Source organism: Chiloscyllium punctatum, chromosome 38 (assembly GCF_047496795.1).
Source record: "Chiloscyllium punctatum isolate Juve2018m chromosome 38, sChiPun1.3, whole genome shotgun sequence".
NCBI classification, from domain to species: domain Eukaryota; kingdom Metazoa; phylum Chordata; class Chondrichthyes; order Orectolobiformes; family Hemiscylliidae; genus Chiloscyllium; species Chiloscyllium punctatum.
In genome coordinates this window covers 16,968,020-17,040,108 of record NC_092776.1, presented here as the reverse complement: position 1 = coordinate 17,040,108, position 72,089 = coordinate 16,968,020, and the positions used below count along the sequence as shown (strand labels likewise).

Sequence of the window (72,089 nt, the reverse complement as noted above, 5' to 3'; positions counted from 1 at the left end):
TGCATTCGATAAGGGACTACACATTAGTGCACTTAATAAGATCAGAGCCCATGGTGTTGGAAGTAGTATTCTATCATGAATAGAGAATTCTCTATGAATAGAGAATTGGCTAACTAATGGAGATCAGTGTAAGGATAAGGGAAGCATTTTCAGGATGGCAGCCTGTGCCATTGAAAGAACATGCCACACAAACGTAATGAGCACAGGGATCAGCACAGGGACCACAACTGCTTACAATATATATTAGTGACTTTGATGAAGTAACTGAATATACATCCAAGTTTGTGGATGACACAAAATTGGCATGTGGTGAGGTTGACACAAAGAGTCTGCTGAGGGATACAGACAGTTAAGTGATTGGACAAAAAAATTGGGAGATGGAATATAATGTGGAAAATATAAATTCACTTTGGCAGGATGAATAGAGGAACTGAATATTATTTCAATGGAGAATGATTGCAGAAAGCCATGGAGCAGAGGGATTTAGGAGTCCTTGTCCAGGAATCACAAATGTTGTCATCCAAGTTCAATGGATAATAGAGAAGACAAAGTGAATATTGGCCTTCATTTCAAAGGGAATGGAAAAATAAAAGTAGGGAGGTTTTGCAGAAACTATACATGGCACTAGTCAGACTACAGTTGGAATACTGTGAATATTTTAAGCCCCTTATCTAAGGAAAGATACACTGCATTGGAGGTAGTTCAAAGACAGTTCGCTAGGCTGATTACTCCATATCATGAGGAGAGGTTGGAATTCAGAAGAGTGAGACATGACCTATTGAAACATTCAAGATTATTAATGTACTTGATAGGGTAGACGTGGAAAGATAGTTTCATCGTGTGGGAGAGTCTCAAAGGACGAAATCTTAGAATGATGGGTTGCATATTTAAGACAGAGATGGGGGGATATTTTCTTTCACAGGGTAGTGAATTTGTAAAATTCTTAACAGGGCTGTTAAAGTTGGGTCAAGTACTTTCAGGCTGAGATAGATCAATTTTTAATCAGTAAAGGAGTCAAACTTTCTAGGGAAAAGACAGGAAAGTGGAGTTGAGAATTATCAGATTAGTCACGGCTTCATTGAATGGCAGAGCAGACTCGATGGGCTGAATGGCCCTACAATGTATTATGGGCTTATAAAGCTGTCCTATGTAATAGGGATACCACTCTCAAATCACCATTCATCGTACATTGCAAAAACTCGCAAAAGAACTTATACCTACCATTTCTGACCCTGAGCAGTATCCAATCACTCTCAGATTGCTGTGGAAATAATGCTGCTTCTATGCAGTAAATCCACAAATTATTTTCTTCACTAACAGGATGCTATTATCAAGTCAAAATGTTACGCCTACCACGTAAATGAATCATGTGATATATGAATTCCAGTACCATTGTAGGCTGTATGCAGGACAGGAGTCTAAATATTCAGGACCTTGTTTCATGTAGGTGAAAGGAATCTGTATATGTTGCAACTATTTAAAAAAAAACACAATGAAAACAGCCAAATTCTGCTGCATGCCAATGACAATACCTTGACCAATCATAATCTCCCCTGCTTGGTCTAAGAATTAACATTGACAGTTTATTGTTCTGGTATCCATGCCAATTCTAGCTGTGATAATGTTTACAAGACCTATGGGGAATTACTAATTAATCTCCCCGTGGAGTTCATTGAATATAAGGTCTTGTGGCACAGTGATAGTATCCCTAGATCAGGAGGCCTGGGTTCAAGTCCTACCTGCTTGAGGTGTTTGATATCATCTCTGAACATGTTGATTAGAAAAAGCAGACACACTACATGAGTGTTTTTACTGGTGGTGGTGATTAGTAGTTTTTCAAAAATTGCTAAACAAGAAGTCACAGTGAATTTCATGGTGGGAATGTCACTTAGTTGTGTGAAAACACTTCGGGGTAGAAAAACAGAAAATAGAGCAGACCAACTCAGTTGTGTGAGATAGCACTTCTTGGTACAATAAAAGAAGAAAAAGCTTATAGCAGATCCACAGAGCTCTTGTGGCACTGTGGTAGTGTCCCCACCTCTCAACCAGGAAGCTCAGAACCAAGTCCCACCTCCACTGGGGATGTCATCTCAAAATATCTGGTTACTACTTTTGTCTGACAAAAGAATGCAGAGTTAGGGTTCTTGTGGTGCAAAGCTAGTGTCACTAAAAAAAAAGATCAGGCAGACCCACTCAGTTGTGCATAATAGCACTTTAAGAAATCTTTCAAAAATTAGATTCCCTACAGTATGGAAACAGGTCCTTCGGCCCAACAAATCCACACTGACCCTCCGAAGAGTAACCCTCACAGACCCATTTCCCTACCCTATATTTACCCCTGACTTGGCAATACAGCATGGCCAATTCAGCTGACCTGCACATCTTTGAACTGTCGGAGGAAACCGGAGCACCCGGAGGAAACCCACGCAGACACGAGGAGAATGTGCAAACTCCACACACAGTCTACCCGAGGCTGGAATCAAACCTGGGTCCCTGGCGCTGTGAGGCAGCAGTGCTGCTGGTATATAAAAAATAAGATAAAGCAGATGTATGGGGCTCCATTGGTACAGTGATAGTGCACCTACGTCTGGACTAAAAGACCTAGGTTCAAGACCCATTTGCTCCTTAGGTGTGTAATAACAACTCTTAAAAGGTTGATTTTTAAAAAATAAAGCAGATCCAGATGAGGTCTGTGGACTATGTGTATATTGGTTGTGGGCAATTGCACCTGCATTTTAATTATTTGAAAAATCTTTTATGTGCTTTTGGTTGCAGCCTTACTTCTTGATTGAAGGGCATTCAATACGGAGAGGTGTGGGAAAATGGGAGGACTTCCTCATGGGTCTGCTCCCAGGTCCAGCCTTTAGCAGATACAGGAAGTGGGCTGTTGACAGGGTTATACCTGCTCCTCTTCTGTAGTTATATCCATGCTTGGGTGTCGTTGGGGAGGGAGTATATGGTGTCCATCAGTGGGATTGATGGCTTTCAAGAGAGATGGGCAGTGCAGGGGATACAGTGCTTTATTCCCCACTCCAAGTCCATACAGATTTAGTCCCTTTCCACTCTCCCTTCCCCTCCCTCACTTAGATGAATTGTCTTGTCCATAATGGGCTTTGCATTTAAATTTCTAATTGGTTACACAGATGATTTACTAGTGGCGATTAATAGTTAAAAACAAAAAAAGGTCCAGTAATCTGGTAATGGATAAGCCATTTGATTGTGTGTGGTAAATTCTGATTATTAAAAAATGAAAGCAGACCTAGAGATGCATCTGCAAAACTGTTTGCATGGGTTGGGACTAGCCTTTGTATGCTACAAATAGTGGCTGTTTTGTGTTCAACAATAAATTATGTGCATTCCTAGTCAGGCTTCCTTTGACATTACACTCCAAAAGTCCATTTTTCCCAGGGTTTCTTGGTTTGGTGCTTGTAATTCCAGCTGTGGCCACTGCTCCCAGCTGCTGTTGAGTGGAGAAGGAAGACATTAGGAGGGTGGATCTAGAGCCAATATAGAGCCTGAAGCTAACATTAGTGCTGTTGGCTGGTCTGAATGGGAGTTGTGTGCTGTCTGGAGGCCCCTTAGACTGTTGTTGCTGAGGTTGCTGCTTGAAGGCCCCTGGGCTGTTGCTGCCTGGAGGCCCTTTGGACTGTTACTGGTACTTATTATGCCCTAAGGACTGTGTAGCTGCCAAGGGGCAATTCAGTTTTATTTTTATCAATTTCTGAGAGGCAGACTGTGGCTCAAAGTGAAATGATGATGTCAATACTAATGCCATGTGTGGCAGGGATCAGTCACTCCACTGCCAGTGTAGGCACTACTGCGTCAGCCCCAAATGAAACATAATTCTTCAGGCTCTTGATATAGATTGTTACATCTGCCATCCAGCCACCCCTTGGCATGCTTACTTACTGTTGGCCAGCAGGGATTCCAAGTGGGAGTGGACTTTGTATACAGTCCTCCTAGTTTCCATTGGAGATGTGGAGTGGATTATTTCCCAAGCAGCAGTCCCACTTAACCACAGATTGCGGTGGTTCACGGATTCCCAACCCAACTGTTTACTTTGTGGGGCAGTGAAATTCATGAATCATAAAAGTTTTAAGGAAAGAGGTAGGCACAACAGGGGCTACAGTACTTTATCTTCCCTTCTAATTCCGTTTTGATTTAGTTCCTTCCCAAATCTCCACCTCTTTCTCAACTCTGACAGTCTGCATTGCTGTTAACAGGTTTTGCACGTAAGTTAGTCAGTTGGAGACACAGATGATTTACTGGTGACAGGGTAAAGAACTATGCAGTTGTGTGTAAGAGTTTATCTAGATATAAAAGGAGATAAAGAGATGAGTCTGCAGAACTGTCTGTCCCAGGCTTGCACTAGCCTTTGTATGCCATGAGTAGTGGCACTATTTTGTGCCAAACAATTAATGATATTCATTTCCAGTCAGACTTCCTGAGTTATTACAATAGCCCAACCAATCATTCCAAATAAAATGGTGTCTCTTTTTTCCAGTCTGTTTCTTGTGCCATAGTTCAGATATCAAAAAGAGAAAAGTTCCAATTTTGAGTCTCCTTTCGGCATTATTTCAGCATTTGTCATAAAAAGATTGTGAAATTCAATACCATACATTGTCTCTAATCTATCCCCAGTCAAACGGAATGGTGGAGGCATCAGTGAAAAATGCTGAAGTAATCATAAAGAAATTCAGCACAGACTTCTACAAATTAATCTTTGAGAACAGAAACACAGAAAGCACAGAAAGTACTGAAAGCACAGAAAGTAGTCAAGTCTAAAGACTAATGTCATGTTGTGCCCAAATTGCTCTGCCCCAATAGCAAAACATTACTGAAGCTAGAATTACTAATTTGTGAGAGTGACAAAGCAAAGTGAAATGATGGAAAACCAAATATTGCTTTGATAACACTGCCAAGTCATTGCTAGTACTAAGCATTGGAGAGCGTGTCAGATGGCAAATATTCAACACACTGAATAAAAGTCATCCCACATGACAACACGGTACCTGGGTCAACCAGTTACTATCTCAATTGTATAGAGTAGATGTGACTGAACTGAAATATCATTGCAACTGCGACATCTACATACAACTAGAGATGTCACTTAACTACAGATGACAGATCAGAAGGAAGTGATGTCATCAGGTACACAGAATACAGAATAACCTCCAGTCCCAGAATTCCACTGTCTCTCAGCACTAGAGAGAGAGAGAGAGAGAGAGATCAGCAATGGGGTGGCAACAGCCTACTGGTATTATCATTGGGCAATAATCCAAAAACTCAACTAATGTTCTGGGGACCTAGGTTCGAATCCTGCCAAGGCAGATGGTGGAATTTGAATTCAATTGAAAGTCTAGAATTAAGAATCTACTGATGACCTTGAAACTATTGCTATTTGTCAGGAAAAAAAATTCAGCTGGCTCACTAATTTCTTACAGGCAAGGAAATCTGTTAGCCTCACCTTACTTAGCCTGGCTTATTATGACTGACTCCAGACCCACAGCACTGTGGTCATTCTCAACTGCCTGCCAAAGTGACCTAGCAAGTCACTCAGTTGTATCAATCATTACAAAGACTCTCAACAATGGAAAGTAACTGAATGAACCACCTGGAATCAACCTAGGCCCTGGAAAAGGCGATGGCAGATACAGAGCCGAGAGTGTGGTGCTGGAAAAGCACAGCAGGTCAGGCAGCATCCGAGGAGCAGGAGAATTGACATTTCGAGCAAAAGCCCTTCATCAGGGCATTTGGGCTTTTGCCTGAAACACCTATTCTCCTGCTCCTCGGATGCTGCCTGACCTGCTGTGCTTTTCCAGCACCACACTTGACTCGGATCTCCAGCATCTGCAGTCCTCACTTTCTCCTAATCGCAGATCCCTGTTGATCTTGCAAAGTTCCCCTTAATAACATGTGAGGACTAGTGCTAAAATTGGGAGAGCTGTCTTACAGATTAGTCATTGTCTATAAGCCATAATTCCGTGAGTATTGACTATGTCACAGACACTACAGTCAGCATCCCCGAATATGTCCCGTCGCACGGGCAGGACAGATCCAGCAGTGGTTCCTCCATATAGTATTAAGCATGAAAGAGTACTGATTCACCAGCTGAGGGAAGTTGCTACGTGCTAATTTGCAGATTTCCTTGCCCATCTTTAACCTGAAGGCAGAAGACTTCATGGAGTCCAGTGTCACTATTAACGACTCCGAGGTCAACTCCTTCCCTACTGTATTCCATTGTGTAGCCACCACTGATGGGTCTGTCCTGCCAGTGCGACAGGGCATATTCAGGGAGGCTGATAGTAGTGTCTGTGACATAGTCAATACTCACAGAATTATGCCTTATAGACAATGACTAATCTGTAAGACAGCTCTCCCAATTTTTGGGTTGGGGATTTCAATGTCCACCACCAACAGTGGCATGGCAACAGTACTACTGATCAAGCTGATCAGGTCCTAAAGGACATAGCTACTTGATTGGCTCTGTAACAAGTAGTGAGTGAATCACAGGACAAACATACTTGACCTAATTTTTACCAATCTGCCAACTGCAGGTGCATCTGACCATGACAACATTGGTAAAAGTGACCACTGTACAGTCTGCCTTCACTGAGAATATCCTCCATCATGTTTGCTAGATGGGATAGACTTCAAACAGATCTAGCAACTCAAAACTGGGCATCCATGAGTTGTGATGGACCACCAACAACAGAAGAATTGGACTCCAGCACAACCTAATGGCCTGGCATAGCCCACTCAAACGTTACTATCAAGCTAGCAGATCAACCCAGATTGAATGGAGAGAGGCAGGCATGCAAGGATCATTAACAGGCATATCTAAAAATGAGGTGTCTATCTGGTGCAGCTACCAAATAGGACTCCTTGCATGCCAGACAGCATGTTATAGACAGAGATAAGCAATCCCACAATAGATCAGATCTAAGCTCTGCAGTCATGCTATATCATCACTTGAATGGTGATGGACAGATAAACAATTCACTGAAGGAGACAACTCCACAAATATGCCCATCCTCAATGATGGAAGAGCCCAACAAATCAGTGCAAAAGATAAGGCTGAAACATTTGCAGCAATCATCAGCAGGAGTACTAACAGAATGATCCATCTTGGCCTCCTCTAGTGGTCCTCAGCATAAAACATATCAGACTTCAGCCAAATTGATTCACACCATGTAATATCAAGAATAGGTTTTACGCACTGGATCGTGTAAAGGCTGTGGGCCCTGGCAACATTCCAGCAATTGTACTGAAGATCTGTGGTAAGTGGTGAGGCCATCAACAAGAAAAACATACTTTACCTCAAAGAAGATAGAATAGTACAGCACAATACAGGCCCTTTAGCTCTTAATGTTATGCCGAGCTTTTATCCTACCCTAAGATCAAACTAACCTACATACCTTCAGTTTACTATCATCCATGTGGCTATCCAAGAGTTGCTTAAATGTTCCTAATGTATCTGACTCTACTACCAACGCTGGCAGTGCATTCCACGCACCCACCACTCTCTGTGTAAAGAACCTACCTCTGACATCTCCCCTAAACCTTCCTCCAATCACCTAAAAATTATGCCCACTTGTGACAGCCATTTCCGCTTTGGGAAAAAGTCTCTGACTATTCACTGTATCTCCACCTCTATCAAGTAACCTCTCATCCTTCCTTGCTCCAATGAGAAAAGCCCTTGCTCCCTCAACCTTACTTCATAAGACAAGCCCTCCAGTCCAGGTAGCATCCTGGTAAATTTCCTCTGTACCCTTTCTAAAGTTTCCACATCCTTCCCATAATTAGGCAACCAGAACTGAACACAATATTCCAAGTGTGGTCTAACCAGGGCGCTATAGAGCTGCAGCACAACCTCATGACTCTTAAACTCAATCCCCCTGCTAATGAGAGCCAACACACCATACACCTTCTTAACAAGCCTATCAACTTGGGTGACAACTTTGTGGGATCTATGGACATGGACCACAAGATCCCTCTGTTCCTCCACACTGCCAAGAATCCTGACTTTAACCCTGTATTCTGCATTCAAATTCAACCTTCCAAAATGAATCACTTCACACTTTTCTAGGTTGAACTCCATCTGCCATTTCTCAGCCCAACTCGGCATCCTGTCAATGGCCCGTTGCAACCTACAACAGTCCTCCACACTATCCACAACTCCATCAACCTTTGTGTCAATGGCAAACCTACTAACCCACCTTTCCACCTCCTCGTCCAAGCAGAGGACCCAGAACAGAGCTCCAGGCTGAATACTTTCCATCAACTATCACCCTCTGTCTTCTATGGGCCAGCAATTTATATCCAGATGGACACATTTCCCTGTATCCCATGCCTCCTTACTTTCTGAATGAGCCTACCATGGAAATCTTATCAAACGCATTGTTAAAATCCATGTACACCATATCCACTGCTCTACCTTCATCAATGTGTTTTGTTACATCCTCAAACAATTCAAAAGGCTTGTGAGGCATGACCTCCCCCTCACAAAGCCATGCTATCTCTAATCAAACTATGGTTTTCTAAGTAATCATAAATCATATCTCTCAGAATCCTCTCCAATAATGTGCCCACCACTGATTAGTCTGTAATTTCCAGGACTATCCCCTTTGGGGTGGCACGGTGGCTCAGTGGTTAGCACTGCTGCCTCAGAGCACCAGGGTCCCAGGTTTGGTTCCAGCCTCGGGTGTCTGTCTGTGTGGAGTTTGCACATCCTTCCCGGCTACCTTGTAATCCTTTAGAGCCCTGTCTGATCCTTGCCTCCTCGACCTTAAGTAAGCTTCCTTCTTCCTCTTGACTAGATGTTCCATATCCCTTGTCACCGAAGGTTCCTTCACCTTACCAACCCTTCCTTGCCTCAGTAGGACAAACTTATCCAGCACTGGATGTAGGTTTGCTCACAACCTTGGTATCCTAGTGGCTAGTTTTCTGCTACAAAAGCAATCATCCCAACATCCACAAATGAAGCTGCATCAGAACATTATTTCAATGAGCCAACACTCACTACAGCACAGAGGAACTACGCAGAGCAGAGGAAAATCACCTATACCTGGTATTCAAAAAGAATGGGTACCCAATGAACACAATCTGCCGTTTTCTTCGAACAAACCCAAATAAGCAGACAAAACACGTCCAGAAACCCTAGCCACTCTCCCCTACATCAAAAACATCTTGGAAACGACTGCCAGACCACTCAGACCTCTTGGCATCATGATAGCCCACAAACCCACCAACACACTAAAACAGCAGCTAATGAACTTGATAGACCCTATACAGACACCAAGCAAAACTAATGTCCTTTACAAAATACCGTGCAAGAACTGTAACAATCACTACATTGGACAAACAGGCAGAAAACTAACCACCAGGATACACGAATACCAACTAGCCATAAAAAGACATGACCCTCTCTCACTAGTATCCTCACATAAAGGTAAGGAAGGACACCACTTCGACTGAGACAACACATCCAACTTAGGGCAAGCCAAACAGAGGCATGCATGAGATTTCCTAGAAGCATGGCATTCCAACCAGAACTCTATCAACAAACACATCGAGTTAGACTCCATCTACCAACCCTGAGAAAAAAACAGGAAATGACATCACCATAGGAAATGACAACCCAAACCCAAAGAAATATAAACAGAAAGCAGGAATCATGTACAGTGCTTCACCTGAGGCCCACTGAAGACAAAACCTAGTAGGGTGACGAAATGTCTAGAAACGAACCTTCCAGCTCAGCAAGCAAACCTATATCCAGAACCTCAACCTTACCTACAAATCTTCTCAAACTTATTTATCCAGCACTCAGCAAATGTTCCCTAAACAACCTCCACCTTTCTGTTGTGCATTTCCCTGAGGAAATCTTTACCAATCTGTTCCAGAACTTCCTGCTCGTTTACACAAACTCTTCCAGTACAGTTCAACACTAGCATCTATCCAATGACATGGAAGATTGCTCAAGTATAACCTGTGTGCAAAAAGCAGGACAAATCCAACCAGGTTAATTACTACCCTATCAGCCATCTCTCGATCATCAGTAAAGTGTTAAAAGGTGTCATCAACAGTGCTCTCAAAGTGCTTTAATTAATAACCTGCTCAGTAATGCACAGATTGAGTTCTACCAGGGCCACCCAGCTCCTGACTTCATTACAGCCTTGGTTCATTCACAGACAAAAGAACTAAATTCCAGAGGTGGGGTTGGAATGATAGCTCTTGACATCAAGGCTGCATTCAACCTAGCATGGCATCAAGGAACCCTAACAAAACTGGAATCAATGGATATCAGGGGCAAACTCTCCAGGTGAAATCATTCTTCAGACATAGGAAGATAATAGGTGTTGTTGGAGGTCAGACATCTCAACCCCAGGACATCGCTATAGGAGTTCTTCAGGGTCTTGATCTCAGCCAAACCATCCCTAGCTGCTTCATCAATGACCTTCCCTCCATCGTAAGATGTTTGCCAATAACTGAAAAATGTTCAGCACCATTTGTGACTCCTCAGATACCGAAGCAGTCCATCTTCAAATGCAACAAGATCTGGACAATATCCAGACTTGGGCTTACAAGTGGCAAGTAACCTCATGCCACACAAATACCAGGCAATGACCATCTCCAATAAGAGACAATCTAACCATTTTCCCTTGACATTAAATGGTGCTACCATCGCTAACTATTACCCATTATCAACATCTTTGGGTTACCATTGATCAAACATTCAGCTGGACTCACCACATGAGCAGAGGCAGGTCAGAGGCTAGGAACTCTGTGGCAAATAATTCACCTCATGACTCCCCAAAGCCTGTCCACTCCCTACAAGGCACAAGTCAGGAGTGTGATGGAATACTCCTGAGTTGCCTGGATGGGTGCAGCTCCAACAACATTCAAGAAGCTTGACACCATCCAGGACAAAGCAACTCACTTGATTGGCACCACATTCACAAGCATCCACACTGTCCACCACTGACACTTAGTAGCAGCAATGTGTATGATTTATGTGATACACTGCAGAAATTAATGAAAGATTCTTAGACGGCAACTTCCAAACCCATGACCACTTCTATCCACAAGCACAAGGGCGATAAGTATCTGAGAACTTGTATGTTTCTCTCCAAACCACTCACCATTCTGACTTGGAAATATATTCTTGTTCCTTCACTGTCCTTAGTCCAAATTCTGGTACTCCCCGCCCCCAATGCTTTTATGGGTCAACCTACAGCGTGTGAGCTGCAGTGGTTCAAGAAAGCAGCTCATCACCACACCCTTGTCTTTTGCGCTGTGCTACCTCTGCCAGGGATACCAGGCTCCTGTTACTGCTGTTGAACTGTGCCGTTTAGCATAGACATACAGTCAGAAAACTTGGCATAGTTGCCAGCAAGCTTCAGTCAAGGAAAGTAGCCTTTCCTAGGGTGTTCCTGGCAATGTAGATCCAGAAATTGAGGAAAAATATTTTCACCCAGAAGGTAGAACTGACAGACTGAAATGAATTATTTTTCTATTCATTCAGTGTTACTAGCTGAGCCAGCACTCATTCCCATCCTTCGGTGCTCTCTAAAAGGTGGTTACCCTCATCACTCACTAGCCCAGCAAGCCTGTACCATCAAACCAACCCCTTCCCTCACCCAGTACCCTCACATCCTAAAATCTAATCTGAACCCTCTCTATCAAGTTCTCTCACCCATCGATACATTTAGGAAACTCTCCCCGCTCTGGCGTTTGCCCTCGCCTCTGCGAGACCATTAATTTTCGAAATTCCCACCTTTCCAACCGCCCCGTGTCTCTCCACCTCCCCAAGCGACCCATCCACAGGCCTCAACTGGTTTAACAAAATATCTACAAGGAAAAGCTACTTAATCTTGGAAGATTATCACCAATGAGGTCCTGGTTTTTAACTTTTTCCTAGCTCTCTATAATCACTGCAGGACCTCATCCCTATTTCTACCTATGTAATTTGTTCCAATATCCATAATGATTTCTGGCTGCTCACCCTCCCACTTGAGAACGTTTTGCAGCTGTTCTGAGACATCCTGAACCCTTGCACCTGGGAGGCAACACACTGTCCTGGATTCCCGTTTGCAGCCACAGCATCTCCTATCTGTACCCCTAACTATTGAGTCTTCTATCACTAAGGTCCTGTTTACCTTTATCCTTACCTTGTGTGCCACACAGCAAGTCATAGTGCCATCAACCTGGCTATTGCTGCTCTCCTCTCAACAGTATCCAAAATGGTATAATTGTTTTCAAGGGGATGCCCACAGGTGATTCCTGCACTCTCTGCCTACTCCCTTTGCCTTTCCTGGTGGCTACCCAGCTACTCTCTGCCTGCACCTTAGGTGTGACCACCTCACTAAAACTCTTATCTATGAAGCACGCAGCACCTCTGATGATCCTGAGTGCATCCAGCTCTAGCTTCCTAACATTGTCTCCCAGGAGCTGCAGCTGGTTGCAGTTCCCACAGGTGTAGTCATCAGGGACAACAGAAGTCTCCTTATGCCCCACATCCCTAGGAGGAACATATGACTGCCCTAACTGCCAGTTCATCAGCCTTCCCTCATTCGTTGCCCTGCTCTTGCCTGCTTGGTCTATTTAACTTGCTGTCTTTAGCATCTGCATTAACCTCAAATTTCTGTTTTGTCTGATTGTTTAGGGTTCCAACCCCTGCCAGTCTACTTTAAACCCTCCTGAGTAGCTCTAGCAAATTTCCCCACCAGGATATTAGTCCCTCTCCAGTTTAGGTGCAACCTGTCCTTGTTGTACAGGTCGCCTCTGCTCCAGAAGAGATCCCAATGATCCAAAATTGTGGATGAGGGTGTTCAGGAGGGGAATATATTGGCTTAGAAATCAAAAGAGTACAATGGCGTTCCAGGGCAATTGTTTTGACAATAATACTGAGACTGGGACAGGAATAGGTAGAGTTTATTAAAAACATATAAAGAACAAATACAGTCAATTATTGTCACGTGCACTCAAGTACAAAAAAAGGAGTACAGTGAAAAGTGTACAGTATCGCCAACACACTGTGCCATCTTGGGTACAAAAAATAGAGAAAGTAAAGAAAAAGGTTTTACTACATTGCAGATAGACATAGTATAAGTTAGGAAGAAAAGAAATAAAGCTAAAAAGACAGACATTACAGTCTTTCTATAAGGGCTTCCATGTGGTCTGACTGGGCTCCGCCAGTTCCCAATGAGCATCTTTGCTTCAGGTCTCTCCCATTATGGGCCCACTGGCAACTGTCTCTGCTGGCCCCTCTCCTTCGGAACACTGACTGCAATCAGCTTTGCTGACTGTCATCCCCGCTTTGCTCCAGGCCCACTGGCCACCCAGCTCTGGGCCTGCTGGCAGCCATCCCTGCTTTGCTTCATGCCAGCTGGCCGCCCGTGCTTTGCACCGGGCTGTTGGCTGCCCCATCTTCCCTCCAGGCCACTGGCAGATGAGGAAAAAGACAGAAGGCAAAAAAAAAAGACGCCTTAGAGATTAAAAAAAAGCAATGGACAGAGTGGACGAGCTTTGGTTGGAGCATTCTACTCCGCCACCATTTTGGAGGGGATAAAACGGTAAAGGGGCAAATTTAATGGCTGTTAACTTAAATGCCCTTGTATTCAAAACAAAATAAATTGATTAATGGCACAAATAGAGTTTAATGGTTTTAATCTTCCAGCCATTAAGGAGATGTGATTACAAGGAGATCAAAGTTGTCCCTCAATAAACAGGAGTACATGACTTTTTGAAATGACAGGCAGGAAGGGAAAAGTATTGGGATAGCTTGTTTAGTACGAGATGGAATAGGTATGACAATAAAAAAATGATCTATGATTAGATGACATAGAATCCATATGGATGAAGGTAAGAACTAACAAAGGGAAGAAGTCACTGCTGCAAATAGTCTATAGAATCCTCCAATTCTACAGAATAAATCAAGAGGGTATATAGAAAAGGCAATACATTAATGATGACTGACTTTAATCTTAATGTTGTTTGGGAAATCAAATTGCCGAAGCTATCCACAATGAAGAATTTTTAGAGTATTTTCAGGTCAATTTCCTAGAACAATATGTTGTAGATCTAAAATGGGTTCAGACTATTTTGGATCTAGTAATGCATAATGCAGCAACTTTAATAAATGATCTCAGAATAACTGATCCCCTAGAGGACAGTGATCATAATATGGTAGAAATAGCATTAGCACTCAATTTGAAGGTGAGAAACTTGGGTTGGAAATAACTGCTAAACTTAAGGATATTTACAAAGGGGTAGTGGCTGGAGTAGACTGGGAAAGGAATTTATCAGAAAGGATGTTTGAGGAACAATAGTTGACATTTAATGAAATAGCTCATGGCTCACAACAAAGATATATCTGAATTCGGAATAAGGAGTCTGGGAAGGGGGTAAACTGACCGTGGTTAACCAAATAAGTTAATGACAGTAGCAATTTGAAAGAAAAATAATGCAAAGTGGCAAAGATTAGTGGTAAACCAGAAGATTGGGAATATTTGAAACCAACAAAAGACAACCCTAAAAAAGGAGAAAATAATCTATAAGGGCAATCTCGCAGTAATATAAAAACAGACAATAAGGCCTTCTTTCTAAAATTGAAGAGTGGCCAAATTAAACATAGGCCCTTTCAAGAACAAAGCTGCGGAAATGACAGAGGACTTGAATAAGCACTTAGCATCAGTTCACAGCCAAGACACTAATAGCATTCCATCTTAGTAAATAATCAAGGGAGGAGGAAATAAACATAATAACTATCACTCAAGTCAAGGTTGTAAGGAAAATTGAAGGTTATGAATCTGGAATTCTTTACCAGACAGGGCTTTTGAGACTGAGTCAAAATCTATGTTCAAAGCTAAGATAGCTTTTTAATCAGAAAGGAATCAAGTGTTATGGGAAAATGGAGTAATGTGAAGTTGAGGTTTATCAGATCTGCCATGACCTCATTGAATGACAGCAGAGTGAATGGACTGAATGCCCTACTACTTCTATGTCTTACGACCTTATAATGGGGCTAAAGGCTATTGAAACCCTGGACATGATGGCTTGCATTCTTGGATTTTAGAGGAAGTAGCTAAAGATGTAGTGTATGGACTGTTAGTAATCATCAGAATCCCAGGACAATTGGAATACTGCCAAAGTAACTCTTTTATTAAAAAAGGCAGAGAGGCAATAAAATACTAACTTTAGTTAGCTCAACATCAATCATTGAGAAAATGTTAGAATCTGATATGAAGCATGTGATAGAACAGCATTTAGAAATACAAAAGAAAACCATTCAAGCAGAGTCAGCATGGCTTCACTGAGGTAGTCATGCCTGACAAAGTAGTGCAGTTCTTTGAGAAGTTAACTAGTAGGACAAACAAAAAGGGAACCACTTAATGTAAAATATTTGGATGTCCAGAAAGCATTTGATAATGTACATCAGGTGACTTAAAAAGGTAAGAGTTCATTGTTGGGGGTCCTCTATTAGCATGGAGCAAGTTGAAGACAAAGTTGACATAATGGGAACCTTTTCCAGATGGAAATCTCTAATTAGTGTGCCACAGGGATTGTTGCTGGGGCCACAATAAGTTGCAATAATTAATGACTTGGATAAAAGCAGTGAATGCACTATCGTCAGTTTTTAGACAGAACAAAAATAGATGGTAAGGCGAGCAGCAAGTATGACACAGAGAATCCACAGAAGTATATAGACAGGTTAACTGAGTGAGTTAAAAATTGGCAAATGAAGTATAATGTGGGAAAACTGAGAAAATGTACTTTGACAGGCAGAATAGGAGAACTAAAGGAGAATGACTGCAAAATAGGGAATTTTTGGGGGTCCTTGTATATGAGACACAAAAGGCTAGCATTCAAATTTATGAATAATGGGGGAATGGAATGTAACAATAAAGAAGTCTTGCTAAAACTATAACAGATACTAGTCAGATCACAGCTGGAACTCTTTGAACAGTTTTGGTTCCCTTATCTAAAGAAAAATATTGGGTTGATTCTGGATGTGGACGGATTTTCTCATGAGGAGATGTTGAGTCAGTTGGTCTTGTGTTCATTGGAGTTTAGAGGAATAAAAAGTGACCTTATTGAAACAAAGAAGTTTATAGAGTCATACAGAATGGAAACAGACCTCCAGTCAAATGAATGCATCCACCATTTCCTCTGGAAGTTAATCCACATAATCCACATTGTGTGTAAAAAAAAAGTTGGATCTCATGTCTTTTTAAAATCTATCTTCTTTCATCTTAAACATATGCTCTCTAGTCTTGAAATTCCCTACCCTAGGGAAAAGACACCTGCCATTCACCTTACCTATACCCCACATGAATTTATAAACCTCTATAAGGTCACCCCTCAACCTCGCCCCAGTGAAAAAAGTCCCACTCTCCCCTTATAACTCAAACTTTCCATTCCTGGCAACATCCTGGTATATCCTTTTTGAACTCACTCCAACGTAATGCCTTTGCTATAACAGGGCAACCAGAATGGGATGCAGTACACACCAACATCCTGTACAACTTCAACATGCTGTCCCAACTCCTTTACTGAAAGGTCACAGCAATGAAGGCAAATGTGCTAAAAACCTTCTTAACCACCCTGTCTACACAAAGAATTGTGTACCAAACCCCAAGGTCTATCTATGTGCTCCTTAATGTGCTATCCTTCAGCCCATTGACTCAATCAAGATCACTTTGTAGTTTTAGATAATTTTCTTCACTGCTCACTATAACATCAATTATGTTTCACTAACTAGTCCCATTTGCCTGCATTTGGGCCATGTTCCTCTAAACCTTTCCTATTCATATATCTGCTCAATTGCCTTTTAAATGTTGTAGCTGTACTGCATCTACCACTTCCTCTGACAGTTCATTCCACATACAAAGCACCTTCGATATGCAAAAGTTGCCCCTCAAGTCCCTTTTAAATCTTTCTCCTCTCCCCTTAAAAATATGCCCTCTAGTTTTGAAATTCACTACCCTAGGGAAAGACCTTTGCTATTCACCTTATCTCTGCCCCTCGTGATTGTATAAATATATATAAGGTCAATCCTCAACCTTTTACGCTTCAGTGAAAAAGGACCTACCCAATCCAGCCTCACCTTAAAACTCAGTTCTGGCAACATCCTTGTAAATCTTCTCTGAAACCTCTCCAATTTAATAATATCCTTCCTATAGCAGGGCAACCAGAACTGACTCCATCAACTCAATAAGGATCTTTAGATAGCAATGTCAAAGCCCTTGACCTCTGCCATCCAGAAGGACAAAGGCAGCAGATATACATGGGAATACAAACAAATGCAAGTTCCCCTCCAAGTCATTCACTATCCTGACTTGGAAATATTTCGTCATTTCTTTACTGTCACAGGGTCAAAACAGACCATAAGACATAGGAGCAGAAATTAGGCCATTCAGCCCAGTGAGTCTGCACTGCCATCCAATCATTGCTGATACATTTCTCAATCCCGTTCTCCCACTTTCTCCCCATAACCCTTGGTCCCTTTGAGACACAAGAATCTATCTATCTCAGTTTTAAATACCCTCAATGACCTGACCTCCACAGCCTTATGTGGCAATGAATACCACAGATCACCACTCTCTGGCTGAAGAAGTTTCTCCTTATCTCTATTCTAGAAGATCTTCCCTTTATTCTAAGGCTGTACCCTTGCTTCCTAGTCTTTCCTACCAATGGAAATACCTTCCCAACATCTACTCTGTCCAGGCCATTTCGGTAAGTTTCAATTATAGCCCACCCACCCCCTATCCTTCCAAACCCCATCAAGTATACAGCCAGAGTCCTCACACATTCCTCATATGTTAAGATTTTCATTCCTGGGACCATTCTCTTGAACCTCCCCTGAACACACTCCAGGGCCAGTACATCCTTCCTGAGATATGGGGTCCAAAACTGCACACAGTTCTCCAAATATGGTCTGATCAGAAACTTATAGAGCCTCAGAAGTATATCCCTGCTTTTATATTCAAATCCTCTCAAACTGAATGCCACCATTGCTTTTGCCTTCCTAACTACTGACTCAACCTGCAAGCTTACCTTAAGATAATCCTGGACTAGAACTCCCAAGTCTCTTTGCACATTAGATTTCTGAATTTTCTCTCCATTTAGGAAATAGACCACGCGTCCATACTTCCTAGCAAAGTACACGACCTCACAGTTTCCTGGAACTTGTTACTCAGCAGCGCTGTGGGTGTACCTACACCACATGGACTGCAGCGATTCATGAAGATAGCTCACCACCACCTTTTCCAGGGAGATTAGGGACAGGCCACAAACAAAGGCCTAGCCATTAACACCCACATCCAAAGCATGAACACAAAAAAAAAGTTACACCACGCTCACTTCAATGTGCACTTGGGTCATTAAAAAGGTCAAATAAATTATGGAAATGACTTATTTGCCTACATAGTCGAAATTAAATCTCAGTAGCATCTCCTTTTTGTGGTGAAGTATTTTTTCACCATTTATTGTTTGCAAGATTATTCCAGGAACTAGAGCCAAAATATTCCCATAGATCCACACTACTTTCGTAAGTCTGTGAAATAATTGGAGAATTAGGCTCTATCTGGACGAAATATGGTCAGTTCTGGGCACCATGTCTGAGGAAGGATAGAATGGAGTGCATTGTCGATTCACTCGAATAGGCTTAGAGGGCTGAATGGCCGGCTCTTACTGCTATTTCTATGTTTTGATTCTTGGGAAGCTTGGCAGGGAGGATATGGAGAGGTTGTCTTCCCTTGTGGGGCAGTCTAGGATCAGGAGGCATTATACCTTTGAGCCCATTCAAGACAAAAATGTCAAGGATTTTTTTTCTTTCTGAGGATAATGGAATGTGAAGAATTCTTTACTGCAGAGGGCTATCAAGGTTGGGATATTTGGTATATTCAAGGTTGAGATAGATTTCTAATCAGATATTCTAAGCTTATGAGAAAAGGCAGGAAGGTAGAGGGTTATCAAATCATGATCTCATTGAATGGCCAAGCAAACTCAATAGGCCAAATGGCCCTACTTCTACTCCCAAGTCTCGTGATCTTGTCATACTTGGATAAGCATTTGAAGGGAAAACACTAGCAAGTGGGAATACTTGAATAGCTGTCCTAAACAGCAGCAGCATAAGGGATGAGTGTCTTACTTTTGTGCATTGCAGGAATTTTCCAGACACCAGCTAGTAAGCACAATATAGAGGAGCAAATGTACAGGAAAATTATGTGTAAAAACACTACAGAGCAGGAGTTCCCAAATTATGGAGTGTGGGCCGACAGTGTGGGGATGTACATGATGTTTGATGATCGCTTCAGCGGAGATTGTGACAGAATATGCCTGGATTTGGACAGGCTGAGGCTCCATTTCATGCTCAGGCTGATTTTCAACTCTGGGACCTCATCAGAATTTATAAGCTGGTACAGGAATAAAATAGCAAGTTCTGGAGGCAGGGTAATTGAACTCATCTTTCCTAATCTAAACCTGTCATTCTAACTATTCTCATCTATCTTCCTTGTTTAATTTTCCCTTGGGTATACGGTTTGAAAGGGTTTAGAGGGATATGGGCCAAATGCTGGTAAATGGGTTAGATTAGGGTGTCTGGTTGGTGCAGACAAGTTGGACTGAAGGATTTGTTTCTGTGCTGTGCTACTCTATGACTCGACCAAGGCTACATTGTTAAAGAATAAGGGAACAATCACTTTAAAATTGAGATGTAAAGGAATCTCTTCTTCCAGGGGGCAATGAATGTATGTAAATCCCTATTCCAAGGAGTTGTGGAAGGTAGATCACTGAAAGTATTTAAAGAAGAGGCAGACGGGTTTTTGAAATATCAGGGAATTGAGGGCTATGATAACCTGGCCGGAAAGTGGAGTTCAGTCTCGGTGCAGATCAGACAGAACTGGTCTGGCAGGGCAGGTTTGACGAACCAAATGGCCCAATCATGCTCTTATTTCTTATATTCTAAACAGTGAAAGCAGCGTGTGACGAAGCTAAACAATCCCACATAAAATGGATGACATTAAAACTCTACTGTCCCACCACACCTGTCATGAAAATATTAAACAACAGACTGGAAGAGGACGTCCACAAATATTCCATGCTGAGTTAGCCTCCAGCACATCAATGCAAAAGATATGACTGAAATATTTGAAACCATCTTCAGTGATTCAATAACATTGCACATGAACACCCTTTCTATGTCTATTAGAGATGAACAATAAATGCTGGTTTGCCAACAAAGCTAAGAAAACATAAGTCACCAGTGTCCTGTAGCTCATCTGTTGCTAAAAAGCCCTGTCATTCCCAGACTTGACTATTCCTGTGATCTGGCCAGCTTTCAATCCTACATGCCCTCATCAATGAGCATATTATCCCTCTGCTTGCAGATCTACATTGGCTCTTCATTTACAACTCTTGATTTAAAACTTCTCATCTTCATGTTTAAATCTCTATGGCTTCCTTGCTCTTTGTAACTCTTCCATCCTATTACCCATTGAGATCTCTCTCTCTTGGTTTGTCCTAATCCTTCCTCCTTCAGCTCGTTGACAAATTACTTTTGTTTACCAACATGCATTTTCAGGATCTTAGGATGTTTTATTATGCCTGAAGGAGTTTTATGAAATTATTTAAGAAATTTTGAGAAATCACAACCTGCATGTTATAAGATGATAATGAAACAGATTCCAGTTGAAAGTTGGTAATGCAGTGGGCTGGAATATGGGTACGTGGAGCATTTCAGCAATTTAAAGGAATATTGGAGCTTGGGTGCCATCTACAGTTTTTAAACAGAAGTAAATTTCAAATATGAAAGAAACAAATATAAAATGTGTGCTGAAAATGTGCATGTCGGTTAGTATTTGTTAAAAAAAAGTTAACTTTTTCAGAATTTTGTCAGAACCATAGATTGTAAATTGAATAACCAAATGGGAAAATCTAGCAGAAATTTGAGAATGGTTCGGATTCTGTTTCTCATATCTGTAATTGAAATGAGAAAGAACCACACCAATAGTCAATCTATCTTTAACAAAAACAGAAAGTGCTGCAGTTCTGGCAGCATCTGTGGAGAGAAAAAAAAGACATAACATTTTGAGTCCAGTGATCCTTTATCAGAATTGAAAGCAGCAATGGAGTTTTTATGCTTTTTTTTGGGATGGCGGGTAGTGGTGGGGGGGAGCATTGCTGTGAAGCAAATACATGGAGATAGCACCCAGATAGAGAGAAAACTCTACTTCAAGGTACCATGACTCTTGCACAGGTACATCAATGACATAATTGGAGCTGCTTCCTTCTCTCGTCTGGAACTGGACAAATTTATCAATTGTGTTTCCAATTTCCATCCTTCTCTCAACTTCACCTGGTTCATCTCTGATTTCTCCCTTTACGTGACATCTCTGTTTCCATTTCGAATGGATAGTCAGGCCACCGACATCCATTACAAACACACCAACTCCCACAGTTACCTTGACCATAATTCCTCACACCCTGCTTCCTGAAAGGGCTCCATTCCATTCTCCCTGTTTCTCTGTCACACATGTTCTAACGATACCACTTTCTGCAGAGCAGAAGGCCTCAGACATGTCTACCTTTTCCCTCAACCTGGGATTCCTCACTATTGTGTTTGAAAGAGTTTTAAGTAATTTCCCACACTTTTGCCTTTACCCCTTCCTTATTCTCCCATAACAATGATAGGGTCACTTTGTCCTCATTTTCCATTCCACCAGCCTCCAAAGCCAAAAGATCATAAGTACCACTTCCATCACCTCCAGCAGGATGCCACCACCAAACACATGTTCTCCTCCTCTCTCTTGCCAGCATTCAGTAGGAACTGTCCCCTCCGACACATCCTGGCCCACGCCTCCTGTACTTCCAACAACCCCTCATATCACCACAGCACGTTTGCATGCAAATGCAGAAGGTACAACACCTGCCTGCTTACCTCCTCCCTCCTCACTATCCAAGGCATCTTCCAGATGAAGCAACAATTTACCTAGACTTTCACTCAATCTAGTCCACTGTATTGACTGCTCACATTGCGTTCTTTTCTACTTTGACTGGTTGACTGCTTTGCGGAACATCTCTGCTGTTTATAAAAATGACACCATACTTCAAGTGCCTGCTAATTGTACATCACAGTAGATTGCTGTATTGCTGTTTTTGCCAGTTTATCAAGTGTACCGATTGATAAGGTGCAGGTTAAAGCAGTTTTGTTCCGCATTGCAAGATGAGGAATGTTGTTTGATGTCCCTACTAAATATCAACTCTGACATCTCATCAATGCGGCAATTAGCTGCATGTTAAGTAAGGTTAGATAATAATACTTCACCTATCTGAGGATTACATCTCTATGAAACTTACCTTTGATACTGTGACTTTTCACCATGATGTATCTGAAAATACTATTTAGGGTTACTACTTATTCCCAAAAGCCAGCTGCTTTCTGTTCCAACCAAATATCACTGGACCGTACGTTATCCATTTTCCTCTGTTCAGATGCTGCCTAACCTGCTGAGTTTCTCCAGTGCTTTCTGTTTATGTTTCAGACCTTAAGCATCTGCAGTTTTGTCTCATACTAATCTGACTTTCCTGTTTTGTTCTTTTTGAATAGGAAAAGATTGGACTTTGCAGCAACATTGTTACAAGTGCATTATATGTTAAAAAAAAACTAGCACCCATTAAGTGAGGAGTTTGGAAATTCTTACAATATTTTATCGAGCTGTCGTTTTACTCAGAGGATTTCATTCTTTCCCGAATTTGTGGACATCTGTCAATTTCTGTGACTCTTATTACCTGATATTTTTCTCTCGTGTTTTGTTCAATTTACACAATGTGAAACTGAAGAAATGAAAGTCTTCAAAACTAACAATTGATGAACTCTACTAGCTGCCTTTTTTGTAAAAAAAGAAGCCCACGTGGCCATGATTGCAATTCCGTTCTCGATTTCATCAGCTGCTGACTGGGCAGTGGGCGGAGTCAGAAATCACTTCCACTTGATACACAGGAAGCACAGTCTGATAGGCTGCTCACACCCGGAGGTGTCACTTTGTATCTATTTCACTGAATGACTGTTCAGCATTCGTCTAAAAAAGAACATTTTGTCAAACAGCTGTAGTGAAATTCAGTGTAAGAAAGTTGTGAGCTGGATTCTGTTCGTTTTAGTCACATTGCCATTGGAGAAAAACTCTGGTAAGTGATGTAGAATTGCTTTTAAACATGTTGATATCAATCAATCAATTAAAAGCCTTTATAATTTTTATAGTAACTCTTATGTATTTCAGGTGAAGGAAAAGAGCACAGGTTCACCCTTAAAACTCAATAAATGTTTGTGTGAAATAATGTTATTTAAAGTTATAGCTGTATAATATTTAAAACATTGTACACATTGCAAAATGAGGAATGTTGATTGGCCTGTTTGATGTCCTCACTACTAAATATTAACCCTACTGTCTCACCAACATGGCAATTAGCTGATTGTTAAGTAAGATGAGATAATAACCCTTCATCTATCTGATTATTACACCTCTCTAAAATTTACCTCTGAGCGTGTGACTTTTCAACATGATGCAACTGAAAGTATTATTTAGGTTTACTATCTTAATCTTATTGCATGTCTCATATACTCCTAAAGTGAAGTCTTTGAGACATTTTGAAATTTTGTCCATCATTATATCTCCCTCCCCACACTTACCAAGTCGAAGCTGGTTCAATTGTTTACAAATTCACCTGAAATACTCTGTCTTTGATTTACCACAACTATTTGCAGAAAGGTTATTGTCATTAGAAATATTAAAATTGAGCATTTAGTTTGTTTAATACATTTACTGTAATTGTACTATATGGAACACTTTACTGTTGAATATTTGTGCTCATGCACTTTTTTTTAAATGTATTGTAGATATTGAAGTGCCCACTCCTCATCATGCTGTGGAAAACTAGTTGGATCCACCACTTCAACTCTGGCCTGCCTAAAATAGGCTCTCGGGCAACTAAATGTAAGCATTTTAATAGTTTAAAAGTTTTGTTATGTTTTTGGACCTGATACTTGGAAAATGCAATTTGACTTGGTGCTTAGTAAGATCCAGATTGAGTGGTATTAGAATTTTTAAACATTTTAGGGTTGTGGGCATTGCTGTCTAGGTTATACCTATTTGCATTGAAGAAGGTGGTTCTGAACTGCTGCAGTCCATTTGGGATAGGTATTCCCACAATGTTGTTCAGGAGCAATTTTTGATGCTAGACCTTTTTTGAATTAACAACACTATAGAAACAGCAATATATTTCTTAAGTCAGGATAATGTGTGATTTGGAGGAAAACTTGCAAGTGGTGATATTCCTATGTATCTGTCCCTGTCCTTTCTAGATGGTTGTGATTGAGAGTTTGGAAAGTGCTGCATGAGGAAACTGGGTAAATGTCTGCAATGCATCTTGTAGACCTTGTTTTAGGGAGATTACTTACTTTGAGTTATTCATCAAAGTGAATGTGAAATCTGATCCTATTTGTGATGCTTGTCTGTACAAAATAAGTCAATGCAACCATGTAGAAATATTAATAAAAACCTGGTGAATGGATTTATAATTAGTAACATTCCAATATTTCTTCATAGGAACATGAGCAGGCCATTTTGCCTGTTGAGCTACTCAGCCATTCAAGGAGATCATAGTGTTATAGAGTTGTACAGCATGGAAACAGACCCTTCGGTCCAACTCATCCATGCCAGCCAGATATGCTGAATTCATTTAGTTCCATTTGCCAGCACTTGACTCAAACCCTTCCTATTCATATAACTATCTTTTTTTAAGTGTTTGGAATTGTACCAGCCTCCTCCACTTCCTCTGGCAGCTCTTTATGCACCATCGTCTATTGCAAAAATTACCCCTTAGGTCACTTTTAAACTTTTCCTCCTCATGCTAGACCTATGCCCTCTAGTCCTGGACCCCAGGAAAAAGACCTTGCCTGTTTTCCCTATCCATGCTCCTCATGACTTTATAAACCTCTGTAAGGTCACCCCTCAGCCTCCAATGCTCCAGGGAAAACCGTGCCAGCCTGTTCAGCCTCTCCTGATAGCTCTCAGCCTCCCACTCTGGCAACATCCTTGTAAATCTTTTCTGAACCCTTTTAAAGTTTCACACATCTTCCTATAGGAGGGAGACCAGAATCATGCATACTGTTCCAAAAGTGGCCCAACCAATGTCCTGTACAGCTGCAACATGACCCCCCAACTCCTATACTGAATGCACTGACCAATACAGGAAAGCATATCAAACATCTTCACTATCATATTTACCTGTGATTTCATTTTCAAGGAACTGTGAACCTGCACTCCAAGGCCTCTTTGTTCAGCAACACTCCCCAGGATCTTACTATTGAGTATATGCAAGTCCTGCCTTGATTTGTCATTCAAAGATGCAGCGCCTTGCATTTATCTAAATTAAACTCCATCTGACACTCCTTGGCCCATCTGATCAAGATCCTGTTTTACTGAGGTGACCTTCTTCATTGTCCACTACACCTCCAATTTTGGTGTCATCTGCAAACTTACTAACTGTATATCCTATGTTCACATCTAAATCATTTATATAAATGATGAAAAGCAGTAAACCCAGCACTGATCCTTGTGGCACTGATCACAGGGCTCGAGGTTGAGTTGTTTATCTTCTATCCAAAAGTGCAGGAAAATGGCATTCTCATATCCCTTGTTGTCTTTAATATTTAGAAATCTATCACTGTTTTCTTGAACATACTAAGTGACTGAGCTTCCACAGCCCTGTGGGGTAGAGAGAGACTCTGCGTGCATTGATTGCTGATCATCTCCCCATGCTCCCCACTGCCCCCCAGTCAAGTGTTTTTCCCCTTTTGAAGTTTGAAAAGAACTTTGCATCTTTCAAAAAGGTCACAATAAGAACAGGCAATTGTTAAATCTAGTCTAGCCGATGGGAGAAAGTCATCTTGAAATGCCCACAGACAGTCTGCAGTCAAGACAATAAGGTGTCATTTATTTTCTTCAGAAATTGAAATAACTACTGTGTTTCCAGAACTACTTGTTTTTATTTGTTTTATTTATATTTGTATGAAACCTCCCTCTCTGTTAACCTCAGGGTCTTAAATAAATACATTTTTAAAATGTTTCAAGGGCCATTTCCTGAGCCATGAAATGCCCAAGTTCTAGGATACCAACCCCTTTTTTAACATTTTTGTAAACCTGACAGATGGTTATTATTTTGAATCCAGCTCCTAACAGAAGCTTTTTCAGACCATTTTTGAAATTGAAGTCTGCTGTTCAGTAACCACAGTACTCCACATATGTTGTGTTTCAAGTTTGCGTTTGTGGATAGATGAGTGAGAGGCAGTGATGTATACTCAAACTCATCATCTGCAGTAATCTGTGTCCCTGTTTTCAGTTTGTTTTTAAACCTGTACTCCAACTTCACTTTTGAGTTGAAGCACATAATGCATTAATTAATAGCCGCTGACGAATAAAATTAGTGAGTTTTGCGAAGATTTGTGGCTCAGGTTGAGGTTCTGGATGTAGGTTTGCTTGCTGAGCTGGAAGGTTCATTTTTGGGCATTTTGTCACCAGACTAGGTAATATCATCAGTGAGCCACCGGATGAAGCACTGGTAGCATGGCCTGCTGTCTGTTTGTGTTTAGTTTTCTAAACATATAAATAGAAAGCGGGCCCTGTCACCAGTGTTTCGTCCAGAGGCTCACTGATGATGTTACCTAGTCTGGTGATGAAATGTCTGAAAACAAACCTTCCAGCTCAGTAAGCAAGCCTACATCCAGACGAATAAAATGTTCTCAAACAAGGAAATAAAACTAATTAAAAACAGAAACATCTACAAATATACAATAAGTTTCTGAAAAGGGAAAAGTTGTGATGGTTCCAGTTGAGTAATTTCTTTGATGCTCCGAAGGCCAAATGAGGCCTAGGTAAAAGGTTTGGTTTCCTTTCTCTATTTAGTTACTAAAACTCATTTCCGATGGTTCTAATGTTATAGCAATAGGAGTTAGGCGTAACCTTCATTTCACAAATATTCATTATTCAAAGTTTTTTTGTTTTATTTCTGCATTACTATTTCCAGGTTATGAACTGAGTTTTCTCTCTCTTTTCTGAAGGTTGGCCAATTTCTAGACCAGCATCCATTAAACAACTTGCTCGACACTGGAGCAATGTTCCATTTCTCACTGTTCCCCCAAGGCGCACTCCAGGGAAACCATTTGCCCACCGGAGTGAACTGAAACAAGCCAAGCGCATCGTGGTAAAGCTCGGTAGTGCAGTGGTGACACGAGGTGATGAGTGCGGTCTTGCTCTTGGTCGGCTTGCTTCCATTGTTGAGCAGGTGAGATCGCTGTAATAGGACCAGCGAATTCTGTTTAATCTATGCATGTTCTGTAAGAGAACTCCTACTTTCAAAACGCTTAAAGAGAAGCTTTTGCTGCTGGTTCCAAGGTTAGGCATTGCTTATGTAGATGACTGAGGGCCAGTACCTCTAACTATTATCCAGAGGATATGGGAATTGGTAACAGATGCTGCAGAATAACATTTTAGAGGGTAGACTTGACCTCTCTCTCTCTCTTTTCTTTAAATTAAGACTCTTCCTAAAACCTACTCTTTGGAAGCCATTTTGGAATTGTTGCTGGGCTACTAATCCAGAGACCCAGAAAGTGTTCTGGAGTCCTGGGTTTGAATGCCACCACAGCAGATAGTAGAGTTTGAATTCAATAAAAATGCTGAATTCTAGTCTAATAATAATCGTGAAACTATTGTGGAATATTGTAAAAAGCCATCTGGTTTACTAACTTCCTTTAGGGAAGGAAGCTACTTATCCTTACTTTGTCTGGCCTATACCGATATGTTTGATTTTCAGTTGTCTTCTGATGACCAGCAAGTTACGAAGTTGTAGCAACTACTAGAAAGCTTCAAAAAAATGAATGAAATCAAACATGCAAACTGGCATTGCCTAAAGCACTGGAAATGACAATGGCAAACACAGCCCTATTGATTTTGGATGTAGGTTTGTTCTGAGCTGGTTTGTTGCTGAGAAATCGGCGGACTATGTTCATTGGGTACCCGCTCTTTTTGAATACATGGTAAAGGTGATTTTCCTCCGCTCTATGTAGTTCCTCTGTGCTGCAGTGAGTGTTGGCTCGTTGAAATAATGTTCGGATGCAGCTTCGTTTGTGGGTGTTGGGATGATTGCTTCTGTAGTTCAACATTTGGTCTGTTATTTTCCTGTAGCTGCTGGTTTGAATTTCCCCATTGGCTGTTGGCTCTTCTGTGACATCTAGAAATGGCTGTTTGTTGTTGTTTCCCTCCACTTTGGTGAACTTTATGCCAGTAAGAGTATTATTGATGGTCTTGAAGGTTTCCTCTAATTTGTTTCATTATTTCAACTAGCCAACATAGAATGCTTTCAATAATGTGTGTGTAAAGGTTGCTGAGGGTCCATCTGGACATACTGAATTTCCTAAGCCTCCTGAGGAAGATGTCTGTAAACTGTCAGAAGTTGGGTCCTTGCTTCATGGATTCCTGTCTGAAAACTGTGCTCCAGCCAACAGAGCCAGAAAGATAGGCAGGCACTAATTTGTTCGGCTAATCGATTTTTATTCGGTTAATCGATTTTTAAATGTCTTTCCTCTGCGGCTCAAAGTTCTTTAAAGTCTGCTCCCCGTTCAGGAGACTGCAGCAGCACACCAGCGTGCACAAGGGTTTTCTTTCTTCCCCACCCCCCCCCCCCCCCCCCCCTCCCCAAACTCTGTCTAACATTGTCCCCCAACCCTGTCCAACACCGCCCTCTGCCCCCTCTCCAAGCCAGCTGGACTGGATACCAACAACCAGACTACTGCCGTTGTGGGGTATGTCTCCAAATAGCGCATGCACACATACACACAGTCATTTGGAGACGGTGCCCTTTGAATCACTGTAAACAAAAGACGCGATCACTGTTGGAAACACGCCTTTGAAATGTTTCTATCGGGACCACGAGAGCTCCTTTTGGATAATCCAATATTCAGATAATCAAGGTTCCTCTGTAGTCTGCACTGAGGTAAGTGCTGAATCTGTGAAGAGGGATGCAATGCAGGAAGACCATGAACAGTCTTCTGCGCTCTGCTAGTGCAGGTGCCACAATCTTCTCACTGCAGTCTCATACACTCGGGGCATTGTTCAGTTTAATTGCTGTACAGCCGTGTCACATGTATGCCCACTTCACCACCATCATGTGCATGAAGGGCTCACACCAATCTATGCTACAGACCTTCTAATACTCTTTGGCACTGAGCCTCCTTCTGACTTGCCACCAACATGCTCTGTATACTGCGCACACAGCTACTACAAGAAGCTGAGCATGGTGATTTGATGTGCTGATGCCTTTTGCAGCATCACCTTTTCAGTTCTGGAGGTTTCTCCTGTTGTAGACCTTTTTGGGATTCGTGCAGAAGAAAAATGTTGCTCACCACTGGCAAGTCTGTAAACTTTCAAGTGCTCACGCAGTGTTCCATCACTCAATCCTTCTGTTTCTCTCACTACAGGATAAGTTGGTGCAAATGGAAAAGTAAGTGTCCCCCCACCGTGGTGCAGGGGTTCCTGATCTCTAAACCTTCACACATGGTCCAGCTAGTGGGTGAGGACCAAGTATAGTCCTGTGAAGATGGAGAGATGGGTGTGGCAGAAAGTAGTGAAGAACATTGTTCCTTGCTGTTCTCGGATATGCAACTACTCTCGTTGATTCTCAACTTCAGCAACTAAATCCTGTCTTTGGCTATAAACAGTCAACACGTAGCAAAATGTAAGAGATTACAGACTGACTATTCAGTGTGCATCAGCAGACTGTTCACATGCACCCTCCACCAGCATAGAAATTGCCACCCCATGGTATCCTATCTAGGTTAGACTCTGGGGCATGATCTGGTGAGTACATCACTGACATGTCTGCACTCAATGATGTAAGAAGCTCCCAATACTCAGAGCTGCCTGTGCCCAGGCACCTGCTTACCTTCTTTCCACATCCTTGCAAAAAATGTACCTCTGTACTCAGTTGTAAGTGACGTGGTCAAAATGTCAAAACAGGCAGGGGAACATTAGGCAAGGATGCCAAAAGCCCTTACTACTAGACTGTGATTGAAAAAATGGAGGAGTCCATCCATCTCCTGTCTACTGTGATGGCTATGGCATGTAAGCTCTTAGCTGCCTCCATGGAAAGGGTCGCTATCATCTTAAAGGCCCAGGTGCAATGGAACATACTAGTGAATGGGCTTGAATCTTCACTCCTGTCACTCATCATGGGAGCTCAACATCACTGGCAAGGCAAGAAAAGAATGCAGCTTCTTGACTTCACTCCAGCTGACCCTTTCTTCTGAAGGGAATGGCTGGTGTTGCCAAATAGGAGAGTAACAAAAATGCCTTCGGGAGGCTTCAAAAGTGCCCTCCCCATCCACGTCACCTGCGCCACTGACCTCATTGGCTGTAGCAGTTCAGATTGAAGGAGGCTGCCCCTGCATCTATGCAGGAGACTTTCACCAGAACCTACAAAGGATGCCTGTTAAAGTTTTCACCGCTATCAGGCCATCCCAGCTCTGGATGTCAGCCCTCACTTAGAGGTAGTGACAGGCAAAGGAGGAAGGAATCCTTTTTGAGGGCACTGCATTGGTACTTCCTTAATGTATAGAAACCTTATGCATGTAATTTACCTCTTACTGTTCTAAAGTTTACTGTAGTCTGAAGTGAAAGCAATGCAGTGTTCTTTCCTTTTTACAACAAGGTATCGCCATTCTCTTGGACAATCTTTGAATGTTTCGTTGTAGCAAGTGTTTATGAATGTATGAATTAGGAGCAGATATAAGCTGTTTAGCCCCTTGAGCCTGATCTATTATTCAATAAGGTCACATTCATCTGTTTGTGTTTCAAATTCCACATTTCCCATCTACTGTCTAATCTTCGATTCCATTCCCACACAAGAATCTCTGCCTTTTAAAAATAGTTAGACTCTGCCTTTGCCTCTTCTGAAAAATCTCAACATCTGAGGAAACCATTTTCCTTATCTTTGTCCTAAAAGGACAATGCCTAATTTTGAAACCGGGCCAATGGTTCTACACACCCCCACCCATTGTCCTCCTTGTCAAGACCACTTAGAATTTACAAACTTTGATTGTAACACCCCTGTCTTAGGGCTCACTGGAAATCACACTGCAAATCCAACTATTCCCAGAATCATGTAAAAAGTATACCTGTGTAAAGTTCTCCAATTTACCTTTCCTTTAGACACAGATTGGCGGACAACATGGACCAGGTTTCTCTGATTAACGTGTAACTAGAATTTATAATCTACAATACAAGTTCATTAAAAAAATGAACCACTAACCTAAACTCTTAATGGTCACAATACTATTTTACATACCTATGCAGACACTCAAAAAATGGATATTATAGGTCGAGGGAAAAGACTAGAAAGGCACTTTGGTGGTCCCTGTCCACAAGGTTTACTCAGATAGTCCTTTTGCCTGATTAGACTTGCTGATCCTTTAATCTTCCTTCCTCAGTACTTTACTTGCACAGAATGACTGGTTCACACTTACGAAGTTTCTGACTTATTGGTTAAGAATTGACAACTGATCAGGAAAATAAACTGTCCTTCTTCAGGCTTGAGGTGTTTTTGTTTTTATGCAGAGAAAAAGGATGCTGCAAATAGGACTAAATTAATTCAGGGTATCTGGTCAGCATAGACAAGTTTGACCAAATGGTTAGTTTGCATGCTGTACAACTCTGACAGTTCCTTCCTTCCTTTTTTAAAAAGTCCAATGGTTTCTGTCCAAACATTCACACCTACAAGCTATTCAGCAATCTGGGAGCCAATCACAAATTTGTCGGAAGGCAGAAACCTTCACAGCTTGAACACTGAAAAGGACTTACAATGAGTGTTGGCAAAAGTGAGGACTGCAGATGCTGGAAACCCCGTCTAGATTAGAGTGGTGCTGGAAAAGCACAGCAGGTCAGGCAGTGTCTGAGGAGCAGGAAAATCGACATTTTGGGCAAAAGCCCTTCATCAGATCTCTAAATCACACCTTTAGAGATCTTGGTCAAGTGGGTAATAGAGAAGCATTAGCGTTTTTGCACCTCCTTGAGAATGTGTAATCATTGAGTTGGTGCCATGTGGGATCCTAACGTTTTACAAGACTGTAGGAATAGAGGCAACTGAGTATGATTGATGGCAACACGCAAAATGTTTCAATTAACAATGAGCCCTTCAACCTATTTGTCTGCAACAGCTCTCCGAGCAGTTTAACTTCGTACCAAATTTTTGCTTTTTTCCAGTAACCTTGCATGTTGTTTCTATTTAAATAGCATCCAATTTCCTCTTTGCCTCTGAACCAGCCTCCCCTATTCCTCCAGACGCTGCATTTCAGATTTCAAGGACATTGGAAAAGAAACTTCTAACCCTGCTGTGGAATAATGGTGCTGCCAGCAATATTCCCTCCCTAGACCTCAGGGGAAGTGTGGCACGATCCATCTGAAATCCAACTGGGATACCAGAATATGCAGTGTTTATGTTGGTTGGCTCTCATTAATGGGGGCAGTTTCTAGATTTCATTTCCTCACTTGCTGGTTTGCTTACTGCATACTGAGAGATTATAAAGTGGTGATTAATTGAAAATGTACCTTCCATCTCATTGGAATTTGATGGAATGAATATTGTTAAACATTGCTGATGTCTCACCAGAAGGCAACTATGTCTGATTGTCTAAACCATGACTTGTGATTTGCATGGAACCCATTTGGTTGGCCAAAGATGTAATTTGTATCTCTGCTGTCCCAAATTAAACCTGCTCTTATACTTGGATTGTTGTGCAGAGAGTTTCAGTATTAAGAGATTGGGTGACCCACCATCTTGCCCTCATTCTGTTTCATCGTCACTGTTTGCCATCCATGTTGCCCTGGAACATCCCCCATCGTCAGTTTACTATCAATCATTTTTGTCGTTGAAATTTTAGCTTCCCTTGGGGACCTAAACATTTGAGGTACTTCTGGCCGTTAGTGAGCATTATGCTCCCCGATTGAACCCACTTGCAGCCCGATGTTCCCCTGTGAGACTGTATGCTCCCTACCTTTCACCTTTCCAAATTCCTAAATACAACACTTAATGGCGCCACGTTCCTGTAACCATTCCCTGTGCTTTACTGCCCCCAGAATGAGCCCCAGACTTGAATGGGACTCAGCATGGATATAGCTCTCGACACTCCAGACTGACTCGCAAGTCCTTGCCCAGCTTATCTATCTTCCACTTCACTGCCTGTGGAGTTGAATGCACTTTACTCAAATGCTGCCCCTAATTATCGTGTGCATTAAAGCCTGCCCTTGAGCACAGTCATCTATTTGCTCTGTGCTAGTTAGGCATGGGGATACCCCAGGGGAGACGAGCTGTCTTCCTCCACTTGAACACATGGACTGAAAAAGTTCTATAGTGTGAGCCTCATTTAAAGCTGTATTACTATGAGTACAAAGAAGCAAGTACTTAACCTGGTTGGAAGAATTAATACGACTCACCAGGTAGATGCATTTTTTTTTGTTGCTGTCAGGTTTCTGATGCATTAAATTTTTCAATTGGGTAGAAATTGGGAAGGTGAAGTTGATTCCAGTGGAGTGTTGTATTAATGAGGTACAAAGATATGCCAATTGCTTAAGGTAACATATGCAACCCGTCACCAGAAGGGGAGAACTTAACTTGACAGCGAGAATCTGATTTCTTTTGCTTCTTGCCCATATTTGCTCAGCTGCCATTCCTCTTGTCATGAGGGACTAGAATGTCAGTAAATTATATGCTTATTTAAGAATAACTGTTTGTAACTTTTTGGGGTTGCTCCTTTTAAGGTATCAATCCTGCAGAACCAAGGTCGGGAGATGATGATTGTAACAAGTGGAGCTGTGGCTTTTGGCAAACAACGCCTTCGACATGAAATCTTGCTTTCCCAGAGTGTGCGACAGGCCCTGCACTCGGGTCAAAACCAGCTGAAAGACATGGTGAGCCTCTGGAAAATGTTACAATTCAAAACAACTTTAGTATGTGGCAAATGTTATTAGCTATGTTCATTTCTGTCAAACAGTTTAGCTTTCATTTTGTTCTCCAGCTTACCACAGTTTTTTGTGAAACATGAGTAGAATCTTAAAGTTCAACCTGGCCTCCCTTAGACTGTCTCTCACACACCTAGTACCTACTATTCTTCCAGAGGAACATGCAATACAATGTACATACTTTTGTGTCAGCATTGAAAAGAAATTGAGTAACCAGAACAATGCCATGTCCCACAGCTGGGAGTGGCAAGAAATAAGGAGTTCTTATCACTGCACCAGGATGAATGAAAGAGACAATCAAAAGGGGAGAACCCAGAGATTGTGTTTGGATCCTGCTAAATCAAGGCGAGAATAGGTAAGGGTGTTTCACTAAGTAATTTCTGGTTCCCTGTTAAAATGTATGGAGCCACATGGATTGGAAACTGGGCCCAAGACAGAGAATGATGGTTAGTAAGCAACTGTCTCCTCCCTGTCTTATGTTTACAACAAACCAAATCTCTCCCATGCTTGCTTGTGTAATCCTGTTCAAAATTTCTGTCCACGTACAGTTTGCTGCCACTCTAGATCCAAGCCAGTTTCTTCGATATCATTTTTTTTCTGCACTTAGCCCTTTCAGACCCTCCTCTGCTGTCTCTTTATCTCCGTCACTCAGTTTGAATTTTTTAGAAAATTAAAACATTTTTAAAATCTTCTCCATTTGTATCATCATAGAATTATGATGATTTATGCTGTGGGTAATGAATCTATTCCCTTCTGTGCATTTTCCTCCAGAATGTCTACTTGGTTGCAGTCAAAGTCCTTGTCATTCATAAGTTAAGTATGGACAGCAACAATTTGTCCTATTAATGTGCCACCAACATTGGAGTAGCAAGAGACCTTTTAGCCTATTAATGAGATTGTAGTTGACCTGTTTCCCAAATGACTATGCTTATCTTTGCTCAATACTTTAATGCATTGGCTAACAAAAAAATCTTAATTGCTTTGAAATTGCAATTAATCTAGCATCAGTTCTTATTTCAAAAGAAATTCCAAGCTTTGACTATTAATGTGAAGAAGTGCTTCCAAAATTCTTTCTGAAAAGTTTTTAGCTCTATGGTGCACTACTTCCCAAGCCAATGTATCCCTCCTAAAATTGTACCCAAAACTGTACACAGTAACTCCATATGGAGTTTAACCAAGGTTTTGTAAAAAGGAAGCATAATCTCGACTCCTTTTGTATTCCAAATTCTAAATATAAAGGCTAGCATTCTATTAGCTGCTTTCATTATTTCTGTCCCTGCTTTTTAATGAGCTGTGCAACTGAACCTCTAAGTGTCTTTGGAACGTGACTATTTTTATCATTTCTTTTTAGAAAGTACAGGTACTCAACTTGATCACTTTAAAACTGTTGTGGATGACCTCATTTTGCCTTCATTGAAATCTCTTTGCCACAGTTTGCCCATTAATTTAACTCCTCCATAACCTTTTTAAATCATTTTATCCTTTCATCTACAATGGTTACACTGCTGCCTATCTTTGTCATTGATAAATTTTGGATATATAATGTTCTCTCCATGTATCTAAGTTATTAATAGTGTATTGTTGAGACACCAACAATGATGCTTGTGGGACACCACCTGTCTGTTATCCTGACTCTTCCGTCTCCTGATTCCTAACAAGATCAATAATTTGCCTTCAATTCCTGGAGTTTTCCTGAGTCAACGTTTTCTACCAGTCAGAATCCACTCACCAACCAAGCAGCGCATTCTTCAGACACAGTATAGATTTTGGTTTTCCTCTTAAGTTAATGATCTTGCAATTGCCATGATGAGTACAAGCTGAAAAGCTTCAACAATTTTTTTTTTCAGCAATGCTCCTGTTTAATGTGTTTTAGAGGATAGAAATTTATAGTATAAACAGGCTACTAATTGAAAATTAAAGGAGATTAAGATAAAATACAAGAGATTCAGGAAAATAACTTTTTCTTGCACAAAGGTTATTGAGACTGGAATGTCAAACTGGAAGAACTGTTTGAAGCAAACAAAGGTCAGCATTAAGAATTTGGAGGGGTGACCCATCAAAATTAAATCGAGGAAAATGGATACTGCACATGGGATCAGGATGTTTTATGTGTGGGAAATAAATGAAAACACCGACTCATCAATTGAATCAAACAGCCTATTCCATGTTATTTCTTAATATTATGTATGTGATTTCATTTCCACTTTACAGACAGTTCCTGTGCTGGAAGCCCGTGCCTGTGCTGCGGCTGGACAGAGTGGCTTGATGGCTTTGTATGAAGCCATGTTCACACAGTACAGTATTTGTGCTGCTCAGGTCGGTCACTGATTTGTCCCTGCATTTCCTGAAATTGTTCTTGTGTTTATAACTGGGTCACTCTTCAATAGTTTGTAAATTTGGATTCGCTTTTGTAAATGACTGAGTTTTGAATATGAAAAATTGCAATTAACATGCTCTTCTGCTCGTTCCCAGATTCTTGTAACAAACTTGGATTTCCATGATGAGCAAAAGCGACGAAACTTGAGCAGTACACTTCATGAGCTTCTCCGGATGAATATCGTTCCAATTATCAACACCAATGATGCTGTTGTTCCCCCTCCTGAACCAAACAGTGACTTGCAGGGAGTAGGTGCATCAGAGTCCTGAATATCTAATTGAAATAGTTTAAGGTGGCAGCCTTGCTTAAAACACTAAATTGTTTTGATTTATGTAGATTCTTTTAACCTAGTAAAATGTCCCAAGGCACTGCACTTTACATCAAGAAAGATCAGAAAAAGTGATCAAAAGCTTGATTAGAGAGGCATTGTCATGATCCCACTTGATATTAGTCCTGGACAACTGATTCCAGACTGAAACCTGGGGCCTGATAGATCATTTTGATTTGTTTTGGTTTTAATGAAGTGTTTTGCTAAAACATAAGCACACAATACTGGAGATTTTGCTTAAGCAAATAAAATAGATGTTTATGAACAAACAAAATGAAGATAAAACAGGTTGATAGCTTTTTTTTTCTATGATGCTAATTCCAAGATTTTTAAATTCACACTAAAAATATAATTGTAATAATCCCAAAATACTCTAAGTTGAAAAGGAGAAAAACCTAACGTAATCACAAGTGTTTTTTGGTGCTGAAGGTGGCTGTTTGGCCCATTTGTGTCTGCACCATTTTTTTTCAAATATGTATCATTGGCACTAACTAATCTCCTGCTTTTCCCAATACAAATGCATATTATTTCTGTATGTAAACATCAAATGCTCTCTTCAGTGTCTCAGTTGAAGTTGCTTCCACCATGCTTCCAGGTGGTGTACACAATACCCTAACTACGTGCTGTGTGAAAAAGATTTTCTTGCATCACACTTGCTCCTTTTACAGATCACTTTAAACTTGTGCCCTCTAATTCATGTTCCTTTTTTGTTCAAGCTGAAATGAGTATTCTCTACCAATTCTTCCAACTTATGATTTTAAAAACCTCTTAGCCACATTCTCTCTAAAGAGAACAGTTCCTAATTTTTCAATCTGATTCCAGAAGTGAAGTTTCTCATTTCTATAAATTGCTCCTGGACTGTCTCCAATACATTCACATCCTTTCTATAATGTGGCACCCATAACTGTGCACAACACTCTAGCTAAGTTCTAGCCAGCATCTCCTCCTTGGTCTTGTACCCTATGTCCATATTTATATAGTAACATTGTACACTTGGTTTTATTAACTTCTCTCTCCACCTCTCCTGCCACCTTTAGTGATCTGTGCACCTACGTACCCAGATCCCTATGCTTCTGCACCTTCTTTAGACTTCTACACCTATTTTATATTGTCTTTCAATGTTGTTCCTCCCAAGGTGTATCACACCACACTTTTTTTATTTTCTCTGCATTGAGCCTCATCTGCCATCTGTCTGCCCACTTCACCAACTTGTCTGTGTCCTCTTTTGGAGTTCTGCACTGTCCCCCTCACAGCTTCAATTCTTGTAAATCCCATGTCATTTGCGAACTTTGAAATTGTCCCCTGCATACCAAAATCTACATCATTAATGTATATTAAAGAAAGCAAGAATCCCAGTACCAATCCCTGGGGAACCTCCATACAAACCTTCCTGCAGCCCAAAAAATTTTGATCATTGCTCTTTCTTTCCTCTTGCTCGACCAATTTTGTATCCATGTTGCTACAGTCCCTTTTATTCCATGGCCTATAATGTTCCTCACATGTTTTCAGTGTTGTGCTGTAGGAAATTCCTTCTGGAAGTCTGTGCCACATCAAGAGTATTATTCCCACTGAGCCTTTGACTTCTTAAAAAAACTGCAGCGTAGAGTTATACAGCATGGAAACAGACCCTTCAGTCCAACCAGCCCAAGCCGAACATAAGCCCAAAATAAACTAGTTCTACCTGTCTGCTCCTGGCCCATATCCCTCCATCTTTCCTATTCGTGGATCTATCCAAATGTCTTAAAAGTAGTATTTGCATCCTCATCCACCACTTCCTCAGGAAGTTCATTCCATACATGAACCACTGTGTAAAACAAAATTATCTTTTTTTAATGTCTCTCCTCTCTCCTTAAAATGTCTCCTGTGTTGAAATCCCCCATCCTTGAGGAAAGACCTCTGTCATTAACTCTATCTGTACCTCTCCGTTTAAACAAGTACAAATTCCTCTTCAGAAATCCATGTTGACTCTGTAATCAAGCCAACTTTTTTCATGTGACCACTAATTCTATTCTGAATAATTTTCTCTAGAAGCTTCCCCACCTCGAAAGTTAAGCTCACTGAGCTGTAATTCCTGGGTTTGTCCTTACAATCTTTCTTTAACAAGGCTATATTGTTTTCAATTCTTTAGTCTTCTAGCGTGTCCCTGAGTCGAGGAGAAACTACTTCATCATGTCCACCTTATCCAGACCTCTCTCCGTTTCAATCAGATTGCCCCTCATCCTTCTAAGCTCAGAGTACAGGGCCAGTGTCCTGAACCACTCCTTATGGCAAGCCCATCATCCCATGATCATTTGTGTAAACCTCTTTTGAACCCTCCCCCACCCCACCATGCCAGCATGTTATTCCTTAGATACGGGACTTAAAAACTGCTCACGATATTCCAGATGCAATCTGACCCAAGCATATTACGGCCTCAGCAGTAAATCTGTCTGTAGTATTCTAGCCCTTCTGAAGTAAATACTAATATTAAATTTTCCTTCTAACTGCACATTGAAACCTGCATGTTAACCTTAAGAGAATCCTGAACTAGGACTACCAAGTCCCTTTGCCCTTCAGATTTCTAAAGCCTTTTACTGTTTAGAAAGTAGACTATACCCCTGTTTTTTTATTATCAAAGTGCATAACCTCAGTTTGCCACATTTGTTTTCCATCTGCCACTTCTTTGCCCACTCCAAGCCTATTCAAATCCTTTCTCCAGCCTCCCTGCTTCCTTAACACAACCCATCCCTCCCGCTATCATTGTGTCATCTGGAAACCTAATGACAATATCCTCAGTTTCTTCATCTGGACCTTTTTGATGTACAACATGAATGGTAGTAGTCCTAATATGGACCCTTGCAGAACTCTGCTAGTCACCACTGCCATCCTGAAAAAGGTCCCTATATACTTACACTCTGCCTTCTGGCAATCAGCCATATCCTATGTAAACGCCATACCTTGCCCCTGTTACCAGGAGTCCTAATCTTTCTTAGCCTTCTGTCCGACACCTTGTCAAGGCCTTCTGGAAATCCAAATATATCACGTTCACTGGCTCTCCAGCTACCTGTCAAGCTGGTCGTTTGCTTATCACATGAGCAAGAAAGTCTACAGTGAGATGAGGAGATTATTACAGCAAATGTACTTAATTTGTTCAGCTTATTCCCTTTTAACTGTTCTTACCAGCCAAGGCTGTGCTATATTTGGGTAACTTTTTCCTGGATGCTGCTACTGAAGATCTCTACCCCTATGACAAATAGACATAAACTTAAGCCAATGATACCTCCTGGGAACAAACCGGTTTTTGCATCTTTATCTCTTGTCACCTGGTTTCCAAGGCCAATTTGAATACTTTAATAATGTTCTATCTTGCTTAGTTAATTCATATTATGAACAGGGCATTGTTTGTTAATCTCTTTCAATTAGTTCAGGAAGGCAGTTTTTAGCAGAGTTAGATGCCATTGCTCCTAGAAGCCATTTTGTTATGTTTTTTATGTTGCATGTATTAAAAAGCCATTTTGTAGTTTAGTAAAAGCATGCATTAAATGGTTGCTCCTGACAACAGCCTAAATCCAGATTTCAGATCCTCACTACTACATCGACATGAAGTGAATTTGGCTGTCTTCCTCAAGAATGCTATGTCATTCTTGTGAAGTGTATGAAAAGTGCTGGGGTGTAGAAGGAAGTTTATTTTTTTCCCTTTGAGTGGAAACTCAACCTGGGAACAAGGTGCCACTAACCAATCTACAAATGCTGAGGTTTGGTAATTGTACGCAAAGTTGGCTCTTATTAATATCCCCAAGAAAGGAACCAATTGACAAGGCTAGAGGGGTACCATTTATCTAATTTGGGAAGAGGCTGCCACATATGATATTCTAATGTTAAGAAAAACTTACCCTCCCAGAGAAGGGCAGCAAGAATTGTCTACAGTATTCTAAAAATGGCCTCACCAATGTCCTGTATAGACGCAACATGACATCTCAACTCTAATACTCAATGTTCTGACCAAAGAAGCATTACCCTGTCTACTGGCGACTTCACTTTCAAGGAACTATGCACTTGGACCCCTAGGTCTCTTTAGTTGGCAACACTCTCCCAGGCCCTACCATTAAGTCTATAAGTCCTGCCCTGGTTTGCCTTAACAAAATGCAACACTTTGCATTTACCTAAATTAAACTCCATCTGCCACTTCTCATCGGACCCAGGTCGTGTTGCACTCTGAGAAAATCTTCTTCACTGTACCATCTATTCTGGTGTCATCTGGAATACCATACTTACCATACACCCTATATTCACATTCCAATCATTTTTATAAATGATAAAGCAATACACCCAGGACTGATCCTTGTGGCATGCCACTGGCCCAATCCAAAAAACAACCCTCCATCACCACCCTCTGTCTCCGACCTTCAAGTAAAGTTTGTATCCAATTAAGTTTCTCTTTAAGCTTAAAATTGTTTCTGTGAGCTTCAGCTTGGTTTAATTTATAGAGGGTGTTCTTCATTCTGTTTTTGATTTCCAGCAGGTAATCAGTATCAAGGACAATGATAGTCTGGCAGCAAGACTTGCAGTGGAGATGAGAGCAGATATGCTGATTGTCCTTTCTGATGTGGAAGGTGAGTGAGAGCTCTAACAAAACCTCAGTTTAGCATTTCCTGTATTTTGTGTAGTCTGTCAGTAATACCATTCTCTGACACTGTCATTGGACTCAGTAATTACAGCAGGCAAGCAGTGGACCAGGAAGTTCACAATCAATATTGGGTTAGCTCATTAGGATGCGACTTTAAAGAGTTCCTTCGCATTACAACACACAGGATTGGAAACAGACTATATTTGGTGGTTAAAGAGTTACAAGGAAGGTGTTGTATACATGGGATTACTATAAAATGTTGAGAACAAAGGGCATGAACAACCTCCCGTTCAAAGTTGTAAATCAATTGAAGGGTTTTCCCCTGGCTGTACTCTACCTCTTACAAGTAATCTTTGTGTCAACAGCCCCTGCAACTACTGGCAACAATTTAGACTGTATCTGCCCTCTCAGGTAGACATTTAAGAAAATGCCATGATACTATTTTGAAGAGCAAGGAAGTTATCCTGGTACATGAATTTTTGTTATCTTAGTGAAATTTTGAATTTAATTCAAATCTAGAATTTTCGTAATATTTCATAGTAATAGAAACAGGAGTAGACCATTTCGCCCATCGAGCCTGTCTAATGGCAACCATTGATTGTTGTATAAACCCATCTGGTTCACAGATTTCCTTCCCAAAAGGACATTAGTCATCTTATCTGGCCTGGCCTACATGTGACTCTCGAGCCATTGCAATATGTTTAATGCTTAATTGTCCCCTTGATTGTGGGATGACTAATATATTAGTGACCCAATTAACAATACTCTCATCCCATGAATGAATTAACATAATTAAAACAGTAATGACACATCCAAAAATGCTTAATTGGATGTAAAGTTATTTGGCAATCCAGTGGTTGTGATAGGCATCACATAAATGCAAATCATTTTTTTAGTAATCTCCTGTGTGACACAATGAAAGGTTGAATTTAATTTAGTGAACTGAGCCTTTCCAATTATTAGGAGGGGAAGATAAGTCAGGGTTCCTAGTCCAAATGTTATTTGTATGTGACTGATGAAGTTGGATTGTATATTCTGCTCCTATTCTCTTGTTGTCAGGAAGACTGTCAGAATGGCTCATGAAGATTCACTATTGAACAACAGCCAGAGGATGCAAGCTACTCATGTGGTAGAACTGTACCTGCCTAAAAGTTAGGGGATGAAATTAATGAGAGTAGAGGATGAGATCACTTGCCACAGTTAGTGATGTGGCGTCCAGTCATCAGGGAGCTGGAAGGGCCATCTTTTTCTTAAGTTGCCTTTGAGACTTGCAAACTGCTATAATTGGCATTTTGAAACTCATACAGCAAACTCCTTTTATTGTGGAGTTTAATTGAAATGAAATTGTTGATCTGTTAGATCAAACAGGTCAGCAGGGCTGAGTGTATAAAAATTGTAATTTTATGTAATTTAGCAAAGCCTGAGTGTGTCTTGGTCTTTTTATAGTTGTGTTTTTTAATCTGCTGATGTGGTGGTCATGTTTAGTGAGTCGAGAGGTTGATATGGTAACCATCTGGTATGTTTATTCAAAGGACAGAGGTTAGTTACTGTCAGAGTAGCTGACATTATGGACATGGGAAATAGTTTACTATATAGCACCTGTAAAGTGGCAAAAAGTCCAAGACTTATCATAAAATTGATATCTTGCGAGATAAAAATATATTAGAAGGTGACCAAAGGCTAGGTCAGAATTGGAGGATTTAAGTAATGTGTTGAATGGCAGGAGAGAGCTAGAGAAGTTTAGGGAAGAAATTTTAAAGCTTGGGGCCAAAGTAGCTTAAAGGGCCAATTACAAAGGACGGAGTTAAGAAAATCGGGGATCCAAAGCTGTCTCGAATGGAGGAAAGCAGAAATCTCTGGCTTGTAGAACAGCAGGAGGTTACATAACCAGAGAGCAACACGATTATGGAAAGATTTGAATGTTGAAATTTCACACACCTATTCGCTCCGCTTCTCTAATTATTTAGGTTGTGGATTATTTGTATCTGAATTATGTTTTGGGTAATTTAGTAAAATAGTGTTTCTTTGTTTCAGGTCTTTTTGATAGTCCACCTGGGTTGGATGATGCTAAGCTTATTGATACATTTTATCCTGGAGACCAGCAGTCTATCACATTTGGCACAAAATCCAGAGTGGGCCTTGGAGGCATGGAGGCAAAGGTTGGAGAAAGGCTGTGACCATTTTGTGATTTTGTTTTTTAAAAAAAACATTTATTGTAACTTTGAATTTTAATGTGGGTTGTCTGTGTGTCTGAAGTTAATTAACTTGTAAGTATTTCTGTAGCCATGGTGATGTTAATTAAAACTGTTTTTGTGGCCTAGCTTTGGAATTAATGGGTTTATTTCCACCACTAATGGATTTTTGTTTATCTTTCTTTGTTTTGCAACCCAGCAGGATAAGTATTAAGGCTTCAAGGTTTGTTTGAGATTTCTGGATTTTTTTTTTCCCCCCCAAGTGTAAAGACCCATAGCTTAGTTTTTAAAAAGTTTTACTTTGAGTGTTTGGCAGTCTTGTGACGTCCTTGAATGAAGATGGTGTACAGACCAGTGTTCCATTCTCAGGAGCAGTGTAGTGAAACAAGATTACCTTGGAGTAAAGAGTGAGTATTTGTCCCAGATCAGAAGTATTGGGATAAAAACCCTGAACAGCTCACTAAAAGCTGATTATATTTAAGCTCTGATGTATGATAAGTGGCTTATCATGTATGATATGAAAAGTGATAGTGGCTCATTGCTGCCTCCCAGCACCAGGGACCCAGGTTCGATTCTAGCCTCTGACCACTGTGCAAACTCCACACAGACATTTCCCTCATGTCTGTGTGGGTTTCCTCTGGATGCTCCAGTTTCCTCTCCCAATCCAAAGATGTGCAGGTTAGGTGAATTGGCCGTGCTAAATTGCCCATAGTGTGTTCAGGGACGTGTAGGTTAGGTGCATGAGTCTGGAGTAAATGCAGGGAAATGGATCTGGGTGGGAAACTCTTCGCAGGGTCGTTGTGGACTTGTTGGGCTGAAGGGCCTGTTTCCACACAGTAGGAATTCTAATTCTAATAATAACTCCAGGATGAACTATCTGTAGCTTCTGTCTGAGTTAACATCACAAGTGACTTAACCCTCCTGAATTTTAGAGACCTGGGAATCTAGTGTGAGTACCATACAAATGTGTTTTTAGGTACTCTTCAAGTTTTTTTTTGTTACTGGATGAGGAATGTGTTTTGCTTACTTTATAAACTTTTTTAAAAAAACAGTATTTACAAAGGAGTATTTTGAGATTAACATTGTTTTTACTGTGAGTTTAAATGCTTTGAATTTTCATTATAAGCAGATAGTTTGGTTTGTTCAATTTTTATCCTCATTTCTTTTGTTAATAAACATCTGTTTTATGATTTAAGCAAAATTTGCAGCATTCTGTATTTGCACATCAGCAAGAGACCCCTTTTATTAGAACTAAAACAGAACGATATGTAATCTATCTAGCCAGGTTTTTGCTGGGATCTGAGTTGTTAAGTAATAAAGTCACATTGGATTGTAACACCGATAAATGATTTTAAATGGAAGTCAAGACATATGGTGAACATTCAATGTTTCAGTTTTTTCCCCCAGTGTTTATAATGTGCTCAATGATATTCAGCGTTGCTTTCTTTTTGGAACTATCGAATTGTTTGCGATGGATCTGTGATGGGAATCTACAGAAGCGTTTTAGAGTTGCCCATGGTGATACCCTTTGATGCATTTCGAGTGAATTTAGGTGTTCTGGGAAATAATAAAATCATAAACTCAGTTCATAATACGCTGCTGTCTGGAGCACAGATCACAATTACTGGTATAGTGCAGGAAGCCGGAGACTGCAACCAAGCACCCCAGCAGAATTTAAAGCAAGATATTTGAAATGCTCTGATTTCAGATGGATGTTCAGTCTCCTTTCAGGAGATCGTACGCATAGTGTTGTTGGATCTGCTCTACAGATAAACTCCTAACCTGTCACTGCTGTAGATTGACGCTCAGAATAATTAGAGGGCAGTTTGATTATTGGATAGGACGTAATTATGGATCTGACTTTGTTTCCTAAATCACCGACTGTCTGAAAGCTGAGGGAATGATTTTGTGATTTTTCTTTTTTAAAAAGAAAATCTTTGTTCCTCCACTGTATACCTTTTTATACCTTTATCTCATTAGTCTGCAGGCTGAAAACTGGATGCTGCTCAGTCAGGTTTTCTGTAAAGTAAAAGGGATTTACTTTGCTCTGGCCCCTGGGGACGTAAAGCAAGATCGAGATAGATGTATGAGTGAATGATAACCAGTCTGGAAGAAATTTAAAAATCCAGCTGTCCTCTGATATAATTCTAACCAACTGGGATTAGAAACTGTAATCTGTAACCTGCTTGCATGGTTTACAGGAACATCCTAAAGTTCAGTACCCATTGTACATCATGTAACATGTGTGTTATAGGTGAAAGCAGCACTTTGGGCTCTCCAAGGAGGAACATCTGTGGTCATAGCAAGTGGGACCCACCCAAAAGTAACTGGCCATGTAATCAATGACATTGTCGAGGGAAAGAAAATTGGAACTTTCTTCTCTGAGGTCAAACCTGCAGGTGGGTGCAAAGTGATAGGTGATCTATTTATAACATTCTCAAGTATTAATACTGGATTGACTACTGAATTATAGATTTAAACAAAGAATATAAATATAGAAAGTAACAAATTAGAAAATAGAAAAATATACATTACACTGTGTAATAAAATTATCACACTCTGACAGTAGATGTTACATTAATAACCATAGCTACAAGCAAGAGGAATGTTACTGGGGGGGGGGGAAATGGATTTGTATTTCCATTATTCGTTTCACACCCTCGGGACATCCCCAAAGTTAATGAAGTAAACTTTATTAAATATTGCCATGTTCCAGTGTTGAAAGATACTGTTGAGATAAATATGTCCAGGGCACTGTTGGTATTCTGGGCTGCAGTTTTTTTTTTTTTTTTTTGCTACTGTGTAATACATTGTGCTGTTACTGACTTATAAGATGTTTAATTTATTAATCTTCAGATAGGATTAGTAAATGTGCTCTTTGATCTCTGGTAGGCCCCACTATTGAACAACAAGCAGAAATGGCAAGGACTGATGGACGAGTCCTGGCTTCACTACAGCCAGATCAAGTTAGTGACTAATTGAATCCTTTAGTTTGCAATCTGGTACTTATCAAAAGTAGAAGTTCTGATTTCTTGAAGTTTATGGTCAACATTCTGCTTTTTATAAACCTGTTAATTACGTTAAAATTGTTCCCATTGTTGATTTTGCATTTCTTTTTTATTCCTTCTTACCATTTTACTCCATTCTCTCTCTTCCATTGTCTCACAACATGTCACAGTATGAAGTCTGTTGTATCTTCAGCTGAGTGAATTTTTTTTGATTAGAAATTAATACTGGTTATGGGAGTCAAAGCTATAATTCCTCCAGGGTGTGGAGTGAGTACAGATTTAAATCTGGCACGAATCCCATTCACACCAGTCTCTGGGATAGTGCGTAGAGATATACAGTAAAAGAGTAGAGTGTTATTTTGAAATCATTTGACTTCTGTGTCTCCCCACCTTGACTGTATGACCAGATTGAGGGCCTTTCCTTTTGGGTATGCATGTATGGTAGCTGGGGCATATGGTCAAAGATAAAATCCTGTGCTTAATGGCCCTTTCTGTTTTATGTTGTATGTGTTTTGATGTCTTTGTCTCTTTTGCAGAGGGCTGATATTATTCACCGGCTGGCTGATCTCCTGACAGACCATCGAGATGAAATCCTGAAAGCCAACGAAAAAGACATGGAGAAAGCAGTGACCTTGGGTCAGAGCAAAGATCTTATTTTCGGCTTTGTTATCTGTGATTTTATAATGGTTGTTGCATGTTATAAATGTTATTTATAGGTCAGACATGCTTGAGCTGTCCAGTGCCCAGAGAGATGTTTTTTTTGTGGAAGGCTAGGGGACAAAAGCAACCCTGGTGTATCTGTCATTCTATAATATTACAAGGCGTAAAGAGAATCCAGGCGATTCGTTTTCATCATCCCAATGCTGTCTAGCGTATAAAATTGTCATTTGTGTTGTCCTTGGCCTTTTTGTTTGCATTGCCTAAACCAGTCAACTGTGTAAGCAGTGACATGAGACCAACGCCTAATATGATTGTTCGGACCATTTCATAGAATGAAATCCATTGTGACCACACTTGTTTCTGAATTACAATACTAACCTGTAATAAAAACAAGTGGCGGAACCCAAAGAAGAGTAATATTGAACTCCAAATTTTAATTCTCTTGCTCTCTCCACAGATGCTACCAAACCTGCTGAATTTCTCCAGCACTTGGTTTTTATTTCAGACCTCCAACATTGCTTTTATTTCAGTACAAAGCCATATTTAACTCATGCAATAATGATATAAAATTAAGCATTCTTTATAATGTATGCTTCCATTTTGTGCCAATCGGCAGCAATGTTTTTGTAGTCCATTAAACTCCAAATTCGATATTATTTCATAGTCAGATGATCAGAGAGCTACCAGGGCAATCACAGAGTACTTGTTGCAGCTAATTGATTCCTTGCCAAACCAAACTTGTAATAACTGGGTAAAAATCAAAAGAACTGTGGATGCTTGTAAATCCAGCAAAGAGAAATTGCTGGAAACGCTCAGCAGGTTTGGCAGTATCCATACAGAGAAATCAGTTAATGTTTCAGATTCAATGACCCTTCCTCTGAACTGATGGTAGGTATGAAAATGTTCGTTGATATGCAGAAGGGAGGGAGTAAAGAGTAAACGATAAGTGTGTTAAACCCAAAGAAAGAGAAGAACACTTTGACAAGAAGTGGATAATGATCTGGCTAGGAGGGTGGATAGCTGTTAATGGAGACTGTTAGCCACTGACAGTCCCCAATGGGTTGTGTAATAGCAGATTGTATGATAACAAGGCTTGGTGTGTGGGGATTGGGTTAAGGACATGGGAGAATTTACTTGCTCCCTTTCCATATCCAAGGACTCAAATGTGTACCTACTTCCAGCTGAAACAGCACTTTGTCTGCACTTCACAATCTAATCTACTACATTTGCTGCTCACCCAATGTGGTCTCCTCAACATTGGGAACCAAAACATAGATTGGGTGACCATTTCACAGAAAACCTACATTCTGTCCACAAAAAGCTTTCAAAGAAGTTCAGCGCAAGCTGGAAGGACAGCACCTCGTTTTCTGCTTGGACCCTGCAACCTTCTGGATTCTATCAAGTTCAACAACTTTAGGGCTTGAGCTCTCCCATGCCCCTACCCCAACCCTCTCACACCAGGCCTTGTTATCACATTGTCAGCCACTAACAGACCCCATTAATAGCTGTTCACCCTCCTGGCCAGATCATTATCAACTCCTTTTCTGTCCAACTGTTCTTCTCTCTCTTGTTTACTCCTTACCCCCTTTCCACACCCTATCTCTACATACAAACTAACATTTTCCTAGCTACCATCAGTTCTGAGGAAGGGTTACTCGATGTGAAATGTTAGCTCTGATTTCTCTCCACAGATGCTGCTAGATCTGTGCTTTTCCAGCAATTCCTTTTTTTGCTTGTAAACGCTGGATGTCAGAGATATTGATGGGAAGTATAATGACAAGTGATTTCTATGCATCTTTTATCTTTCTCCGGAGCAGGTCGACTTTCACAACCACTGTTAAAGCGGTTGTCCCTCACAACAGCAAAGTTAAATAGCCTGGCCATCGGTCTCCATCAGATTGCAGCATCCACTCAGGACAGTGTGGGCCGACTAATCAGGAGAACCAGAGTTGCAAAAGGACTGGACCTGGAGCAAATAACTGTTCCCATTGGTGTCCTGTTAGTGATTTTTGAATCTCGTCCAGACTGTCTTCCCCAGGTGAAAAGCAACATTGTATGAAATGCATGAGGATGACCGAAAATGGCTCAGATTAGAATCGTATAGAGTAGTCAAACTAAGGTAAAAGAATATTGAACAGGAAAGTTGAAGTCCTAAAGGGCCAAAGTGGAAGATTACACTGGTGGATTGTGTACAATACCTTGTAAACAAAGGTGATAAATGCCAATCTTTTTGTTATCATCCTCATCCCAAAATCAAGTCAGTGATTCTCATAGTGTGGTTATTTCAGCCACTTTAAGCAGTTTCTGGACACTCCATTACAGAATGGCAATTAACATCCTAGAGAATGAACACAATAGATTGACCAGAATGATTCATTGAAACTTGGAGCCGGCATAGGCCATTTGGCCCTTCAAGCCTGCTTTGTTGTTCACATGATCATGGCTGATCCTTTATCTCAACGTCATATTATCTTTTTTTTTCCTCTCCATTCTCCTTTTAATGTTTTTTAATATCTAAAAGCTTATCAGTCTCTTTCTTGAATACACTCAGTGACCTGGACTCCACAACTTTTGATGGTAACAAATTCCACACTGACCACTCTCTGAAGAAATATTTTCTCATCTCAGTCATTTAGAAATGTAGAAACTAAAGAGCTGGAGTAGGCCATTCAGCCATTCCAAAGGTCACTGATAATAGTTTAGATTAGATTACTTCGTGTGGAAACAGGCCCTTCGGCCCAACAAGTCCACACCGACCCGCCGAAGCGCAACCCACCCATATCCCTATATTTACCCCTTACCTAAGGCTACGGGCAATTTTAGCATGACCAATTCACCTGAACTGCATTCCCACATCTTTGGAGTGTGGGAGGAAACCAGAGCACCCGGAGGAAACCCACGCAGACACTGGGAGGACGTGCAAACTCACAGTTAGTCGCCTGAGGTGGGAATTGAACCCAGGTCTCTGGCGCTGTGAGGCAGCAGTGCTAACCACTGTGCCACCGTGCTGCCCATGCAATTTTTAGCACAGCTAATCCACCTCTTTTGGTGATGTGGGAGGAAACCAGAGCACACCCATGCCGACATGGGGAGATTGTGCAAACTCCACATACAGTCGCCTGAGGCTGGAATCAAACCTGGGAACCTAGTGCTGTGAGGCAACAGTGCTAACCACTAAGCCACTGTACCACCCCGAATGTGATGAGAGGCCTGAGGTATTGAGACTATTTCCATTGGAACAGAGAAGGCTCAGTGGAGATTCTTTATAGTTTTTTAAAAAAACTATAAAGATAATGCAATGGAAATAGGGAAGAACTGAGGGGGGAGGAGTAGAGTGAAGGGTCATAAATTTAAATTTATCACTGAAAATGAGAGCAGTTAAGACCACTTTCCTTTTACAAGTAAGTTATTGAAGCAAGGATGTCACAATATACTGGTCATTGCATTTCTAACATTGAACCTGAAAAATGGGGAGAATGTGAAGTAATGTATTTACGTAGAACCAGCACAAACACAAACTGGCTGAATGGCATCCATTGCACTGTAAAGTTGTGCGATGTATCCAAACTTGACAGATTTTGATGTCCCAGAAATAATGGTTAGACAACACTTTAGCTTTGCAATTTTTGTATTTGAAAGATTTTTTCCAGTAGCAATTAGCAGGCTTTGGATAACTAAGAACTATTAGATAAATTGGTTTCAAGAAGTTTGAAAGGTTATTGCAGAAAACAAAAGCTCATGCTGTCAGAATTAACATGAACATGGATAGAAGATTGGCTGTTTGGCAAAAAGCAGTACACATTAATGAGTATACATACTTGACAGGATGTAACATTGTTTTCTCTTGTGGGTGAGTCCAGAACTAGGGGGCACTGTTTTAAAATTAGGAATCAGGACAGATATGACATTTTTATCTTAAATTTGGGCAATTTTTTGGATTTTTCTGCCTCCGAATATTTGAATCTTTTTTAACACAGGTGTGGATAGATTCTTAGACAGGGAATCAAGGGCTATCAGAGATGGGAATGTTGATTGTAAAACACAAACCGATCAGTCATGATCATCTTGAATAGTGGAGCAGGCCTGAGGGGCCTTATTTAGAGAGAAATAGACAACAGATCACAGGTTGTAGGATAGGAATTGATAAGACTTCATTTGATAAAATATGTGCAGTCTGGCCATCTGAAGTACATTAGAACAGCAAGCATTGTTCTGTATGATTGGAACTTAATACTGAAGAATAAAAGAATTAAGAGAAAACTTTGAATTTATATTGCATCTCAGCATATCTCAAAGCCCTTTGCACCCAGCAAGTGACTTTTGAAATATAGTTGGCTTGTTAATTAGCCAAATGGTATTTAGGAAATTTTGGAAATACACAAAGTTCTATGGCTGCCACTGAACATAAAAGCTTTCATTGTTTAGGAATCTTAAAGTTGTGGTACATTATAGAATTAAAGAATCGTTATGATGCAGAAGGAGAACATTCACCCACCATATCTGTGCTGACTTTTGAGTATTTTGACATGCTGCCTTCTCTCCATAACTATGGTTTCTATTTAAATGATCGCCTGATGTCCTCTTGAATGCCTCCATTGAATCAGCCTTCACCATAGTTAACAGGCAGTGCATTCCAGACCTTGACTACTTATTGTGTGAAAGGTTTTTTTTTTCTTATCTCTCATTTCCTTCTTTTGTAAAACACTTCAAATCTGTTCCTCTGGTTTCTTGATCCTCTCAAGCGGAAACAGTTATTCCTTATCTACTGTACCCACACCCCTAATGACTTTGATCCCAAGCCACTTACCCTGTACGAGAACAGGGCTCGGCTGCTTCCCTTTTTAGAATGTGGGTAGTGTACAATAAACAGGTTCTAATTAAAAAATTTTAATAAACTGAGCAAATTTGCTTTATTCTTATTGGGAAATGGTTAATTTGTAAGTTCTCTATAGCAGAATATGGAATCCAAATTGAATCAAAAATACTGTTATTTGTTTCCATTTTATAGGTTTCTGCACTGGCAATAGCAAGTGGAAATGGCCTGTTATTGAAAGGAGGGAAAGAAGCGACTCTCAGCAACCACATTCTGTACCATTTGACACAGGAAGCACTTTCCATGCATGGTGTCAAGGACGCAGTTCATTTGGTAGGTGCTGATTCAAGTTTTTAGTTTAGTGACAAACTGACTGTTACTGAGTGAGGGATTCATGCTGTTGCGTTTAGGAACTCCGACTTTAGTTCGAGATGGTGCTTGATTATCAGCCATTATAGATCAGTGAGAACAGAGGTAATTGATACAGAACCTGGGGTAAATTAGGATTTGGGCAGCAGAGTTTTAGTTAATCTAAATTGTATTGAAAATGCAATATGGAAGACCAGACAGGAGGACTTTGGAATATTGTGTTTGGAAATAGCAATGGCAGGATAATGGTTTCAGCTGAGATAAGTAATACAGATGGAAGTTCGTGATCTGTCTTGTGATGTGGGTTTGAAAGTCAGGTTGAGGTCAAGAAGGAGACTGAGATTTGTAGGTTACAGTACAGCATGAATTGAAAATAATCACATAAAATAGGGACCTTTTAGGGGAAATGTTTGTGTGTTAAACTATAGAATGTATTGGATGCGAATCTTATCAGAGTGGATCAGTTGGAGAGACAGATGGAAGCGATGAAGAATTTGCAACAGCAACAGTATGTGATGGATGGCAGTTATAGGAAGCGGGGGGAAAAGTCTCCGATACAGATAGATGGGTTAACTCCAGGGAGGGTAAGAGTGGTAGGCACCTAGGGCAGGAGTCTTTTGTGGATATAACTATTTCAAACAGGTATGCTGTTTTGGAAAATGTAGGGGGTGATGGATTCTCAGGGGAACATGGCACGAACAGCCAAGTTTCTAGTATTGAGACTGACTCTAATGCAATGAGGGGTATGTCTGCTTCCAAGAGATCAATTGTGTTAGGGGATTCTCTACTCCGAGGTACAGACAGACGTTTCTGTGGCCAGCAGAGAAAAAGCAGAATGGTGTGTTGTTTCCCTGGTGCCAGGATCAAGGATGTCGCAGAGAGGGTGCAGAATGTTCTCACGGGGGAGAGGGGCCAGCAGGAGGTCATTGTCCACATTGGAACCAACGATATAGGAAGGGAAAAGGTTGAGATTCTGAAGGGAGATTAGAGAGTTGGGCAGAAATTTAAAAAGGAGGTCCTCAAGGGTAGTAATACCTGGATTACTCCTAGTGCTATGAGCTAGTGAGGGCAGGAATTGGAGGATCGAGCAGATGAATGCATGGCTGAGGAGCTGGTGTATGGGAGAAGGATTCACATTTTTGGATCATTGGAATCTCTCTTGGGGTAGAAGTGACCTGTACAAGAAGGACAGAATGCACCTAAATTGGAAGGGGACTAATATACTGGCAGGGAAATTTGCTAGAACTGCTTGGGAGGATTTAAACTAGTAAGGTGGGGGTGGGGGAGGGTGGGACCCAGGGAGATAATGAGGAAAAAGATCAATCTGAGACTGGTACAGTTGAGAACAGAAGTGAGTCAAACAGGGCAGGCAGGGACAAGGTAGGACTAATAAGTTAAACTGCAATTATTTCAATGCAAGGGGCCTAACAGGGAAGGCAGATGAACTCTGGGCATGGTTAGGAACATGGGACTGGGATATCATGGCAATTACAGAAACATGGCTCAGGGGAGGGCAGGACTGGCAGCTTAATGTTCCATGAGGCAAATGCTACAGTAAGGATAGAAGAGGAGGCAAGAGAGGAGGGAGATTGGCATTTTTGAAGAAGGAAAAGCAATACAGCTGTGCTGAGGGAGGATATTCTCAGAAATACATCCAGGGAGGTTATATGGGTGGAACTGAGAAATAAGAAAGGGATGATCACCCTATTGGAATTGTATTATAGACCCCCTAATAGTCAGAGGGAAATTGAGAAACAAACTTGTAAGGAGATCTCAGCTATCTGTAGGAATAATAGGGTGGTTATGGTAGGGGATTTTAACTTACACTGGGACTGCCATAGTGTTAAAGGTTAAGACGGAGAGGAATTTAAGTGTGTATACGACAATTTTCTGATTCAGTATGTGGATGTACCTACTAGAGAAGGTGCAAAACTTGACCTACTCTTGGGAAATAAGGCAGGGCAGGTGACTGAGGTGTCAGTGGGGGAGCACTTTGGGGCCAGCGATCATAATTCTATTTGTTTTAAAATAGTGATGGGGAAGGATAGACCAGATCTAAAAGTTGAATTTCTAAATTGGAGAAAGGCCAATTTTGATGATGATATTAGGCAAGAACTTTCGAAAGCTGATTTGGAGGCCGATTTTAACAGGGAAAGGGACAGCTGGAAAATGAGAAGCCTTCAGAAATGAGATAACAAGAATCCAGAGAAAGTATATTCCTGTCAGGGTGAAAGGGAAGGCTGGTAGGTATAGGGAATGCGGGATGACTAAAGAAATTGAGGGTTTGGTTAAGAAAAAGAAGGAAGCATATGTCAGGTACAGACAGGACAGATCGAGTGAATCCTTAGAGTATAAAGGAAGTAGGAGTATACTTAAGAGGGAAATCAGGAGGGCAAAACGGGGACATGAGATAGCTTTGGCAAATAGAATTAAGGAGAATCCATTGGGCTTTTACAAATATATTAAGGACAAAAGGGTAACTAGGGAGAGAATAGGGCCCCTCAAAGATCATCAAGGCAGCCTTTGTGTGGAGCCACAGAAAATGGGGGAGATACTAAATGAATATTTTGCATCAGAATTTACTGTGGAAAAGGATATGGAAGATATAGACTGTAGGGAAATAGATGGTGACATCTTGCAAAATGTCCAGATTAGAGGAGGAAGTGCTGGATGTCTTGAAACAGTTAAAGGTGGATAAATCCCCAGGACCTGATCAGGTGTACCTGAGAACTCTGTGGGAAGCAGTGATTACTGGGCCTCTTGCTGAGATATTTGTACCATCGACAGTCACAAGTGAGGTGCCGGAAGACTGGAGCTTGGCAAACATGGTGCCACTGTTTAAGAAAGGTGGTAAAGACAAGCCAGGGAACTATAGACCGGTGAGCCTGACCTCGGTGGTGGGCAAGTCGTTGGAGGGAATCCTGAGGGACAGGACGTACATGTATTTGGAAAGGCAAGAACTGATTCGGGATAGTCAACATGGCTTTGTGCATGGGAAATCATGTCTCACAAACTTGATTGAGTTTTTTGATGAAGTAACAAAAGATTGAGGGCAGAGTAGTAGATGTGATCTATATGGACTTCAGTAAGGTGCTTGACAAGGTTCTCCATGGGAGACTGATTGGCAAGGTTAGATCTCATGGAATACAGGGAGAACTAGCTATTTGGATACAGAACTGGCTCAAAGGTAGAAGACAAGGTGGTGATGGAGAGTTGTTTTACAGACTGGAGGCCTGTGACCAGTGGAGTACAACAAGGATCGGTGCTGGGTCCACTACTTTTTGTCATTTTACATAAATGATTTGGAAGCGAGCATAAGAGGTACAGTTAGTAAGTTTTCAGATGACACCAAAATTGGAGGTGTAGTGGATAGCAAAGAAGGTTACCTCAGATTACAACAGGATCTTGACCAGATGGGCCAATGGGCTGAAGTGGCAGATGGAGTTTAATACAGATAAATGCGAGGTGCAGCATTTTGGGAAAGCAAATCTTAACAAGACTTATACACCTAAATGGTAAGGTCCTAGGGAGTGTTGCTGAACAAAGAGACCTTGGCGTGCAGGTTCATAGCTCCTTGAAAGTGGAGTCGCAGGTAGATAGGATGGTGAAGAAGGCATTTGATATGCTTTCCTTTATTGGTCAGAGTATTGAGTACAGGAGTGGTTAGGTCATGTTGCGGCTGTACAGGACATTGGTTAGGCCACTGTTGGAATATTGCATGCAATTCTGGTCTCCTTCCTATCGGAAAGATATTGTGAAACTTGAAAGGGTTCAGAAAAGATTTCCAAGGATATTGCCGGGGTTGGAAGATTTGAGCTATAGGGAGAGGTTGAAAGGGTAGCGCTGTTTCCCTGGAGCGTTGGAGGCTGAGGGGTGACCTTATAGTGGTTTACAAAATTTGAGGGGCATGAGTAGGATAAATGGACAAAGTCTTTTCCCTGGGGTCAGGGAGTCCAGAACTAGAGGACATAGGTTTAGGGTGAGAGGGGCAAGATATAAAAGAGACCTAAGGGGCAACTTTTTCACACAGAGGGTGTATAGAATGAGCTGCCAGAGGATGTGGTGGAGGCTGGTACAATTGCAACATTTTTTTAAGATCCATTTGGATGGGTATATGAATAGGAAGGGTTTGGAGGGATATGGGCTGGGTGCTGGCGGATGGGACTAGATTGGGTTGGGATATCTGGTCGGCATGGACAGGTTGGACCGAAGGGTCTGTTTCCATGCTGTACATCTGACTCTTGTATAGAACTCTGTCATGAGCATTGAAGTCGTGGCTAAGAATGTTTTAAAAGAAAATTTTACAGTTGCTTGAAAATGTAAGTAGTTGACTTGGGATATTAGTGCTGTGAGAGGAAAGTTGGATTAGACTGGGCTGAATATTAGAGTACTCTAATACAGTGAGGGGAGACTGAGATTAGATGAGGTGGGATATCAAAAAATTCAGGGCATGAGGGAAATTGTGGGAATTAGATTAGATTACATTACAGTGTGGAAACAGTCCCTTCGGCCCAACAAGTCCACACCGACCTGCTGAAGTGCAACCCACCCATAACCCTACATTTACCCCTTACCTAACACTGGACAATTTAGCATGGCCAATTTACCTGACCTGCACATCTTTGGACTGTGGGAGGAAACCGGAGCACCTGGAGGAAACCCACGCAGACACTGGGAGAATGTGCAAACTCCAATAGATCTGATAACCCATGAAGAGAAGGTCTGGAGCATATTTGAGTCAGTATTTCTGTGCAGAGCATTGCCATGTAATTAATAGATCGATAGGTTAGTTATTGACTTCTGGCATTTCTTCAAAGGGTTGATTTTTATGTTTCAGGTAAGCACTCGAGAGGAAGTAGAAGATCTCTGTAGACTCAACAAACTCATTGATCTAATCATCCCTCGAGGCTCTCCTCAGCTGGTTCGAGACATTCAAAAAGCATCCAAAGGCATTCCAGTCCTTGGGCACAGTGAGGGGATTTGTCATGTGTATGTGGATTCTGATGCGAATATAGAAAAAGCCATCAAGATTGGTAAGTCTGGACTGGAATAGAGCCGGGCTGGTAAACCTGCTTATCCTAAATATTGACAGTCCTGATCAGCCAGTACATTAACACAGATTTGAGTTTGTCTGCATTCCACCATGCTTCCACATGAAATCTATTTTGTCACCCAGTGGGTCAAAGGCTAAGTCTATGAATACATTGGTGGAAGGTTGTTGGTTACATAGAGTGGCAAGTCAACGGCAGACTTCTGTTTATACAGTTCTTCAGAATTCCAATATATTTACAATAACTTCATTTTTATGCCTACTTAACAAGTCCCATTGTGCTACAGAGCCATTGTTATCAAATAAAATCTGACCTGAGTCACATCAAGAGATAGTAAGGCCAACGACCAGAAACTTTTTGACAGAGGTATGATTTAAGGAGGAGAAAGGGGAGAATTTCAATGGTTCAGGATCCGATAGGGAGGTTTGGATGTCTTTAAATTTACAAAAAATGGAAGATGGGAGGCTGACTAGGAGTGCATTGGAGTAGTTAAAAAAAAATAATTGATTGGGGTTTCAGCAAATGTTTGAGTTGAGGCATAGAAGTCAGTTGGTGTTAGAGAAAATAATGACAATCATAATGGTGAGGGTAGGAATTGGAAGCTAACACAGTGATCAAATATGAAGCCCTGGTACAAGACGTTTGTTTCGGCCGCAAAACAGTTGCTAGGGAGAGGAATGGAGCTGGGAGCAGAGCTTGTGGTTTGTCTTCCCAATATTTAATTGGCAGAGGTTTCTGTTTATCAACTATTGAATGTCAGATAAGTACACTGATAATTTAGAACCAGTGGGAGGGTGGAGGAATGTGTTGTACAGCAGTGTTTCCAGAGTTTACTGTGAAAACTAGTGCTGCTTTTGGATGATGCCACCAATTGGCAGCATGAAGAGAGCCAGAGGAGGGGGCCAAGATAGATCCTTGAGGGATACTAAAGGTAACTGAAAGAGCTTGGGAGGATAAGCCATTTCAGTTGGTCTCTGGCTATGACTGGGTCGTTAAGAATGAAAGGAAATGAGAGCTTTCCCAACCAGTTGTACAGTGGTGGAGTGACATTGAACAAGAATAGTGAGACTGAGGGTATAGAAAGACAAGCAGAGTGCACTTACCTTTTGCAATCAAATAAGATGTCGTTTGTCAATCTGATAACAGCTGCATATGCACTGTAGCAAAGGCAGAAACTTAATTTGAGGAATTCAAACCTGGAGTTCTGGAAGAGATTTGGGAGGTGACAACACATTTTAAGATTTCGAAGAGAAAATAGAGATAAGGTGGTGGTTTACAAGGATGGGGAATCCAGTTTTTTTTTTTGTGCAGAGGGGTGATGCTGTCAGATTTAGAGGAGAGAGAACCAGTACCAATTTCAGCTAATATGGGAGCCAGGAAAGAGCTGGGTATTATCAATTTGAGATAATTGTTAGAAGAAGCAGGAGGGGAGTTTCACAGACAGAGATTAGCATTTATAGCCAATGAAATACTTTTAACGTGTAAATATTGATGTTAGATGTGCAGCATCAAGCTTCAAACAAGTTTCCACAAACAGCATTGTGATAATGATCAAAGTCTCTTTTTTTTTTAAAACTTTGTTGAGAGATAATTGTTGGCCAGAATACCAGGGGTAACTCCCCTATTCTTCCAAATTGTTATTTGGTATTCTTTCTTTCACCTGAAAGCAAACAGATCTTTAGCTTAACACCCCAACACTCTGCATTCCCTTATGTGCTCTAGTGTTTAACTCTGGAGCTGAAGTAGATCCCATAACTTGCTCAGGGAGAGTGGTATCCACTGAGCCATAGCTGATGCCAAATTATATGGGACTGTGCAAATTAGCATCATATGTCTGTCCAGATTGCTCACTTGTGTGAACATTGATAACGGATCAGTAAGACATTCAGAATCTTTTGGTCAGCAGACTCTAGAGAATCGGAGTCCATACCTGCCTCCTATTGAGGAAGCTCCACTCCTGATCTTTTTTTTTTGCTGCATCTATTTTTTTAATTGCTAAATTAATTCAACATTGAATATTTTGTCAGCTCAATTCTGTACAAGAGTCATACTAGACTCAATGTTAACTCTGTTTTTGTATCAAATATTTAATAAAACCAGTTTCTATTTTCAGTTCGAGATTCCAAATGTGATTACCCTGCAGCATGTAATGCTATGGAGACATTGTTAATCCATAGAGACTTGCTGAGGACACCATTCTTTGACCAGATTATTGACATGCTGAGAGTAGAACAGGTAAGGACATTGTTTCGTTTACAAGTCCTCAGAACTGTAGAAATGACTGAGGCAGGGACAGGCATTCTATTCACATGGGCATTCAATAAGGACAGGCTGAAAAATGGCCACTAAGATTGGCTTTAGAACAGGTACCGCCAATCCTGGATCTGTACCACATAGATAATTTATTTGGTAAGCTGGAGGAAATAGGACAGGTTCTGAGAAGGAATCAGCCGTTAGTTGCTGAGATATCCCTTTACACCCTACGTTACAAATCCTGAACTTACTGTGCTTAATCTGATTATGCTGGAAATGAATTTTCTTCCTTTGATCAGGGCTTGTGCTATATAAGATCCTCAGTGATGTCAGTGTGTCACGATTAGCAATGTTTTGTATTTTCAGGTGAAAATTCATGCTGGGCCCAAGTTTGCATCATACTTGACTTTCAGCCCTTCAGAAGTGAAGTCCCTTCGCACAGAGTATGGAGACCTGGAGTGCTGCATTGAAGTTGTGGAAAATGTGCAGGATGCAATTGGACACATACATAAATATAGCAGTTCTCACACGGATGCAATTATTACAGAGAATGGTAGGTGTCATCGCTTTATACTGATATTGTCCATGTTCCTCTTCCCTAAAACTAAATCAGCAAGCATTAGAACTGGATAATATTAAAGGTTGCAACATGTCAGATGGCTTCTTTTGAGAGAACTGTTAATCAGTAGAGTCATAGAGATGTACAGCATGGAAACAGACCCTCTGGTCTAACCCATCCATGCTGACCCTAAGCTGTACATCAGGACTGAAACTTTGAAAAGCAAATGAGCACTTTAACAGAATCTGAACATAGAGGAACTAGCAATTGAAAATACAAGAATGTTCACTAATGAGAGGACTACTACCTGCTGGGATGAAGGGAGGAGCAGGAACCCTAAAAACCAGAACTGATATTACAGTAGGGAGGAAGCGAGTCAAACTGGGCAGCATCAATAGCTTGTGGAATGAAACAAACTTGATACCCTGGATGCAGACCTTTTATCTCCAGCAACAGCTCTCTTCTTTTCACTCTCTTCAGTCAGTCCATAATCTGACAATCCTATGGCATCGCATCCAAATTGTTCATACCCTGCTTTGACCAAGTTGCAAGCTGATGATTTGAATACCTGTTATAACTTGGTTTCAAGTTAATTTTTAAAAAAATATATTTAATGTTGAAATGTTTGGATAGTGCTCAATTTTGTGTTCCAACGATAATACAGAAATGAATTTAGCAGTGGAACATTTCTAACCCCTCCTAGAGCTGCAATCAGATTTGGACCAGTTTACAATATAGGCTGGCTTTGAGCTGAGCTGAATTTATGATTGCAAGTTTTTGTATTTTAGAGGAGACTGCTGAATACTTCATGCAGCACGTTGACAGTGCTTGTGTCTTCTGGAATGCAAGCACTCGATTCTCTGATGGATATCGATTTGGACTTGGTAAGCTGCACTAAATTATATAGATTTATGTTTGGATATTAGGGTGAAGCCAGGTTATTGTTACCCCTATGTGTTACACATAATGTAAACAGATGTTCTAGAGCAGCACAGAGCCAACATTAAAGCAAGACCCTCCCTATCCATAACACTGAAAGAGGGAGTTTTCCTGGTCTTTGAGAGCATTTTCCTTTAGCATCAACAATAAGTTAACTCAATATTTACTTATCACTGTTTATGTAATCATAATGCATAATCATAACTGCAGAATAGTATTGATGTTACAGAAAGCTCAACATTACAATGTAAATATATTTTTCTTTCTGAAATTTACATTCTGATCTTTGGATTTTGTCCCAAAGTGACAGCCATTTTGCTCACAACAAAATTCCACAAATAGCAATGACATAAAATGATCAGTTTGTGAGAAACAAAGCTCACACACTTCAATAATTGCAGTCCGAGACAAAATCTGAATCAGCAGTGTCCTTTATTTTACACTTGCAAGTGGGTGAGATGTCCAGTGCCTATAAGGTAGAGGACATACACATACCAAATTCAATTCATACATAATATTTATATGATTTGATGTATTTTGTTTTACATTGCTCCTCCCCTGCTTACATCGTCCACTTCCCTAAGACCGGCCCCCATTACCCCTGTTTATCTCTTGCCTTATCCGGCCTTGTCTGTGACAAAATGCTTATTTCTGGCCTCAAAGGCTGTTTGACCTCATCCTGCTGTAGGTCATTGTTAGGCATATTCTTTCTTCATCATTATCTACCCCCTTCATCTGTGCCTTTCCTGAGGCCGTTCTGATCCCTATGACCCTTTTTTAATTGGGGTTTGCTCAGCCTGTCTTTATACCTTTTGTGGTCTAGAACTATCTCTGATGTCCTGAATTGTCACGTTGATACCCCACCTCCTTTTTCAAGGGTACAGTACAGTGGTGGTTTGTTATTATTATTTCATGGGATCCTTTAAAATTAGTTCTTGGAACATGAGTGTTTGTCGGAAAAATTAGCCCAACAAATTAGACATCACAAAGCACAGTTCGAAGTGAAATTAACAAACAGTTTATTAGTACGGAGATATCGTGGAAAAGAAATTGACTAAGCTGAAACAGCACAGTCTGTCCAGATAGCTGAGAATTCTCTTCCCCCAAGCTGAGGATGAAGCCAGGTTTTATAGGAATCTTGTACAATAAGGTTAATTAAAATGGGGATAGATAAAATGTATTTGGAAATTAAGTAATCCAGTCACAATGATAAATGAAAACGTTATCGAAAGAATGTCCTGATTGTTGACACAATGTAACCAGCTGTCTTTGCAGGTAGGTGAGAATGTCTCTTTTGGAACAGTAAGGTGCTTCCATTTTTCCTGTCTTTTGGTGCCTTTTGCATCTGACCTGTTCTTAGTGTGGATTTGGTATTGCTGTGTTAAGAGATTGCCCTCTGGGCTTTGGCACAGCTCTGTGTTGACCAGGTATTGTTAGTGTGTTTTGAGAAGTGTCATCCTTTGTTTGTGAGTGACTATAGTTCTGTCTGGTTTCACTAGTCAGCCTGCTTGGTCACTGCTATGACATTAGACAATAGATGCAGGAGTAGGCCATTCAGCCCTTCGAGCCTGCACCGCCATTCAATATGATCATGGCTGATCATTCCCAATCAGTATCCTGTTCCAGCCTTATCTCCATAACCCTTGACTCCACTATCTTTAAGAGCTCTATCCAATTCTTTCTTAAATGAATCCAGAGACTGGGCCTCCACTGCCCTCTGGGGCAGAGCATTCCACACAGCCACCACTCTCTGGGTGAAGTAGTTTCTCCTCATCTCTGTCCTAAATGGTCTACCCCGTATTTTTAAGTTGTGTCCTCTGGCAGGAGGAAACATATTTCCGCTGATGGGGGAGTGCCGAACCAGTGTCCAATCCTTTCATAATCCTATACGTTTCAATCAGATCCCCTCTGTCTTCTAAACTCAAGGGTATACAAGCCCAGTCGCTCCAGTCTTTCAGTGTAAGGTAATCCCGCCATTCCAGGGATTGACCTCGTGAACCCATGCTACACTCCCTCAATAGCCAGAATGTCTTTCCTCAAATTTGGAGACCAGAACTGTACACAGTACTCCAGGTGTGGTCTCACCAGGGCCCTGTACAGCTGCAGAAGCACCTCTTTGCTTCTATACTCAATCCCTCTTGTTATGAAGGCCAGCATGCTATTAGCCTTCTTTACTACCTGCTGCACCTGCATGCTTGCCTTCATTGACTGGTGGACAAGAACACCCAGATCTCTCTGAACAGCCCCTTTACCTAATTTGATACCATTTGAGGTAGTAATCTGCCTTCCTGTTCTTGCCACCAAAGTGGATAACCAGACATTTATCCACATTAAACTGCATCTGCCCACTCACCTAACTTGTCCAGGTCACCCTGTAATCTCCTAACATCCTCATCACATTTCACCCTACCACCCAGCTTTGTATCATCAGCAAATTTGCTAATGTTATTGCTGATACCATCTTCTATATCATTAACATATATTGTAAAAAGCTGCGGTCCCAGCACGGATCCCTGCGGTACCCCACTGGTCACTGCCTGCCATTCCAAAATGGAGCCGTTAATCACTACCCTTTGTTTCCTATTAGCCAACCAATTCTCTATCCAATCTAGTACTTTGCCCCCAATACCGTGCGCCCTAATTTTACTCACTAACCTCTTGTGTGGGACTTTATCAAAAGCTTTCTGAAAGTCCAGGTACACTACATCCACTGGATCTCCCTCTTCCATCTTCCGAGTAACATCCTCAAAAAATTCCAGAAGATTAGTCAAGCATGATTTCCCTTTCATAAATCCATGCTGACTCTGTCCTATCCTGTTACTATTATCCAGATGTGCTGTAATTTCATCCTTTATAATAGACTCCAGCATCTTTCCCACCACTGAGGTCAGACTAACTGGTCTATAATTTCCTGCTTTCTCCCGCCCACCCTTCTTAAAAAGTGGCACAACATTAGCTACCCTCCAATCCTTGGAACCGACCCTGATTCTATTGAACTCTGGAAAATAATCACCAGCGCATCCACGATTTCCCGAGCCACCTCCTTCAGTACCCTGGGATGCAGGCCATCAGGTCCCGGAGACTTATCAACCTTCAGACCTAACAGTCTCTCCAACACCAAATCCTGGCAAATATAAATTCCCTTAAGTTCAGGTCCTTCAGCCACTGTTACCTCAAGGAGATTGCTTGTGTCTTCCCCAGTGAACACAGATCTGAAGTACCCATTTAATTCCTCTGCCATTTCTTCGTTCCCAGTAATATATTCCCCTGTTTCTGTCTTCAAGGGCCCAATTTTTGTCCTAACCATTTTTTTTGCCTTGGACATACCTAAAAAAGCTTTTACTATCCTCCTTTATATTCTTGGCCAGTTTACCTTCGTACCCCATTTTTTCTCTGCGTATTTCCTTCTTACTAATCCTCTGTTCTTCAAAAGCTTCCCAGTCCTCAGTTTTCCCACTTATCTTCGCTAAGTTATACTTTTTCTCTTTTAACTTTATATGTTTCTTTACTTCCCTCGTCAGCCACGGCCACCCATGTCTCCTCCTGGGATCTTTCTTCCTTTTTAGGAATGAACTGATCCTGCAACTTCTGCATTATACACAGAAATATCCGCCATTGTTCCTCCACGGTCTTCTCTGTTAAGGTATTGCACCATTGAACTTTGGCCAGTTGCTCCCTCATAGCTCCATATTTCCCTTTATTCAAATGAAATATTCTAGGTGTTTCTGGTGAAGTTTGGCCACATTTGCTTTCCTATGTTCTGTGTGGGCCTACTATAGGTAGGCAGGCTGGCAGACCTTTTCCCACAGTGTTGCTGGCAAAGATAAAGTTTATTAAGCATCCTTAGTTGCCTTATTTCTGAATCATGTTAATGTGAGACTGTAGTAACATGTAGGCCCAAACAAGATAGTGACAGCAGGTAATTCCTTTTAATGTTCACAGATGAACCGGTTGGATTTGTACAAAAGCTGACTGCTTAATGATCACTTCTCTGGTTGAATTTTTTTCAGTATGTTTAAAATATCAAATTTATACAAGCAGGATATGATATTATTAAAACAATAACACATCCACAACACTACAAATTCAATTCCAGACATACCTGGAGTGATTGAAACACTATTCCTGAATCAATAGGATTGGTGAGAGGCAACCTGATCTGATAAAGGGGAGTAAGACAAAATTATTTTTAGATGTTGTAAATCTGAAATAAAAACACACACAAGTCAACAAGTCTGGTAGCATTTATGGAGAAACATCCATTTAAGTTCAACGTAACTGTTCTTTTGGAACTAAAGTGTTCATTTTGGACTGGCGTTATATCTCACTCTCTCCTCATCTCACTCTCCTCTTCTCCCTCTCCCCCTCTCTTTTTCTCCACCTCCACCTCCACCTCCACCTCCTCCACCTCCCCCCCCATTGCCAACCCACTTTGATGTATGACACATGGGTATGTACGTTGTACTCACTATATCTGTCAATTATTTCAGAATGTTAGTACCCTTCCATAATGAGTGGAAAACTTCCCACCATGTTCTCTGTCGATACTAACTAGAAGATCTACATATTTCCACTATCTGTCTTTCCTTCTGAAGGAGTTGATTCCCTGCCGAGCTTTGCTTCCAGTTTCTGAATATCTTCATGTCTGAACGTGCTGTGAACGCCCACTGGTTATTTGAGTACAAGAGCTGTCACAGTGCTACCTGTCTCTGTCCCTGCAAGCAGGAGCACCAAGTAATGATGAGGAAGGCAATTGTGAGGCTCCTGTTTAGGCTAGTTTAGTGCAGGCAGTGCATTGTACAATTACTAACTTCTCGAAGGGATCGGCGGTCACGTAACACGTCAGTTTTTGCCAAAAGGATGCACAAAATCAAAGCTTTTTGTCTTGCACTCATCAGGACTAGGATGCAAGAAACCAGACTTGATAAAAGAAGATTAGCTCATACAATGAGAAGAGAGAACTGATCAGCTAGGCCATTGTTGGTATGGAAATGCAGCAGTCTTAGTTCTCCGAGCACGTAGATTGCCTCTGGTCGTGGTGTTGTCATGCTGAACGTAGCAGAGATTGGCAATCTTCATGACTTCCTTCCCAATCAAAGTAGCTATAATGCATGTACAAATTCCATCTATTGATATTGAACAGATGTGTTAATGATGGTAGTTTCTAGCATGTGGAAATGCGTCACTCTGAGCCCAACTGACCATAGCAGGCAGTGTACCAATTGTTTACAACCAACTTGTGCTTGTAAACTTCATAATGCTGTGTCCAGCATTAAATGTAATTTTCCTATTCGACAACATTTGCCAAATGATTTGGAAACCAATTTAAGATTGTCGTAAGGTTTGCTGTGTAATGCATTACATATACTTGAAAGTGCGTATGTTTAACAGTTTCCAGTTTTATACAGGCAAAACTTGTGTATACTTACACCCTTTCTCATTGGAAAAGGGACCATGGAGACTGTCAATCATTGCATTCCTAAGCAACACCCTGACCATTCAGAGGCTATCTGCTGGTCTGAGAACTAAGGTTGACAGTTAACGTCTTGCATTTCCAAGCCTAAGAAGGTCGGTTGCATTTTCTCATACTGTATAAATTGGTCTTTCTCCTCCAAGTCTGGTTCCCTGAATCTTGGTCCTGATGAGTTTTAAAGTGAAAAATACCAATCGTGTATCTGCTTTTCAGCATTAGCTTCTGTACCACCAAGCATCAGCTCTTACTTAGAAGACATCAAACTCCTCTTGTCCAAAACTGTTTTTTTGTTTTCCAGGTGCAGAGGTTGGAATCAGTACGTCACGTATCCATGCCCGTGGGCCAGTAGGATTAGAGGGGCTGCTGACCACTAAATGGCTGCTACGTGGAGAGGGCCAGACAGTGTCTGACTTTGCGGAGCAAGGCAGCATGAGCTACATACATGAAAACATACCTGTACCCCAAAGAACATAAACACTTTCACAATGAAAGTATCACAGACATTTACCCTCAGGAATGTTCTGTGACTGTCCATCATTGCTTTCCAGCTTTATTAGTAAGCTACATTTATAAATATCTGTGTAGCAAAGTTTTCATACACCTCTTTCATTTGAGGTCAATTTCGGAGGTTGTTTTTGTACCTGTTGCTGCCCCTTTCTCTAAATACTCCATTCTGCTGCTTAAAATGGTACTTCTTCGCTTAGGTGCCTTTTTTGAAGTGACAAGTGAATTAATTATCATTTGATGAAACAATATCCAGGACAAGTCTTAACAAACCGATGTAACCAGTTCAAACCCCCAATTACTCTTCAAAAGTGTGAAGGTGAGTATTGAAGAGAAATACAAAATAACATCAATCAGATTGCTGTCATTACAGGCACGCCTTCCAAACATTGTGAACGGGGCTCACTTATCACACTGATGTCAATAAGTTATCACTTGACTTTTTAAAATTGCTTCCATGTAGTCCGCTTTCCTGACAATGTTGCCATTGGTGGGTATGTTGAATGGGCTTTGCTTCATTTGTGACCCCAGTCCAGCAGAAAGTTGGGAATTTTGAGATCAAATAAGTGCAGATGTAACACCGTATGGTGAAGGGGCACAAGCCTACAAGTGCATTGCTACAACAGTGGTGGTGTTGAGAAAGGTTCCAGCTCCTTGCACACAAATCACAAAAAAATTAACATTCCTTTATAGCTAGCAGTTAGGAAGATGAATGGAATGTTGAGACAAAGGCAGCTGTTGCAGTGTTTTGCCTTTCTTAGAGGGCTCCCTACCTAAGGACCAATATCTTCCTTAGAGAAGAGCTACGGGAGATTGATTCTACACCTAAGGATTATCTTGAGGACAGGTTGAGTAGAATGGGTCTATATTCTCTGGTCTGTATAAATGAAGATGTCATCACATTAATGGAGGCATGGATGCTGAGAATTTGTTTCCCTGAGTTGGAGACTCCAGAACTAGATGCACATTCTCAGGATAAGGATGTGGTCATTTAGAACAATGAGGTGAAAGTTCTGTCTGAGCATTCATAGATTGCAAGTCATTAAGCATATTCAGCACAGATCAATAGATTTTCGAGCAAGATGGATCAGGAATAGGCAGGGAAAGTGGTCTTGAGGCACACAGTCATCCATGATGATTTGAATGTTGCAGTAACTTGGAGCTATAGAGCCTACTTCTGCTATTTCTTATCATAATGTTACCTTTTGGGAAACACAACATAGGCCCTCTGATAAGACTTTGGTGCAAAGCTCTGAGAATGCCCCATTACAGTGAAACTGAATAGACTGTCAAGTTGTGACCACCTAAATTGATGTGAGCAGAATCTCATTTAAGATTGCCTAGACTGAGAGAAAGTAATATAGGGCAAATAGTGAATGAGGGATTGGTAAAGATATGCATTTATTTGGCAGGAGAAGTCAGTGCACCTGGGCTTGGGAGAGAATAAACAAAACATGGGAAAAGTCAAGATCCAAACAGTTTTTCCAACATAGACTGGAGACAAATGTGTTACAGTAGTGAAGGATTCTGGACAGGATATCATTACATTTGGGTGTTAATCAAAATTCACATTCCTTTAAGGTCCAGTAGACACATCTTGCACTGGGAAAGTACTTGCAGGATGAATGGCCTTACAGCTGGACTCAAGTGCAGATTGTAGCTGTGAAACTTCTTTGTGACCAAGTTACTGACCCTGGAGAACTATTCACTTTCTAAACCTCCAATGGACCTGAACACCCAGATCTCTTTGTACATCAATTTTCCCCAGGACTTTTCCATTTACTGTATAGTTTGCTCTTGAATTGGATCCAAAGTGAAAATCAGTTCTTTTATAGTCACACATGTCACATGCGGAATTAGCAATCCAGTGTCTCTCGGATGTTTTTAGAAACTTTTTTTTACTGGATTTTGGAAGATTTTATGTAATTTGTAGGTGTGAGACCATAGTTTCTTTTGCCAAGTTTTCATTTTGTAAAAGTGCATTTAGGGGTTGAATAACAACCTGAGCAATTACAGTGCATTAGAACGTGGCACTAAGGGTCCTGCACCAGTTTTAAGGAACTTTCAATAAACTGCAAATAAATTATCCAGCTAAACCAGCCAAAAGCCACAAAAAAGTGACTTTAAAGTCTGCTGTATTCTCCCTCTTGGTCATGTACAGACTTTTGGTGCTTTTAGCAATAGTTATAAGAGTTTCAGATATAGTGTGGTTATCACTCTGTTTACAGAGACAATAAATTGTCTTGAAATAATTTGTATTTGTTATAAAGTTTTCAATAAATGTGGAGCAGTTGTACCTGTTTAATCGGTGTTGGAATACAAAGTCAACATAAGTTATCTATAGCACTTGTAAAGTAGTAAAATGCCCCAAGGTACCTCATAAGAGCTCCATCAAACAAAAGTTTAAAGAACTTTAATGTGTCTTGTAGTGTGGAAACAGGCCCTTGGGGCCAACAAGTCCACACTGACCCTCCGAAGAGCAACCTACCCAGACCCATTCCCCTACATTTACCCCTTTACCTAACATTACAGGCAATTTAGGATGGCCAATTCACTTAACCTGTACATCTTTGGACTGTGGGAGGAAACTGGAGCACCTAGAGGAAACCCACGCAGACACTGGGAGCATGTGCAAACTCCACACACAGTTGCCTGAGGCAGGAATTGAACCCAGATCTCTGGCGCTGTGAGGCAGCAGTGCTAACCACTGTGCTACTGCACTGCCCACATGATCTCACGTTCAAATCTTCAATATCTTTAAGTTGGTTTCCAACTTAAAGCAGACTTTGAAAGATAAAGGGTGGGAGAGTGTTGCTCTGAATGGGCTTGGAGACATGGATGACTTAATGGTGATGATTAATGGGTGAAAATTGCCACAGATGATTTGGTAGTGAAAAAAGCCTTTGGTTGAGAGTGACATCACTTTTAAATCTTGAAAAGAAACACAAAAATAATGAGCGGAAGAGGATCCTTGTATTGCAATTATGATCTGCACCTTAGCCCTGCAGCTTTCAGCAGGGTTATGTGCCATGTGCAGGAAGATAGGATTAGAAAGGGCATCTGAGTGTCTTTGGGTTGGTACAGATAAGATGGGCCAAACTGTCATCTTCTGTGCTGTATCATTTCTGTGGTTTCTTAGAAGTAGTGTCCCTACCTGGGTTCAAGTCCCACTTGCTCCAGACTTGTATAATAGTTTCTAATTTACCTGTTCTATGATACTATCTAAAGGGGTGAGAGGTACTGAGTAATCAGGTAAGTGATTTGAGTTTAAGGGTCATGTCACAGTTGTCAATGGTGGAGCAGAGGCAATAGGGAAGCAGAAGAGACCAGAAATGAATGTCGGGATTAGGTTGGTGAGCTTTGAAACTGGATGGGGAAGGCCTGAATATGAATGTTTAAGACTACTTTTAAATCAAGACATCAGACTGGAAGTAAACTTAACTAAGAGAGCCCAGGAGTCTTGGGTGAATTGGTCCAAGTTAGGACATAAGTCACTGATATTTAGACCAAGGACGTACATGGTAATTCATGAAAAAGTAAATTCAAAAAGAATCAAGAAATTAATTTGATTTTAAAAAAATATTTTAAATAATTCACCAAGTAGGAAAACATTTTAGGTATATTTTGAATAAGCCCAGAGGCCATCATGTTATGATTCCAGCTGTAGCTCATACTGAACAAGTCAAGTTCCAGCATGGAACTTTTGTTTGATAGACTATAATTTTGTTTTTGCACTTTGGTTGCTTTGGTAGCTGCTGACCATATTGGCATGTGACTACCAAAATTATTTTAACAAAAGAACACCAGTTTATTATACAGAAGAAAAAAAAGACAAAGTTTACACATATAATATGAAAAAATAATTTAAGGTCTGATTATAAATAGCAAAATAGGAAGAATCAATTTTTTGCAACAATATCCTTTTACTGATATGAGATGAATCTTTGTCTTGGCCTGGGATTTAAAAAAACAGTTTTGTTTCAGCCCTGTCCACTTGAACTTCTGAAACAACGTAAGACTTCTTTCCAGCTCTGATGGCCTGAAGCTTTTGACAAACTAAACAATGTCCTCCTGCTGGGATCAATCTTCTGCAAACCCATGATTCTCTGAAGAAATCATTTCTCCTATGTCTCAATTGGAACACTCCTTAAATTTAAACTGCCCCTAGTTAGAGTCTCTCCTACAAAGGCAAATGTCCTCACTGCATCTTACCTGTCAAACCCCTTCAGAATCTTACTTTTTATTAAGAGTGCCTCCTCTACTTTAAATCTGCTCCAATAGATACAGATCTAATCTATTCAAAACTTCATTGAATTTATATTCCTCTTACTGTAAATAACAGTCTATTTGCCTTCCACATACTTGATCGGAGAGTCAATGTGGCAGAAAGATAAGTTTAGCAGAGTCATTGGGGACATTTTAAGCGACTGCTGGACATGCACATGGAGAATAGTGAGTTGAGGGGTGCGTAGGTTAAGTTACTATATTTTACATTAGGATTAACCCTCGGCACAACATCATGGGCCAAAGGGCCTGTTCTGTGCTGTACTTTTCTATGTTCTATGATAGGCCTCCATTGCCCATGGATTACATTCACTTTCCGAATTTGCCTTCCAAAGTGTTACCAACCCTGAATGGTGGCATCAGAATAAAGTAGGAAAAGTATTATATCGATGTCTATACACAGAAATCCCAAGACTTTCCATTGCACAGAAGGCAAAGTAGGAAGAAGCAGCAAGCTCTATCCATAAGTTACTAGACCTGTTTGTGCTTCAGTCAGTCTATTATATTCCTCTGTTCTCCTTTTCAGTAAACATGTTTATGAGAAACTGAAAGATTTACTTTCACTGAGTCACCTTCCAGAATGGTGAAATAATGAGTATGTTGTTT

At 40.9% G+C, this 72,089-nt stretch overlaps 1 protein-coding gene across 2 annotated transcripts; it reads left to right on the top strand.

The window, feature by feature from the left end:
- The first annotated feature begins 23,026 nt into the window (after positions 1-23,026).
- Positions 23,027-69,504, top strand: aldh18a1 (aldehyde dehydrogenase 18 family, member A1). Of its 2 annotated transcripts, none has more exons than XM_072557297.1 (18): positions 23,027-23,187; positions 23,897-23,993; positions 27,119-27,342; positions 33,867-34,016; positions 36,279-36,383; positions 36,540-36,692; positions 41,274-41,364; positions 43,413-43,537; positions 45,825-45,969; positions 46,463-46,536; positions 47,115-47,214; positions 49,056-49,276; positions 52,247-52,384; positions 57,258-57,453; positions 59,585-59,706; positions 60,091-60,277; positions 61,072-61,167; positions 66,994-69,504. In XM_072557297.1, exons 2-18 carry the CDS (start codon positions 23,921-23,923, stop codon positions 67,167-67,169), a joined length of 2,376 nt encoding a protein of 791 aa, XP_072413398.1. In that variant the 5' UTR covers positions 23,027-23,187; positions 23,897-23,920; the 3' UTR covers positions 67,170-69,504. The 2 variants fall into 2 exon arrangements, with proteins under 2 accessions (XP_072413398.1, XP_072413397.1); XM_072557296.1 differs by having other exon boundaries at positions 41,271-41,364.
- The last annotated feature ends 2,585 nt before the right edge of the window (positions 69,505-72,089 follow it).

Bases quoted from the DNA above. Each gene is read 5' to 3' on its own strand.
- aldh18a1 (XM_072557296.1), top strand. From the start codon at position 23,921: ATGCTGTGGAAAACTAGTTGGATCCACCACTTCAACTCTGGCCTGCCT. The intron at 52,385-57,257 runs GTAGGTGCTGAT...TTTATGTTTCAG, and splicing joins TCAAGGACGCAGTTCATTTG to GTAAGCACTCGAGAGGAAGT. The intron at 57,454-59,584 runs GTAAGTCTGGAC...TTCTATTTTCAG, and splicing joins AGAAAAAGCCATCAAGATTG to TTCGAGATTCCAAATGTGAT.